Genomic DNA, 72089 nt, shown 5'->3' with positions numbered 1-72089 from the left:
GGTAGGGTATGGCATGGGTTCCATGCTGCATCTGCGCTACTTGCGGTGCTGAGGTCCTCTTGGGCGCGGAGGGAGATTTCTGGCCCTTTCATTCCTCCTAGGAACTATCCCTCCCCGGTCCCCCCTTTTTTTATTCTTTTTTTTATTTTTATTTTCTTTTCTTCTTTCTTTTATTTCTTAAAAACAAAAAGAAAGAAGTAACCTAACCATGGCAGCCCTAGTCCATGAACCTGGTACCCCCGGGCCCCTTCTTGATACCGCATCCCGTTCTGACCCCGCATCGTCTTTGGACCACTCTTCAGACATTCCTCATGCCTCTGTACCTATTGCTGGTGCTGTTTCCTCACCCGCTTCAGGTACTGAGGCCTCGACTGACTCCTTCGATTTATCGAACCTTCGCTCTCCTCTGACTATGCTTCCGGCCTCTCCCTATACGGTGCGGCAATTTTCAAATCGCTGACCCATTCCACGTCGGACCAACTCTGGTCCCACGCCTAAACGCCAACGACAATTACCTGCTGATGATACTTCTCCACCTTCTCGTTCTTCTCAGAAACGATCGACACGTCCTTCACTACCTTTCCACGCTCAATTTCAGACTGAACAATGGACTAAATTCTTCACTTTACGACCAACTTCCTCTACTGCCTATCTTTCTGACCATGGTATTGGCAAGGCACTCCTACGCCATGTTGGTAAAGATATTTCTTTTCATGCTCTTATGAGCGGTACGTGCATCATTACTGTACAGAATGCTACCCAGGCTCATGGGCTCTCTCGTCTTTCCCATATCGATACTGTTCCTGTCACTCTTGAAAAACATCATTCCCTCAATTCTTGTAGTGGTACCGTCATTCTGCCCCATACCATAATTCAACAAAATTTCCAGACATGTGGCACTGACATTCTTGAACAGCTGGAACTCCAAGATCTCCCAATCCTCAAGGTAGACATTTACGTTCTTCCTGCCCGTGGGCAGAGACGATACCCTAGCAATGTGGCTCATTTAACTTTTGACAGCCGAGAACTCCCATCCTCAGTTTATATAGCAGGACATCGGTTACAAGTTCGAAAGGTGATCCCTACACCACAACAGTGTAGAAATTGCTGGCGATTTGGCCATCCAACGAAATATTGCAGATCTATCGCCGAATGCCCAGTCTGTGGTGCCGATGACCATTCTAATACGTCTTGCAATCGATCTCCCTCTTGCCTTAACTGTCATGAGGCTCACCCTTCGTACTCTCGCCGTTGTCAAGTCTATTTAAACGAGCGGGAAATCCGTTACCTCAAAGAGACAGAAGGTCTCCCTTATGCCATGGCAGTTTCTCATCTCCGCCCCAAGGGAGACTCCCACGTGTTTCTTACTCCCGTGTTTCAAAACGTCCCCCCACTTTTGGTATCCCATCTTTTACACCCACCTCTGTGGTTACCTCTCCCATAATCACTCCTGTATCTAATCCTTTTGCTGTCCTCGGCTCAGACGTCCCTACTTCAACGCCTCAGTCTAATCTCGCTTCTTCGAGTTCTCTCTCACAAGCCTCAGTATCGACGAGACCTCGTACGACACCTCCTCCCAATTGTCCCTCTACTTCTCAAAAGTCAAAAAAAGGTCCGTTAACACCACCTACCCATCTTCCACCTCCTCATTTTACCCTCCCTGTCTCTGTCCCTGGTTCTTCCCCTCTCACTGGCTCAGTTACAAGTGTAGAAGTTCACCCTCCTCCTCGTACTGTACCTTCCTCCCCTGTTCCCTCCCAAGTTTCTTCCTCTTCTGCCACCTCCCGGGTTCCTGCCTCTTCTGTCCCCTGCCACGCTTCTCCAGTTCCCTCCACCCTTTTGCCCCCCCCCTACCTTGGTACAGTCCAATACAGTTCCAATCTTTACTCATCCTACCCCTACCATTCCCAATATTGTCTCCCATCCGACATCTCTGAATTCCGAAACACTTGAAGCAATCTCTGAATATATTGCAGAGACCAAACCATCAATGGACACTGATCCACCTTCCACTCTTTCTCTCTCCTCTGCTCCATCTGCGCAACTCCTTTCTTCACAGCGCACCGTTCCTTTGCTACTTGAACGTTTTCCACTGCCTCCGCATGTGGACTTTTCTAACCCCTCTAGTCCGTAGGAACCCTTACCTGCGGATTTCAAGTATCTTTATCATTGCCAATCATGGCCTATTTACAGTGGAATATACGCGGCCTCAGGGGTAATCGGGGTGAGCTTCAGATGTTACTCTCCCAGTTTGCCCCTGTTGGTGTTTGCTTACAGGAACCAAAATTACACTCTGCTGTTATTTCTCACATCTCAGGCTATAATTTATTGTATTCTTCAGATTCTTTTCCTGATGGGACCTTTAATGAAAGTGCCCTTCTTCTACGCACTGATATTCCGTACCATCAGCTATTTGTTCATACTTCGCTGCATTACACAGCAGCCCGTATCCACTTACATAGGTGGTATACGCTCTGTTCTTTATATCTCTCTCCTTCTCGGGCATTATCTATTCCGGATTTTGCCTTCCTTGTTTCGTCATTACCGCCACCGATTCTGTTACTTGGTGATTTTAATGCCCACCATTTCCTCTGGGGGGGGGGGGTCTCACTGTGATTCCCGTGGAATTCAGTTAGAGGCTTTTCTTGCCACCCACCCCCTCCATGTTTTAAATACAGGTGCTCACACCCATTTTGATCCTCGGACTCATACTCTCTCTTGCATCGATCTCTCAGTCTGCTCTTCCTCCGCCTCATTAGACTTCACTTGGTCTGTTCTCCTGGACTTACATGACAGTGATCATTTCCCAATCATTCTTACTTCCCCTTCATATTCGCCACCTCTTCGCACCCCACGCTGGCAATTTAATCGGGCAAATTGGAACCTTTACTCACACCTAACTGTTTTTAAAGAGGTTCCTTCTTCGTCCTCCATCGATGAGCTTTTACACCTCTTCTCGTCCTCCGTTTTCACTGCAGCTTCTCATTCTATACCCCAAACTTCGGGCAGGCATTCTCAGAAATGCGTGCCTTGGTGGTCTCCTGCTTGTGCTCGTGCAGTACGTTTGAAACGCACTGCATGAGGCAGGTACCGGTACAATAGAACCACAGAGCGACTCCTTGATTTTAAACAGAAGTGTGCGATCGCTCGCCGTGTCATCCGTGATGCTAAACGCACTTGCTGGCGAGATTATGTCTCCACCATCACCTCTGCTTCCTCTATGAGTGCAGTCTGGAAAAAAGTACGAAAACTGAGTGGTAAATATTCTCCTGACCTGGCTCCTGTTCTGCGGGTTGCCGGTGTTGATATAGCAAACCCACTAGATGTTGCCAATGAAATTGGCAATCATCTGGTCCGTATTTCTCAGGGACTCCATCTATGCCCCTCATTTCTTTCCTCAAAGTCTGCCAGAGAGTTAGCACCCTTGGACTTTTCTTCTCTCAGAGAAGAACAGTATAATGTGCCTTTTACACTTCAAGAACTGGAGGCAACACTCTCAGCTTGTCGATCATCGGCAGCTGGGCCCGACGACATTCATATTCGTATGCTACAACATTTACATCAGTCAGCCCTTGCAGTCCTATTACGCCTTTACAATCTTATTTGGTCACAAGGAGTTCTTCCACAGCTGTGGAAATCCGCCATTGTTCTCCCTTTCCGCAAACCAGCCACTACGGGACATGAAACCTCCTACTATCGTCCCATTGCTCTTACCAGTGCAGTTTGCAAAGTAATGGAACGCCTAGTAAATAGACGTTCAATGTGGTATTTAGAGACACACAACAGTCTCTCCACTCATCAATATGGCTTTCGTAAGGGACGTTCTACCATAGACCCCTTACTACGCTTGGATACGTATGTTCGTAATGCCTTTGCGAATAACCACTCAGTTATTGCCATATTTTTTGACCTTGAGAAGGCATATGACACAACTTGGAGGTATAATATTTTAGCCCAAGCCCACTCCTTAGGCCTTCGAGGCAATCTACCATCCTTCCTTAAGAACTTTTTAACTGACAGGTATTTCCGTGTTCGGGTTAATAATGTGCTCTCCCCGGACTTTACCCAAGCTGAAGGTGTCCCCAAGGGATGTGTTCTGAGCACAACACTTTTTCTCCTTGCTATTAATGATTTGGCCTCTAGTCTTCCATCAAATATTTGGTCATCACTCTATGTTGATGACTTCGCTATTGCCTGTGCAGGCGCTGACTGTCACCTCATTACAGTTTCTCTCCAACATGCAGTCGACCGTGTTTCCAATTGGGCCACCACACGTGGGTTTAAATTTTCCGGCACTAAAACCCACCAAATCACTTTCACTAGACGCTCTGTCATCTCCGATCATCCTTTGTACCTCTATGGCTCCCGTATCCCTGAACGTGATACAGTCAAGTTTCTGGGCTTCCTCTTTGATCGTAGGTTATCCTGGAAACCTCACATTACCTCTCTGAAGGCAACTTGTCACAGCCGGCTGAACCTTCTTAAAACCCTTGCTCATCTTTCATGGGGAGCTGATCGTCGAACCCTCCTTCACCTACATTCCACCCTTATTTTATCGAAACTTGATTATGGTGACCAGATCTATTCAGTGGCATCTCCTGCTACTCTCTCTAGCCTTAACCCCATTCATCACCAAGGATTACGTTTATGCCTTGGTGCTTTTCGCTCTTCCCCTGTCGAGAGCCTCTATGCAGAAGCGAACGTTCCATCCTTATCCGATCGCCGTGATGCCCATTGCCTGCGCTACTATGTACGCTCTCATGATCTCCGCAATCCTTCCATTTATAGAATGGTCACTGATATTAGTAGACATTCTTTATTTGTTCGCCGCCCCTGTTTACTCCATCCCTTCTCTCTTCGCCTTCATTCGCTCTTGTCTTCTCTTCAACTACCACCTTTCTATGTACATGTAGCATCTCACTTTTCCCTACCCCCCTGGGAAGTTCCAGCTGTTCGAGTCTGTTCTTTCTCCCTCCCTTGCTCGAAAGCCCAACTCTCTATGGTCGCTTCCCGCTCTCTTTTTCTTGACCACTTTCACTCTCATTCTCATGCCATTGCTGTGTACACAGATGGCTCTAAGTCTTCTGACGGCGTAGGATTCGCAGCAGTGTTTCTGGACAGCGTCGTACAAGGGCATTTACTATCTTCGGCTAGTATTTTTACTGTTGAATTATATGCCATCCTTACAGCACTTATCCGTATTGCATCTATGCCTGTGTCATCATTTGTGGTTGTCTCAGACTCCCTTAGTGCTTTACAGGCTATACAAAAATTTGATACACCTCACCCCTTAGTCCTCCGTATCCAACTTTGGCTACGCCGCATCTTTACCAAGCATAAAGATATTGTTTTTTGTTGGGTCCCTGGTTATGTTGACGTACAGGGCAATGAACAGGCAGACACTGCTGCGCAGTCAGCAGTACATGACCTACCAGTTTCTTATAGAGGTATTCCATTTACGGACTATTTTGCTGCAATATCTTCCCACCTTCACACTCGTTGGCAACAACGTTGGTCTACTATGCTCGGCAACAAACTTCAATCTATTAAACCGAGTATAGGTTACTGGCCGTCTTCTTATCACCAGTGTCGAGGTTGGGAGACTACTCTCTCCCGTCTTCGCATTGGCCATACTCGTCTTACTCATGGATATCTCATGGAGAGGCGTCTTGCTCCTCTCTGTGAGAATTGCCAAGCTCCATTATCAGTCAGCCACATTCTGTTGGACTGCCCACTTTATCAACGAGCACGCAGAATTTACCTCTGTCGTCGTCTTCGCTCCGCTGCTCTCTCTTTACCTTCCCTTCTCGCTGATGGACCCACCTTTCATCCGGACTCTCTCATTGACTTTTTGACAACAACTGACTTACTTCACAAATTCTGATACCTTCAGCCCTTTCTACTTCAATCTCTTGCTACCCTCTACCCCCGTACTATCCCCTGCCCCGCTGTTTTCTGTAACCTGCTGATCATCCCCCCTCCCTTCTGCCATCCAATTCCCTTGCTTCCTTCCCTACCCTGCAGCGCTGTATAGCCCTTGTGGCTTAGCGCTTCTTTTTGATTATAATAATAATAATACCGATAATGTAGCATGTGGTGTATTTTCTTGCATTTTCAGCGTGAACTTCACGTTATGCAATGTTGTTATAAAAGTTTGTTTTTGATGGTTGTTATATTAATATTGATATTATATATTGTCGGTGTATTTTCTTCTACTTATAAAGGTGTATGGGTGTATAGGCATGTAATATTCATATCTGTTTTAGTCTGTAATTTTATATTTTTGTGTTTTGTTGTTCATACACCACCAACTTTTGGTAAATGCTCATTAAGTTTTTGATGAGGTCAGGGTATGACTAAATTTTAGGATAATTAATGGTATGTTTCTTAAAACGGTGAATGTAAGTATTTTAAAGGGGGGGGGGGAAGAAGTGTCAGCTGTGTGTCTGCACTGGCAATAGTAATTATTGTAAAAAGAGGAGTTTGTGGGATATGTTGTGGGTTGTGTATCTGGTTGTAATATGGCCATTATCTATAGTTTATTTTCTGTACTGGGATTGTGTAATAGAGGTTATTGTTAATATCCAGAATATTTTTCAATTTTATTATACTCTTATACATCCTTGTATTTGTTCTATATTTTAAATAAAAATATAAAAAAATGATACTGTAAGTATTGCATTTCTTTTTTGACTTCAAAGCTAAGTGATAATGAAAAACATTTGAACACTATAAGCACAAGGGAGCAGAGCAACCATTTTCTTCGGAAAGACAAAATATTATCCCATTTGAAAGAATAAATAATGATACCAGGAAGTCAGAGGGTTGTGTGGCTCTGTTCACAGCAGAGCACTGTGCATTAAGAATAGTAAACAGTTTGCCTGCTGTCTATAATGCATGCTTTAGTAATAAGATCAAAGTGCAATGCAATAGTTTATGTGAGCGCCACACACTTTACTGAAGAACTTACAGTTGATACAAGCTAGAGAAAATTTAGCCTACTGATTGATGTGGGTAATGATATTTTTGCGACAAAGTTGTTAGGTATTATCATCAGGCATTATTCTAATGTAGAGAAACAAACTGCTGTATAATTTTTAGAGATAGCTGAACTTAGTGAATCACTCGTTGTGCCTTTCCTGTCAGGTATGCCTTGTTTCACTATAGCGCTTTCCATGTTGTTCTCAGAATGTTCTCCAATGAATTTAAATCCATTCCGTATGATCAAGTTCTACATATCAAAAAAAGATATCATTATCATATATACCTTTATCTCGCTTTTATACTAGTCTCCTGTGCGTTACTGTCAAAAGTCTTCCCCCTGCCCAAGAAAATGCATTTTTTCCATTCCTCTCTCTCTCTCTCTCTCTCTCTCTCTCTCTCCCCTGCCTTACATCTATTATCCTGTCGTAGAACTCTAGTAGGCTCTTGAGACAGGATTTACTATTACTGAAGCCACACTGGTTGTCATGCATGGACCCACTCTTCTGGTGCTTCACCACTCTTCTGGTGTTTCACCACTCTTCTCCTGGTGCTTCACCACTCTTCTCCTGGTGCTTCACAATTCTTCTCCTGGTGCTTCACCACTCTTTTCCTGGTCCTTCACCATTCTTCTCATGGTGCTTCACCACTCTTTTCCTGGTTCTTCACGACTCTTTTCTTGGTGCTTCACCACTCTTCTCCTGGTGCTTCACCACTCTTCTTCTGGTGCTTCACCACTCTTCTCCTGGTGCTTCACCACTCTTCTCCTGGTACTTCACCACTCTTCTCCTGGTGCTTCACCACTTTTCTCCTGGTGCTTTACCATTCTTCTCCTGGTGCTTCACCATTCTTCTCCTGGTGCTTCACCACTCTTCTCCTGGCGCTTCACCACTCTTCTCCTGGTGCTTCACCACTCTTCTCCCGATAAACTTCTCCATAAACTAATATACTATACATGTTAATGACAATGGTCTGTAGTTTAACACTACCAGTCTGTCTCCTCTTTTAGAAGCTGGAACTTCATTTGCTTTCTTCCATCCCTTCACCGATTGTCCTGTATCGATTGATTTGTAGAAAAGTGCTACTTTTTTTATATTTTATTTAAAACCAATACAGTTTAACATAAAAATAAAGAAACAGTATGGATCTCAATCAAATTAACTGACAAACGGATTGCACCTATATGCTCGCAAGATATTGCTGCCAAACATACAACAAGAACTTACGGCAAGAACATAGCTAAAAAAAAAATACATGTCACAGGGTCATGAATTGACATATATACACATTCATTGATGCAAAACCTTACATATATATAAATTGTACATATAACATGACCTCTGACAAAGGCTCAATACACTTGAACATAAAATATAGAGAAGTTATATCAGTTAAATCCCATCCTTCACATTAATCAAAAAACCAAAACCGAACATCATAATCTTACTAGAACATCTACATACGTATCCCTAACAATACAGCTTTACATGTACCAACATACGAATATACAGAAAAAGAATACAGCTTAGAACACAATAACTGAAGCGCTATACTGTTACAATAAACCCATATACATAATCTCAGACACAAATGGACTACGTCACTAAACTGTCTAGATATGTCTGTATACCATACAGACTAAAACTTAACATCAAGAACTTAGCATTGACACCAAACCGGTATCAGGGTACAAACCATAATTATAAACTTTAAAAAGAATCGAATCATACGTATATAAAGTATTACATAACGTCTGACCCATGACAAAGGCTCAATACAATAGAAAGGGATACACACACACACACACACACACACACACACACACACACACACACACACACACACACGTACACACAAACAATTTCACAAAATCACATTAATCAGATGCACTGTATGCACAAAGCAACACAGTATATAAGTATATCTCATCATGCAAAAACCCAGCACGTAACATAAATACAAACTAAAACACACTTCATGTCGCAAAGAACTTATTACTCAAGAATCGTGTCATACAAGACTGATACACATCAAAATTATACATAAAAAAATCTACTATATTATACCTACATTCTGAAAAGTCTTATATCTAACATAACGAGACCTTGAGCTCTACATCCACACTTGGCTACCATAAAGTCTCAATGAAAACCAGGAAACCATTCCTAACCCACAGTCACAACACTCTCACGACTTCCCCCCCCCCCAAAGGAGGCGAGCCCGCTGTGACCCCCTGACTCCCTCCACCCTATAAAAACCCCTTCACTCACTCATTATCAATCAGAGATTTACGAGAATCCCTAACGTTAGCATTCTATACCCCTCTGAGAAAACCTGATCCCACCTCCTCCCATACAAATCTCTGTTACGACACATCGTACGATAGAACGTTACCGCAAGAACCTTCCTTCTCTCCTCACTATCTCCTCTCTCCCTCATCACCCACGACATATATATATATATATAATCTACCATGATATAATCTAAAGCTCTTATGACACCCTCGTCTAACCCACCCGTATCTAGACAAAGCACGCAAAACCGACACCCCACAGCCCCCCACCCTCTGTACTAACCTACTTAACCAGCACCTAACTTCCTCTAGCCCTTCACAAAAGTAAACTACATGGAACGTTGTCTCATCCCCTCCACAGATACCACACCCCCCACCCTCTACAACCTGTCTGTTTCGTAGTATCTCACCAGACGGAAGGATCCCATGCAGAAAACGAAACATTACCTCATGCGCCCGAGGGTTTAACTTCATTTTACTAAATCTAAACCAAATACTCTTCCACGCATACATGGAGAACAAACCCTCAAATGGGACAACGCACCTACCTACAAGTAACCTACACAAAACCCTTACACGAACCTTTCTCAGTTCCCCAACCAACATCACAGCCCTCAGAACGATTTCGCATTCCCTCAACTCCATTCCTCGATACCACATACCCAGCCTGTCGTGTATCCTTCCCAACTGCCCCGCGTTCACACCCTCACGCAACACTTCCCATTTAATAAACACACATTTAACCCTCCATCTCAAATCCATCAACCCCAACCCACCCTGATTTACAGGTAACATTACAACTTCCCTCCGTAACCAATCACAACGTGAACCCCACAAAAATTTGTACACCCGTCTTAGAATCCCCGCAATCGCTGTCACTGTAATTGGGAACATAGCTGCAACATGCCAAATCTTACTATACAATAAAATGTTTACGACTATCACTCGCTGTATAAGAGTTAGGTGCTGGGGTCTCAGAACACCTAGACGCCCCACGATCCTTTCTAATAACCTATCCGAGTTTTCCTCCATCTCCGCAACCATGTCATCCTTATAAATAATACCACAAATCTTTAAAGACACCGCCCATTCTTTAACAACATTACATCTCCCCCCCACACCCCCACCCAAGAACCCAACCCCATGCACCTTGACTTCGCACTATTTACCTGCATACCCGTGGCACTTCCAAATAATTGCACAACGTCGTCCAACACTCCCATTGACATCCCTTCACGAATGAGAACAGTGGTGTCGTCAACATTCACGAATGAGAACAGTGGTGTCGTCTACATATCCAATTAAACCCGGCCAGGCCCTCCCACTCCCAACACTTCCCTCACATGGCGTACATAAGCTGCGGTCAACCATTCTATAAAAGGGGTCCTGGAAACACGCAAACAATATTTGGGACATGGGGCATCCCTGTCTAAGGCCTCTACCCATTGCAATATCCCTCCCCATACACCCATTAATCTGTATCCTCATTTTCGCCCCCTTGTATAACGTATTTACCCACTCGACTATTTCCTCCTCAAAACCCTGTCTCCTATGTATAACCTGCAAAGCTCCCCTTTCCACTCTATCATATACTCCCTGCCAATCTAGAGCCAACAAAGCTGCCCCTCCACCCCCACCCTTAGCTTCCACAAAACTTCTCAGTATCCCATTTCCTTCAATCATCGACCTTCCCGGCAACCCGAAATGAGATTTTGACACGACCCTTCCCACAACACATTTGAACCTATTACCTAAAATTTTTGCGAACACCTTATAGTCTGCACACATCAGCGATATGGCTCGGTACTCCCGAAGGGTGGGCTGCCCCTTGACCTTCGGGACCAACACTACAACTGCTGTTACCTGCTTCTCCCCCAACTTACCCTTCTCCTTCATACGATTAAATAACCTAACTATAAATCCCCTTATTGACGTCCAATGTTGTAAATAAAATTCTGCTGGGAGACCATCAATATCCGGCGCTTTCCCCTTCCTCATTCCCCTTAACGCATTCTCTATTTCCTCTGCCGTAATAGTCCCACCTAAAGCCTTTCTATCACTATTTCCTAAATTACATGTCACATACGTACACACCTTGTCCAACGCCACGTCACCCACCCCCCCACTGTTCCAGTACTTCTCGTACCAAGCCTCTGCATACGCACACATCCCCCTTCGTGGTTCGTATCTCCTGCCCTGCTCTATAATTCCCAACCATCTCTGTTACCTCTAAACATGGGATAGCTGTCACCGCCTGCCTTTGCTTTTGATGCCGCAAAACACACGCTGACGGCTTGTCGCCCCAAAGCACTTCTTCCACCCCTGCCTGCACCCTTACAGCTTGAAACCTTTCATTTTGCAACACCCTCAACCTCCCCTTTATTTCAGCTATTTCATCCATAGGAAAATTATTCCCACCCACCCACTGCCCATAGCAACCTCTTAACCTATCCTCTAAATAGTTAGCCAGTCCATATTTTAAATTATTAATACGTTTTCCTTCTCTCACATAAAATTTTCTAATCCTTTCCTTTGCAACACTATCCCACCATGTCACAATGTCATCCACTCCCTGTTCTTCCACATTAAGCTCCCTCCATAGGACTGAAAACCCCTCCAACCCCTCCTCATCACCTAACACACTTATATTTAATTTCCAATAACTTCTATATATGTCCACGAGCGTCCCCCACCCAACCTCCACCACCACTGCCCTATGATCTGACATTGTAGCCGCAACAGTACTGAAAGATTTCACATCCACTCCCTGAGAAAGGTACACTCTATCTAGTCTCGCAGCATATCCACACCTAACAAACGTATATTCAGTCTCCCACATCGCCCCCCCGAAGGCATCACGTAACCTAACATCCCTTAATAAATCTCTAAGAGCCACAGACATATATCCAGCCCCCTTTGGGTCCACATCAGCCACCCTGATTACACTATTCCAGTCCCCACCAACTATCGCCACCTCTGGCAGTGCACTTAAGAAAAACACAAGATCCTCACACACAAAATCATTCTTTACCTTTATGTTATTTTCGGCCGGCGCATACACACTCACAAAAGACACACGCTTACCCATCCACCACCCATCCACACGCAACACCCTCCCTCCCCCTCCTCCCTCGCTTCTCTGCAAAACAAACGGGCTCGTTTCCCTTATTAAAATTCCCACACCACCTTTTAGACAGGGAGATGGCAGGGTAACTACTCGAAATCCTGCCACCTCCAACACCCTACCCTCTTTAAAATTGTGCTCCTGCAGGAACACAGCATCCACTCTAGATTTATTCAGGAAATTACGAAACCAATCTCTCTTCATACCGCTACATAACCCATTAACATTTACAGACATACACCTAAGGCCTATTAAAGTTTCCACCCCTGCTTCCTCTCATCACTCTTTACAACTCCAGAGCTTGAATTTAAGTTTGATACCTTCAGAGTGCTCTCTTTCCCTCCCCCCTTCTTCCAGTGCCTCCTATCATGGCTACCACCACCTACACCACTACCTTCACACTTCACCTCAGTCTGTTTCCCAGGCCTTTGTGCAGGCATAAGGACGTCATCAGAATCTGACGTAGCCGCCCTCTTTCTCGTGACAGTCATGTTACACATGTCCTGGTCAGATGTTGCCTCTCGATGAACCTCCACCTCTACCTGAGAATGGTTTAATGAATCAACGGACGACTCCAAACCACCATCACGTCTCAAATTATCATGTCTCCGACTTTCTGGAAGCGACGGCTCTCCGATGATACCACGCTCAAATGTAACGTCTCTCTCTGGCGGTGACAAAGTCTTCAACACCTCTACCAATTCTTCCTCAATCTCAAGAACCTTCTCCTGTAATTGCTGCTCCTCCTTATCCACAGGAGACAATACCTGATCAGGCAGCTGGGGGAGGGACTCCAACACACCGCCAGTCCTGTGTGCCCGATCCACTATCTCGCTCCACAAAACACCACGCCCTCCATCCGATGTTTGTTTCTCACCTGCCACCTTTGAAGCAGGGGCTGCGACGTCCACCACAGGTCCAGGCACACGTCTTCGCTTGTCACAGGTCGCCACTATGTGATCATACTCACCACATAGGCGTCATGTACGTCGTTGTCCTAGGTACATTACCATTACCTGCATCCTGAAATCTTGTAGATATGCATAGGATGGTATTGTGTGCCTCAAAGTCATTTTGAGGTTGAAAGAACCCTCTGGAAAACCAGCATAGGCACCTGCCGCCCACGTACCATGTTGAACATAATGCACCGTCCCATACGTCTCAAAAACTTTCCTTATATCCGCCTCGTCCGCCTCAAAGGGAATGTTGCGTAACTTGATCCACGTATAATGCCGTGAAACATCTATCATTCTTACACTGACAGCTGGTGTGACGCTAAGACTTACGTCCTGAAACCTGGTGACTAACGATTCATAAACCGTAGCTGATAGCAGTTTGACGAATATTCTTTTGTCTCCGTTTAATGCTACACCATACAAGTCACTATCTTGTATGCCATATGTCTCCCGGATGATCTTTGGCAATAAGACTTGCGCAGAACTAGGCGTTATCGTTCCTTTAAGTAGCTCAATGCCTACAGTATTTATCCGGCGTCTCAGACTAACCGCCATCTTGACAATCACAGTGCACCTATGTTGTTAACAGAGGCGTGACAACACCACTTCACACCACTGCAGCCAGGTAACTGACAAGGGAGCTCGCCTACAAACAGCAGAGGGGTGCAGAGCACAACCGCACTCTACCGTGATCAGGCAGCGAATGTCAAAGTGCTACTAGTGGTAAATACAGCACTCCACTCCCACAGTACGCACGGAAAAATATTATCTGGTCCCACTGCCTTAGAGGTATATAGCTGTATTTATTATGTACAGCGCCCGGTGCTACCACTTCGGTTCGTTGGAATCCTGCCTGTTTCCTCTGAGAATACTTCCCCACATCACGTGTTCAGCTCATCACAGACTGGCCATTTCCTGTGAGCTCTCCTTCTTTCTTCATCCTGATTACCTGATCATTCACCGTTGTCTTAGTCCTGATTTAGCTACATAACATCTCTGGTTGATAATAATTTGTCATTTTCAAAATATCGTTGAACCTTCCTTTTTATCCATTCATTTTTGTTCCTGACACTTTATTTCAATTGTGTGTGTGTGTGTGTGTGTGTGTGTGTGTGTGTGTGTGTGTGTGTGTGTGTGTGTGTGTGTGTGTGTGTGTGTGTGTGTATTTGGGTGAGTACTCACCTAGTTGTGGTTGCAGGGGTCGATTCACAGCTCCTGGCCCCGCCTCTTCACTGGCCGCTGCTAGATCGCTCTTCCTGCTCCATGAGCGTTGTCATACCTCTTCTTAAAGCTATGTATGGAGCCTGCCTTCACAACATCACTTCCAAGACTATTTCACTTCCTGACAACTCTGTGGCTGAAGAAATACTTCCTAACATTCCTTTGATTCATCTGAGTCTTCAACTTCCAACTGTTACCCCTTGTTGCTGTATCCCATTTCTAGAACATACTGTCTCTGTCCACCCTGTCGATTCTTCTCAGTATTTTATTTGCCGTTATCATATTCCCGTATCTCTCTTGTCTTCCAGTGTCGTCAGGTCGATTTCCCTTAACCTTTCCTCGTAGGACATACCCTATAGCTCCGGGACTAGTCTTGTTGCAAACCTTTGCACTTTCTCAAGTTTCCTTACATGCTTAACTAGGTGAGGGTTCCAAACTGGCGCTGCATACTCCACTATGGGCCTAACGTACACGGTGTACATAGTCCTGAATGACTCCTTATTAAGATGTCAGAATGCTGTTCTTAGGTTTGCCAGGCGCCCATATGCTGCAGTAGTTATTTGGGTGATGTGCGCCTTAGGAGATGTGCCTGGTGTTATACTCACCCCAAGATCCTTTTCTTTGAGTGAGGTTTGTAGTCTCTGACCCCCTAGACTGTACTCCATGTGTGTTCTTCTTTGCCCTCCCCCAATCTTCATGACTTTGCACTTGGTGGGGTTGAACGCCAGGAGCCAGTTGCTGGAGCAGGCCTGCAGACTGTCCAGATCCCTTCGTAGTTCTGTCTGGTACTCGTCCGATTGAATTCTTCTCATCAACTTCACATCATCTGCAAACAGGGACACTTCGGAGTCTATCCCTTCCGTTATGTCGTTTACAAAAACCAGAAACAGCACCGGTCCTAGGACTGATCCCTGCGGCACCCTGCTCGTTACAGGTGCCCACTCTGACACCTCGCCACGTACCATGACTCACTGTTGTCTTCCTGACAAGTATTCCCTGATCCATTGTAGCGCCTTCCTTGTTATCCCTGCCTGGTTCTCCAGCTTTTGCACTAATCTCTTGTGTGGAACTATGTCGAACGCCTTCTTACAGTCCAAGAAAATGCAGTCTACCCACCCCTCTCTCTCTATTGTCTTACTGCCGTCACTCTGTCATAGAATTCCAGTAGGTTTGTGACACAGGACTTCCCATCCCTGAAACCGTGCTGGCTGTCGTTGATAAGCTCATTCCTTTCTAGGTGCTCCACCACTCTTCTCCTGATAATCTTCTCCATGACCTTGCATACTATACGTACGTATGTGTGTGTACTCAGCTAGTTGTACTCACCTAGTTGAGGTTGCAGGGGTCGAGTCCAAGCTCCTTGCCCCGCCTCTTCACTGGTCGCTACTAGGTCACTCTCCCTGAACCGTGAGCTTTATCATACCACTATATCGCTTCCCAAACTATTCCACTTCCTGACTACTCTGTGGCTGAAGAAATACTTCCTAACATCTCTATGATTCAATGGTGTCTTCAACTTCCAACTGTGTCCCCTTGTTGCTGTGTCCCATCTCTAGAACATCCTGTCTTTGTCCACCTTGTCAATTCCTCTCAGTATTTTGCATGTCGTTATCATGTCCCCCCTATCTCTCCTGTCCTCCAGTGTCGTCAGGTTGATTTCCCTTAACCTCTCCTCGTAGGACATACCTGTGGAAAATACTGTATTTTCTCCAGAAATACAGTGTATTTTATATGTAAATTGATGGCCTATATTGTAGGTAATAAAAATTAATTTGTAAATAAATAAAGAACCAGCGATGGGTGAGAGTCGCTGGAGGAGAGACACCATTGTTTTGAATGGGGCAGAAGGCACATGAGTGAAATGTGCATAAATTTCGTTGCTCTGGAGGTTAAATTGTGGTTGAAACCTCCCAAATAGGATCAGAAATTGTTGGATTTGCAGTCCTGCATAACGTGAGCATTAGGCACATGGACAGGACAGCTTTGGAACCCCAGCTAATTCATGTCTATTTCGTGTTGAAATTCTGGCCAGTATTTTCTTCATAAATTTAGGCAGGGGTTTGAGTATGACACACCGTAATCTCCAGACTAATTGGTGAGTCTTATTATTATAAATTCTCCTTCAATGTATATGTATTCACATTTTAAATTTAATATACAGTCCACATATTTATATTAATGTTTTTACCAGAATTCCTGGTGATGTATATTTCATGTGAAATTAATAATATGGTCCAGAATGACTTGTGGAAAGATAGATTATCGTAGGTATCGAAGGAGGACATTTTTTGCGACCTAGGTGTCCTAAAATTCCTACTTGTCTCTGTAACCCTGATAAAGAATAATTATCTTTGTTACCATTTACTGGTATGTATCTTATGAGTTACATCCAGGTAAATTTAATTTTCCATAATAGTTGCCCGTTGGTCCTTGATCGAACTGGATGTAATTAGTGGTCATTAATTAGTGAATAATATGTGAAATGACAGAGGAAGGTGGATGTTAGGTCCACAAATTTACTTAATTTGTAGTGGATTATAATTACTACAATACTAAATTTGCTAAGCCAAAGTCTGGCTAGGATTTATATTAGTGTATTTGTATAATATTAATTTTACTAAGCCAAAGTCTGGCTATGATTTATATTAGTGTATTTGTATAATATTAATTTTGCTAAGCCAAGTCTGGCAAGGATAAGCCAAGTTTGGGTAAGATTTATATTAATGTGTATTTAAATTTTATATTACAATTTCCTTACATGAGTAATTGCTAAGCTCCAGTGTAGCTAAGATTATTAATGTATATTTAAAGTTTATATTATAATTTCCTTACATGTAATTGCTAAGCTCAAGTAGCTAGGATTTATTCAAGGTAAGTTGTAATATTTACCTTTATAAAGTGCATAATTGAGTACATAATCAGTGTTATTAATTAAGTTGAATTTAATACATTGCATCATGAGTGAAAATGAGGAAACTAATGTAGATGACAAACACATGGAATTTAGAGCAAAAAAAAAATCATCATTGCAGGCTAGAAAGGGTCATGTAACAAAGGCATACAATAAATGTTTGAAAAATATGAATACTAATAATTTAAATTTGTATTTAGATGCTTTAGGGAATAGATATGATTCATGCAAATTATATTATAAAAAATATGAAGGAGATTTGTTAGTAAATTGTGGAGATGAGACAGAAATGGATCTTATGATTAACCAGTATTATGATAATGTTGATAATAATGATAATGTTGACAATCCTGACACAACAGTGGCTAATGTAAAAATTGCTGCTAATGTTAATAATGATGGTTTTGCTGAAGTAGCCTTACCTGTGTTATAGGTAAAAACTGATGATAAAAGGCATAAATCAAAAAATGTAACTGCATTATTAGACCAGGGATCCCAGCCCAGCGTACTTTCATAAAACGTAAATGTCTTAATGGGATGAAAGTACAGATGGGAGATCCTATAACTCTAAAATTATCTGGTTTTCTCTCAGATAAAAGGGTTCAATTGTATGACACTGTTTATGTAACTGTTAGTTTGGGCAATGAGAAAAAACGTGTTAATGCAGCAATTGTAGATAGACTCCCATAGAAAATATCTACAGTAGGGCTTAGTAAAGCTACAGAAAGGCTTTCACATAATGTAAATTTAGCACCTTCTGGTGTAAATGATGATTCTGTAGGCCCAATAAATATTTTGATAGGTAGTGACTATTATGCCTCCTTTGTAAAGGGTATTGTAAAGAAATGTGGTGTCACCCTTTTAAAGACTGCAGGAGACCATGTAATATATGGTAAGATTCCTCGTAATAATAATGCTTGACTAGAGGAAACTATAAATACTATCACTGTGTGTCTTACTCGTGAAATCGTGCCCCAATATAATTCTTCCATAGAGGATGGTGTTGAGCCAGTGCATAAATTGTGGGAATTAGACAGCATTGGAATAAATGTAAATGAAGAAAGTCCAGACGATTCTTTTACTCAGGAGCAATACCTGAGAGATGTAAAATTTGAATCTGGACAATACTGGGTACGACTTCCGTGGAGACTGAACCATCCAGAATTGCCCACTAATTACAGAATGGCATATGGACAATTAAAGGCTCAGCTCCGCGAACTGAGTAAGACACCAGAATTGTTGACTGCCTATAATGATATAATTATTGAACAATTAATTAATAAATTTATAGAAGAGGTACCTCCTGAGCAAGCCAAAATTTATGGTCACTATTTGTCACATCACGGAGTGAAGAAGTTGCAGTGTCTGACAGGTTTGTAGATGAATGGTTCAGAGAACCTACATCTACAAACCTGTCAGACACTGCAACTTCTTGGGATCTTATACTTGGGAATTCTTCGTTTGCCCAGTTCTTGGGCACGACCTACTTCCACATTGAACAAATGTGACACCACCTATGACTGCTGCACCTCTCCTACCAACGGTTTATAAGCTCCTTCTCTGCACGTATGCCGTATTCTATTCAAGATTGATGGACTGACCACATCGACTCAAGGTTGAGGGACTGATTACCTCCTTCTCCTCCTGTTCTTCAAGATTCTCCTTTGTATGGACTGATGAAGCCACTGTGTGGCGAAACGTTTCCTCAATAAAGATACCCAAGAGTTGCACATGTGTCTAATTTATCAATTAGTGATTATGAAAAAATTCCAATGTTGGAGTTCCCATGCCAGGTGGCCAATCCAGATGGGAAAAATAAACTCTACATTTTTTGTGATGCTTCAAAATTGGCGTATGGAGCAGTTGCTTACCTTCAATGTAATAGTGTTATTTCTCTTGTTATGTTTAAGGCTAAAGTGTCTCCAATTAAATCACGTACCTTACCTCAGATGGAATTAACAGCCATTTATGTAGGTGTCAAATTAGCTAATTATGTAAGAAATAAGTTGCAGGAGATAAATATTAGCGATACTGTAATTTGGTCTGACAATGAGGTATCCTTACAATGGATTTGTAATGGAAACAGTAAAATTGTGTAAGTACAAAACAGAATCGCTGAAATTAATCAGATGCAAGAGAAGTATAATAGTTTGGGTTAGCATATGTTAACATTTAATCATATACCTGGTGAGGAGAATCCAGCTGATTTCTTGTCTCGAGGTTTACCTTATGCTAAATTTGTAAATACTGTATCATGGTTTAAAGGACCGAGCTGGTTTGTAAATAAACCTAATTGGCCTATGCAAAAGGTGTATATGGCTCCTGTTGAAATTACTGAGACCACCGCTCCAATAGTTTGTCCTTCCTTAGCCATTGATATAAACAGGTATTCTTCTTTACCCAAACTAATCAATGTAACTAAGTTGGTGTTTAAATTTCTAAACAAGATGAATATCTCATATAAGTTTTCACATCCTCTTGAATATTGGATAAAGAGGGTACAGGAGGAAATCTATGGAAATGAGATTAAAATGATGATGAAAATAAAAATTGTGGAAGGTTCCATAATAGAGAAATTGGGGCTGTATTTAGAGAACAATGTAATTAGGTGCAGAGGTAGGTTGCAAAATGCTGAATTGGGTGATTATGCTAAACACCCTATCTTACTGCCCAAAACTCATCATCGAACAAATTTAATTGTTTTAAATGCCCATAAAAATGTAATGCATGGTGGGGTACAAGATACCTTAAATTGTATTAGGGAAACTTTCTGGATTCCACAAGGACGGCAAAGTGTAAAAAGGGTTATTAAATCTTGTGTAATATGTCGCCGTGTGGATACCAGATCCTATATGTACCCAGGTCCTCCACCATTGCCAAAGGAGCGTGTACAATTAGTGAAACCATTTGATGTAACAGGTGTAGACTATAGTGGTCCAATCATTTTAACAGGTACTTCAGATGGTGTTCCACTGAAAGTGTATGTATGCTTGTTTACTTGTACTGCTACTAGGGCAGTTCATTTAAAAGTAACTCAGGCCTTGTCTGCAGAACAGTTTATACAGCTGTTTCGAAAATTTGCAGCTAGGAAATCCTGTCCGAGATTGATGATTTCGGATAATGCCACTAATTTTGTAGCAGGCACTCAGCACTTGATAGAATTAAATAATAGTAACGATTTTCAATCTCTGTTAACCCAACAAGGGTGTACCTGGAAATTTATTACTCCTAGAGCCCCTTGGCAGGGGATGTTGTACGAAAAACTGATAGGCACAGTGATCAGGTGTCTCCGTAAAGTACTACATCGGAAGAGAATTAATTTGGAGGAATTTCGTGCGGTGTTGGTGGAGGCGGAGAATCAGATAAATAATTGGCCTCTCTCGTACATGAATGATACACCTGATGCAGATGTATTAACACCTTCTCACCTAATATGTGGAATGAAATTGGAAGCTGCCCCTGTCTATAGAGATAACCCTGAAGAAAGTGATGAAGATTACAATGATGCGGCAGTGCTGTGTGATAAATTTAAAATGTTAAATAAAGTAATTGATCATTGGTCTAATGTGTGGCATAAGGAATATCTTCTTACACTACGTGAACACTTTTATGGTGCAACAGAGGCAGTAAATCGACAGAACATTCAACCAGGTGACATTGTGTTAATTGATACTGAACAACATCGAACATTGTGGCCTCTGGGCAAAGTATTGACATTGTACCCAGATGCACAAGGTGTTGTCCGGAATGTCAAAGTGTTGTGTCATGGCCAGGAAAGTTTATGCACAATTAATAAATTGATTCCCTTGGAATTAAATGGTGTTCAATCAAATGTAAATGAAAATCTGAGGGAAAGTGACATGAGTGATATGGAAGATAACGCTGACCAAGTGATGCCAGAAAATGAAATCGTAGTAAGCCCTACTAGAAGAACAGCCACTCAAGCCAGAACCAGCTGGAATCATCTCCTAAAGGAAGAAGTAATTTGAGTCGTTTATCAACGAACTCCGCCCGACCGCAGTGAGGAAAATACTGCATATTCTCCAAAAATACAGTGTGTTTTATATGTAAATTGATGGCCTATATTATAGGTTATAAAAATTAATTTGTAAATAAATAAAATACCTCTTAGCTCTGGGACTAGTCTTGTTGCAAACCTTTGCACTTTCTCTAGTTTCTTTACGTGCTTGGCTAGGTGTGGGTTCCAAACTGGTGTGTGTGTGTGTGTGTACTCACCTATTTGTACTCACCTATTTGTGGTTGCAGGGGTCGAGTCCTAGCTCCTGGCCCCGCCTCTTCACCGGTTGCTATTAGGCCCTCTCTCTCCCCGCTCCATGAGCTTTATCAAACCTCGTCTTAAAACTGTGTATGGTTCCTGCCTCCACTACGTCATTTTCTAGGCTATTCCACTGCCTTACAACTCTATGACTGAAGAAATACTTCCTACTATCTCTCTGACTCATTTGTGTCTTCAACTTCCAATTGTGGCCTCTTGTTTCTGTGTCCCCTCCCTGGAACATCCTGTCCTTGTCCACCTTGTCTATTCCACGCAGTATTTTATATGTCGTTATCATGTCTCCCCTGACCCTCCTGTCCTCCAGTGTCGTCAGGCCGATTTCCCTTAATCTTTCTTCATAGGACATTCCCCTTAGCTCTGGAACTAACCTTGTTGCAAACCTTTGTACTTTCTCTAGTTTCTTGATGTGCTTTATCAAGTGCGGGTTCCAAACAGGTGCTGCATACTCCAGTATGGGCCTGACATACACGGTGTACAGTGTCTTGAATGATTCCTTACTAAGGTATCGGAATGCTGTTCTCAGGTTTGCCAGGCGCCCATATGCTGCAGCAGTTATCTGATTGATGTGTGCTTCCGGAGACATGCTCGGTGTTATACTCACCCCAAGATCTTTCTCCTTGAGTGAGGTTTGCAGTCTTTGGCCACCTAGCCTATACTCTGTCTGTGGTCTTCTGTGCCCTTCCCCTATCTTCATGACTTTGCATTTGGCAGGATTAAATTCGAGAAGCCATTTGCTGGACCAGGTGTCCAGTCTGTCCAGGTCTCTTTGAAGTCCTGCCTGGTCCTCATCAGATTTAATTCTCCTCATTAACTTCACATCATCTGCAAACAGGGACACTTCTGAGTCTAACCCTTCCGTGTGTGTGTGTGTGTGTGTGTGTGTGTGTGTGTGTGTGTGTGTGTGTGTGTGTGTGTGTGTGTGTGTGTGCGTACGTGCGTGTGTGTGTTTGTGTGTTTGTGAGCGTGTATTTTTTTTTTTTGGCAAATCCAATGCCTGTTTCTCACATCAACGTTGAATTTCATAATAACTCGCAAGGTTCGTCTAACACATCAGCTTGTCATATCCGGGACACTGAGAATAATCGAAGGGGATACAATCATTAGGTAAGGGTCCTGTTACACAGATCTTTTCACTAGGGTCAAAATATCCAAGTGGGCATGTTTCGTGTTTATAAGGCTCCGCATATTGGGTTAAACACACATAATATTTGGTGCAGTCAGTAGGGTCTGGGTTATATCCTACTTGTGAACATTTTTCAGCTCTAGAAAGTGTTGTGGTGACAAAAGAACATGCACTTTCGCAAGAGTCTAAATCTTGGTCAAAGTATTCATTGGACCCGCATTGTGAAACTCTAGTGGAGTTGTCAGGGAGACAGGTGTAGGAGTAACTGCAGTCGTTGGGGTTGACTCTGGTGTCAGTAGATCCGTCGCAAGGAGGAATGTCCGGGACTACAGGGGGTTGAGGCTCCTCGCAAGTAAGACTAGTAGATGAGAACAACTTCCCGTTATCGCACTGATACAGATCCATAGTTGTATGATCGGTAGTTACATCACAATAAATGTAAAACGTTTCGTTGTAACTATCGGCCATTAATCCTGTATTCTCACACTCGCATGATCCATAAACTTCTACAAGGAGATACGGCAGACACGCCCCTCCACCAAAATTAATATTATCGGTACACGCTTCAGTATCTGCACAGATGTCGACATAGGGGATGCCATTAATGCATTCGTAAGCTGTCTTACAGTTGTAGCAGCCAGCGTTGGGTTTGCCTTCTTCACATAGGAACTGAAGAACTGGAACTGGAACTTTGTCCTTTAATCCAATGGTGGTGCAACCTGGCTGCTGATCATGGGAAACACAGCGACGCTCGTTCGGGGAATAGGGAAAACCGAAACAATGTTTTACCCTCGCAGTGAGCTGACCATCGACACCTGGTATACAGTGCACATAGCTGCCGCAGTCCTCTGGATGTGGGAACCTTCCCGGTGTCTCACACTTCAATATACTGTCCAAAAGTAAAGAAAACTTCCGTATAAGGTTTACAGATTAAATAAATTAAATAACTTTTAGTATAAATTTCACAAAAAAATAGATAAAAATATCTCAGTGAATCACTAACCAAAAAAAGAATCTATATTTTTTGAGGTAGTGATAAGTAAAGGTTTGATACTGAAGTTATAGACATCACTGCTTTGTGATTTTCAATAACATGTTTAAATCAGCATTGTCTGTAATGCTGGATGATGATGTTTGATGCAGCTTTTAGCTTACGACGAAGAGGTTAATATTGGAGGCAGTGTTTGTGTTGTTAAATGCAATTATTTGAGCTTGCTTTGAATTGTGATGTTTCATTCTGTTTTTTTTATTATTATTAACACATCGGCCGTCTCCCACAATGGCAGGGTGGACCGAAAAAGAAAAACTTTCATTATCATTCACTCCATCACTTTCTTGCCAGAGGCGCGCTTACACTACAGTTATAAAACTACAACATTAACACCCCTCCTTCAGAGTGCAGTCACTGTACTTCCCATCTCCAGGACTCAAGTCCGGCCTGCAGGTTTCCCTGAATCCCTTCATAAATGTTACTTTGCTCACACTCCAACAGCACGTCAAGTCCTAAAAACCATTTGTCTCCATTCGCTCCTATCTAACACTCTCACGTATGCTTGCTGGAAGTCCAAGCCCCTCGCATGCAAAACTTCCTTTATCCCTCTCTCCAACCTTTCACAGGCCGACCCCTACCCCACCTTCCCTCCACTACAGATTTATACACTCTCGAAGTCATTCTGTTTCGTTCCATTCTCTCTACATGTCCGAACCACCTCAACAACCCCTCCTCAATCCTCTGGATAATAGTTTTGGTAATCCCGCACCTCCTCCTAATTTACAAATTACGAAGTGTTTTAAATTAAAAAATGGCATCCCATGCAATAAGTGTCATGTACCCTGGGGTGATGTGTTACAGCCATACGTCTGGCAGTGCTACCAGGACTACCATATGCAACCATATACCCATAGCAAATAACCCAATCTAGATCAGTGTGATGAACTCAGAAAGATCAGTAAATTAAAATATATATGAGTGATCAGTGATGAATGAGTCTGGAAGGAGCTTACAGTAAACAAAAAATTAAATACCATAATATAGCCATAATATACTCACCTCCTCCCCCCCCCAAAAAAAAATCACCCACTACTCACATGCGGCAAACCTGGGTTTCTATAAATACATCTCGCATATTACTGTCACTAATGCAGAGAAAGGTAAAGTGGAAATCAATTTTTTTTTGGCATACAGAGTGAAGTAGGATGCTGGCAGGATGTCAGTACAGTATACCTGTGAGACAAGTAAAAAAGTCCTTGGAAGAAAATCCAGGATCATATGCAACCGGTGCTTTTCCAAACATCATATCTCTTGTGCAAAAATAAACACTGCCTCAAAAAATGAGGTGCTTCTGGTTGTGCAATAGAGATATAGAACTTTGGACAGGTATTAGAAAGGTACTAAGGAGGGTAATAAGTAATAAAAATAAGTGAGAAAATAAATATGACCTCTTGTACAGTTGACAAAAGATATATAAAACATGGTAGGATGAGATAGGAGGAGTGAACCAAAAAATGCAGAATGCCCATACCACAGCCCATACCACAACAGATAACTCGAAACAATATACTCACCTACTGAAAAAAATGCAGGAAACAAATACGTCAGTTAACACCCCCCTTTGATCCTAGCACTACTGTCTACAGCAATTGTGCTGGCCCAGGCTCAGCCCCCAGCCCCAGTGCTGACTCAGGCTCAGCCCCCAGCCTTAGTGACAGTCCAGACTCTGCTAGCAACTCTACCACAGTCACCACTAAAACTTTAAATATACAGCCATTACTGCACAAGACCATATCCCACATTATAGATGTATTGGAAAAAGTCTTCTTCTTCTACTGGGGAAAGTAGTTCCCTGGAAGCAGGACGGGGTGGCCCTGGCTTGGATACTGAGGATTATAGTGTAGTCTAGAAACTGCACGAATTGAGAACACACCTACCAAAAATTCTACCCAACCAAAAAAGCAAAATTGTGCAAATTCTATGTTTCGGGCATCTGTAAGCATGGAATATCAGGAAAAACAATTGGGACATTCAACTTTGAGCATCCCAAAAAATGTCGTGACCTTCTGTCTAAAGGAGTGTGTCATTCTCCCTCCTGTAAATTCTTTCACCCAGAAATGTGCCACTCTTCGGTGCTCCAAAAACAATGCTACAACACCAGTTGCCCTGAATACCATCTAAAAGGGACCAGAAGGTACAAACCTCACAAGACATATATATATATAATATATATATATATATATATATATATATATATATATATATATATATATATATATATATATATATATATATATATATATATATATATTATAATATAATATAATGAGGTACCACCTCTAGAACTGTCCTAAGGACCCTCATCCTCAGAGGAAAGAATAATATATATATATATATATATATATATATATATATATATATATATATATATATATATATATATATATATATATATATATATATATATATATATATATATATATATATATATATATATATATATATATATATATATATATATATATATATGGAGTGCCGGATAGGTAAAACTGGTCAATTAGCAAGAACTCATTTAAAAATAAGTCCTATCTAAATTTTTTTTCTATATATGTTAATGTTAGAATTAATAATTTTGTAACAAGATAACCTTAGAAAACTTACCTAACCTTATTATAACAAGCGCAATTTAATTTAGACTAATCCAGGTAAATATATTTTAGATAAGTTTACAATAATTTAATAATAAATAGACACAATGAAATATATCTTTATCGTTAGGTTCAGAATGATTTTTATGAAATTATTGGATGCACAAATTTCCGTTTGCTTTATTCGGCAAGGTCATTTCTAGTTAAGCCAAAATCGCAAGTTTTACCTATTCGGCATGATATATATATATATATATATATATATATATATATATATATATATATATATATATATATATATATATATATATATATATATATATATATATATATATATACATATATATGCCGTGCCGAATAGGCATTAAATAGCAACGCTCATCCTGCCATATAGGACAAGTGAAAATTTGTGTATGCAATAATTTCGCCAAAATCATTCTGAACCTAACGAAAAAAAATATATTTCACTGTGATTGTTTAGTATTAAATTATTGTAAATGTATCTAAATTATATTTAGTTGGATTAGGCTAAAATAAATTGCGCTTGTTATAATAAGATCAGGTAAGTTTTTTAAGGTTCTTTTGGTACAATTTTATAATCAAAAGTGTTAAGTGTGAGAGAAAACGACTGAACAAGTAGATGTCAATGCGGATGTCAAATGAGTGGTGGCTAATAATGATTCAGGAGTATTATGTGTAGAGACAACTCTCATATGAAGAGTTCAATAAATTGAGTACTTAAAAATAAGACAGAACTGAGAAAAGGGTTTGTGATTAGTTTATCTGCGTACAGGGAAAACATCCGAGTACAACAATTTCAGAAAGGCCCTTGTATCAACATTTCCGCAAGTGAAAAATGTCTTTAAAATGGTACATCGTTTTAAGGTCAATGAAACCAAGAGTACGTGTTCACATTTGTTTGTAAACTACACAACACTTGGTCAGGTTGCATGATGTACAAAAGAAATATTTATTGAAAGTGTTCGAGATAAATAAGTGAGACAGTTTCATAAAGTAATTGGAAAAAGAAGACATGGGGGGGGGACATTAATTCAAAGTTATGTCATGAACGGAAATGATCACACAGAAATAAATTTTCTTAAAAAGCAAATATCCACATATTAAGAATTATGAATATGTTAAGGAGCAGTAAAAAGTCACGTGAATGAAGGAAAATAAATTACAGGAATGAGTCAGGAAGAAGAAGAAGAAGATGAAGAAGAAGAAGAAGAAGAAGAAGAAGAAGAAGAAGAAGAAGAAGAAGAAGAAGAAGAAGAAGAAGAAGAAGAAGAAGAAGCACCTTAAAAAATAACAGGGATGAAAAACACATTATTAAAGAACATTGCAAGTGAGCATGATACAGCGACAATAAAACGGGAACATGAGGACCAGGAAAAATATTGCATGAGGATACAACGCACTTGAATCCCACATCAATAATGAACAAACTGGTAAGAAAACAAATATTATCATAATTCAAAATGAACTAGATAACAAATTGAGATGACATATGGTACAACAACAAGGGTTAAGTCTCATATATATTACATGTTACACGGGAACGCGGGAGACTGCACAAAAACATTACATAGAACACACTGGAATGACACAGCATTTACCACATGATTCAGACTCACCTTCCCCTCACGATCATCACCTATGGGAAGAAATTGATACACTGATTAATGAATTTCCGTCAGTTAAGAAGGTTCACAAAGATAACTGGTTTTATCCCACTTTTGGTTTTATTACAAATACAAGTTCAGAAAGATGCATTTCTGGCCTAACTCACCATCAGGAGGCCTAAGATGATTAAGACTTTTACAGCCATTGTGCTGGAGTAGTTATGCGTTCAGAGAAAATCCGCCAGTGCTATATATACACGATATCTTCTCCCCACTCTCCTCTCTTATCCCCCTCCTCTCCATCCCCTCCTCCACTCCTTTCCTCTTTCCAACTTTATTCTCTTCCCTCTCTTTATTCTCGCTCTTATCTCTAACTCCAGCCAGCATATTAAATAACCGTCACACCTATTATGCATAATCAAACCACAATAAACATAATTATGGGTTAACTCTTGGACTTCAGATCACACCAAAGTTGTAAATGCAGTTGAGATGCCTCACCGAGAAGTCTCATAGTCTGAAGTATCAGTGTGGTGATAACAGACCAGCATATGTCCTGGTGGGAATCTAATGGTTAATGGGAAATACTGCAATAAGACCTGCGAAGTAGTGGTGTTGCAGCCTTTCCTCAGTTACATCGTTGCAGACGTATCGTGCCCGGCTTATATAATGTGCTTACTTATGGCTAATTTATTTATTTATTTATTTATTTATTTAGAAATTTTAGCATACATACAGAGGTACAAAAAAAATACAGGTAAGAGCAGCATGCCAAAGCCACTTATATGCATAGCATTTCGTTTTCAAAGATTTATGAAACCTTACCCAATCTAAATTAGCTTAATCGAGTTTAAAATAAATAAAACAGAATTTGAAGAAAAATTTAAGTGTCAGGAAGTTCATGCTGAGCACCATTCCAAAAAATCACGTAGTAAACTGAGGTTTAATCAAGACGTCATGTTATTGTCTCTTAATTTATATATATGTATATTTATTCCCTTTTCGTCCGAAATGCCTAAACTGTTATTGATATTTTTTTAAAACTTACTCATTTCCTGAAGAGAACAGAAAATTTGCGAGTTAATCTATTTTTAATAAAACTTTTTATGTTCCCTAGAAAAGAGCCTTCATTTACTAATGTCGCTTTTAAAAAACTACGTAGTTACTAGTAAATAAACTGTATTATTATAATATATATACCGCAAATGAGAGAGTGGGTGAGATGTTATCAACAAATTTTGATGAAAATAAGAAAAAGTTTTGGAGTGAGATTAACAAGTTAAGAAAGCCTAGAGAACAAATGGATTTGTCAGTTAAAAATAGGAGAGGAGAGTTATTAAATGGAGAGTTAGAGGTATTGGGAAGATGGAGGGAATATTTTGAGGAATTGTTAAATGTTGATGAAGATAGGGAAGCTGTGATTTCGTGTATAGGGCAAGGAGGAATAACATCTTGTAGGAGTGAGGAAGAGCCAGTTGTGAGTGTGGGGGAAGTTCGTGAGGCAGTAGGTAAAATGAAAGGGGGTAAGGCAGCCGGGATTGATGGGATAAAGATAGAAATGTTAAAAGCAGGTGGGGATATAGTTTTTGAGTAGTTGGTGCAATTATTTAATAAATGTATGGAAGAGGGTAAGGTACCTAGGGATTGGCAGAGAGCATGCATAGTTCCTTTGTATAAAGGCAAAGGGGACAAAAGAGAGTGCAAAAATTATAGGGGGATAAGTCTGTTGAGTATACCTGGTAAAGTGTATGGTAGAGTTATTATTGAAAGAATTAAGAGTAAGACGGAGAATAGGATAGCAGATGAACAAGGAGGCTTTAGGAAAGGTAGGGGGTGTGTGGACCAGGTGTTTACAGTGAAACACGTAAGTGAACAGTATTTAGATAAGGCTAAAGAGGTCTTTGTGGCATTTATGGATTTGGAAAAGGCGCATGACAGGGTGGATAGGGGGGCAATGTGGCAGATGTTGCAGGTTTATGGTGTAGGAGGTAGGTTACTGAAAGCAGTGAAGAGTTTTTACGAGGATAGTGAGGCTCAAGTTAGAGTATGTAGGAAAGAGGGAAATTATTTCCCAGTAAAAGTAGGCCTTAGACAAGGATGTGTGATGTCACCGTTGTTGTTTAATATATTTATAGATGGGGTTGTAAGAGAAGTAAATGCGAGGGTCTTGGCAAGAGGCGTGGAGTTAAAAGATAAAGAATCACACATAAAGTGGGAGTTGTCACAGTGCTCTTTGCTGATGACACTGTGCTCTTGGGAGATTCTGAAGAGAAGTTGCAGAGATTGGTGGATGAATTTGGTAGGGTATGTAAAAGAAGAAAATTAAAAGTGAATACAGGAAAGAGTAAGGTTATGAGGATAACAAAAAGATTAGGTGATGAAAGATTGGATATCAGATTGGAGGGAGAGAGTATGGAGGAGGTGAATGTATTCAGATATTTGGGAGTGGACGTGTCAGCGGATGGGTCTATGAAAGATGAGGTGAATCATAGAATTGATGAGGGGAAAAGGGTAAGTGGTGCACTTAGGAGTCTGTGGAGACAAAGAACTTTGTCCTTGGAGGCAAAGAGGGGAATGTATGAGAGTATAGTTTTACCAACGCTCTTATATGGGTGTGAAGCATGGGTGATGAATGTTGCAGCGAGGAGAAGGCTGGAGGCAGTAGAGATGTCATGTCTGAGGGCAATGTGTGGTGTGAATATAATGCAGAGAATTCGTAGTTTGGAAGTTAGGAGGAGGTGCGGGATTACCAAAACTGTTGTCCAGAGGGCTGAGGAAGGGTTGTTGAGGTGGTTCGGACATGTAGAGAGAATGGAGCGAAACAGAATGACTTCAAGAGTGTATCAGTCTGTAGTGGAAGGAAGGCGGGGTAGAGGTCGGCCTAGGAAAGGTTGGAGGGAGGGGGTAAAGGAGGTTTTGAGTGCGAGGGGCTTGGACTTCCAGCAGGCATGCGTGAGCGTGTTTGATAGGAGTGAATGGAGACAAATGGTTTTTAATACTTGATGTGCTGTTGGAGTGTGAGCAAAGTAACATTTATGAAGGGGTTCAGGGAAACCGGCAGGCCGGACTTGAGTCCTGGAGATGGGAAGTACAGTGCCTGCACTCTGAAGGAGGGGTGTTAATGTTGCAGTTTAAAAACTGTAGTGTAAAGCACCCTTCTGGCAAGACAGTGATGGAGTGAACGATGGTGAAAGTTTTTCTTTTTCGGGCCACCCTGCCTTGGTGGGAATAGGCCAGTGTGATAATAAAAAAAAAATAAAATATATACCGATTAGGCAATAAACTGTTAAATACAATTTTAAAAACTGCGACTATTGACACTGAGTTTAAGAGAGTTTTGATTATGATGGAAAAAACGCTATCTTGAAGGCTGTGAAATATCATGTAAACGTAACAACTGGGAACTATTACAGTCGTCTGACAAGGTATAGCTATCAGCCATTTTGCTCGTTCGAGGGCTGCAACACGCGTATCACCCACCAGCTGCGACTTTTCTCAAATGATTACCAGTTAAACCCCTTCTCTAACCCCCTCAAAATCTTACAATTTTTTTGTACTGGAAGATAGACTTAAGAAAAATAAACATTTCATAAACTGTATTAATTAACTGTAAAATACACTTAGAATACTAACCTAACCTTGCTAAAAGTGGTGTAATTTAACATAGCGTTTTCTAAAATTTTTACTCTCTAACACTGGTAATGACAGTCCAAATTTAACCTGGACTCTAAGCGTGTGAAGCGAGAGCTTTGCCTACCAGGCCATGAGCCACTTTAAATGTAATATCCTGTAGTCTTTATGAAGGAATGAAAGGTATTTCAGGAGCTCGTCATCAGGCATGAGGATTGTGAAATCAATATTCTCAAATAACGGTGCGGATATCTAATAACAATTGTTTATGATTCATAAATACAATTTCGAATTGTTATTTTTTTTAATTAGACTCATCTGTGTACCGCCACTGGAGCATTTGGCCATCAGACCGAGGCCTTCCGCTGGCTTACCAGTCCACCCCTTTAAAAATTAAAATGACAATCTGATAGCCTTCAATTCCTCAATATTACAACCAGAGGCGCCCTGGGTGACATCATTTAGGGGGTGACACTATGGAGCCTCTAAAGAAGTTGACACTAATGCACAAAACAGTGCCTCACCAACATAAGAGAAGAATCCTTCGTTGATTTTGATGATTTGATATATTGATTTTGATGATGTGATAGATGATTTTGCGTAATTGAAGGCAACGAGATGTAAGATCAGATTCACTGTGATGTTACCTGTGCTCAAGGTCATATGGGAACTAGTGTTTCTCTGGTATTGCGATGCTTTTCTTTATTTTTCAAGTTTTTTTGTTTTGTTTTGGCATTGTTGAAGATGAATAAATGTAGGATCTGTTGGCTGTACTCAAAGTGGTATTTGAGTTCATGTTTCCTCAATATTACTACGATTATTTATTTTATCATCAATAAAGTTGAGAAGTATTCTCCTGTTCAGTTTATGGCCCTTAAAGGTTCTCACTGTTAAACATTTGTCACTGGTCATGCAGTAGTGACGTAACTGAAGTTTACCCCCCTCCATACCCCCGCCCATGAATTTCATGGGGGTGACACCAAAGATGCTGCCCCGGGTGACACCAACTCTAGCGACGCCTCTGATTACAACGCAGTAGAAGCGTTTTTTAACGTCGCTGTGAGAGATATGCTTATTCATTTTTCATATGTATTTATCTTTCTACTTAGACTCGTACTCTGGTAAATTTTGGTAATTTTCCTGGGATTTGTGTGTAAGAATTAATGGGGATAACGTTTATCTAAACCTGTGCAGGTGTGTATCTTCAATGACTTTTAAAAGATGTTCTGTGACATGAGAACTAATAGTTTCAGATACATTGTAATAGGGTTCAAATACATTGTAATCTGGTCATAATAAGACTGATAATGAATTTAATACTGGACTCGGTGATTGGACGAGGTGTTGATCATCGCGTTCACCTACAATAATTTAATTTCACACACACACACACACACACACACACACACACACACACACACACACACACACACACACACACACACACACACACACACACACACACACACACACACACACACACACACACACATATAAATACATGTGTGTGTATGTGTGTGTGTGTGTGTGTGTGTGTGTGTGTGTGTGTATGTGTATGTACAGTCCACAACCAAATTTAATACAGCCAGTATTACAGGATTGAAGTATTTTGTTTAATAATTTTAAGAACTATATGTTCAAATAATTTAAGGTTCAGAAGTGTGAGTACAGGAGCTAAGATGGACAACGAAGGAGGAACAGTGCAGTAACCTGTTGTTGCTAAAGTTCCACCTGTCTCCGAGGTACAACACTAGCAGTAAGTGTAATATGTTTTAGATGTGTCAGAGTTCTCCACAGTTATGTGTGTGAAAAGATACTTCAGGATTGTACCTGTGAAATTCACCTAAATAATTTCTCATAAGTACCCAAGAGTTGCCTATTCCTTAGTTTTGAGTGTTGTAATATTTAATTTCCTCTTCACTCCAGTCTCGTTTCTAACACCCTGGGAACGATTAATTAATTTTTTCATGATCTGTGCTCCTCTGTTCCGGTACAAGTCTTGTGGCAAGCCTTAAGCTTGCTTTAATTTTTATTTTATTATGTGGAGGCTCAACGATATCGCCGTGTATTTTACAATACTAATATTTACTTATCTCGTCCTGATTTTTTTACAGATAACTGAAAGCCATTTTTTTTTGTTCCGTAGCTCTATGAACTCTGACAACATTGTTCGGTTTGTTTCCTGGGATGGGTATTGCGTGATTAGTATTATATTCGTATATTGAAATTGCTTATTATTTGTAGGAAAACATTCAAAGCGTTTAAAGTGAAGAACTGAAATCAGCTTGATAATGGTTTAATTTCTTCCTCGAAAAATTGCGAATATATTGGTTTCCGAACCTTAATTGAATGATAGGAAAACAATAATATAAATAAATTAATTACTATTTGATGCGAAGTGGCGGTGGTCACAGCCTCTAGAAACACCTGACTGGGAATCTCTAGTTGTTCCAGTGGCAAGATGAGTTTCTTCAAGCGTAAGAGGTGCCAGATGTGTTAAATATAGTTATAGCTTCGAAGTGATTATTATAAAATTGTTCTTTGAACATTCCAGGTCCTGAACGAGTTATGGAATATTATTAACTAACGTTTGTTTCTTTTTCATGAGTGGTAAGTGTGTATTAACAGTTCATCGTAGGACAACTCATGCAGCAAATGTCAGGTATCTATGTGTGCATTGATATTGTTAGTGTCACTAAGTGTCAGTTTTATCAGTACTTGGCAGTTATTCTCTGGCATGGCTCTGGGTAAGTGTCCTTGGAGGCAGGTTTACCAAATATACTCCTTCCCTAACTCAGGTGATCGTAGCTGATCGGTGTCCACGAATCTTCGCCAAAGTGGCAGTATATTATATTAGCGTTAGTTCCGTCAGTCAGTAAATAGTCTGGTGTCGGTTTCAGAAACTGCATTAGTTAGTTATGGACAGTGAACAGCGAAAGGCAGTATTAAAACTTATAGATCTGTAATAAAATTTTATTTCGTAATCACCTGCCAATCTACTGTTTAACTCTTGGTGGTGTTACTAAAGTGTTTCACAGAGTCTCACGCCCACTTATTAATACTATTGTGGGTAGTCAAAATACGAAGATAATTTTGGGCAAAAGGAACATTAAAAATATTCTGCAAAAATTGTTTCCCCCGAGAATGACTTGTTTGTATTTAGTTTTAAAAATACGTAATTTGTGGGCATATTATAGCTACACTCAGCGAATTACAGAATAAGCAACTTATTTCGAGGGCGAAATTATTATTTTTGTTTAATTATTAATATATAACTAATGATGCTCCAGACCAAATGTTACGTGAATTTCACATTAATTTTTATTATTTTTTGGATGAACTGTAAATAGCTAGATGGATATAGAATAGTCATTTGGAATTCTCATATTCTATAAAATATAGCGAAAATTTACAATGGAAGGTAATGTAGTAGTATTGAGGAAATAGTAGAAGTAGTAACAGTAACAGTGGTAGTGGTGGTAGTATATAAGATCAAGAGAACAGAGGAGCACTATAGGAGAGCTACTGGCGTTCGGGCCAGTAGCTTTTCTTCAGAGAAATGAGATTATAACTTATAATTTGACTTAGAGTTTTCATTACTATAGCAGCTAACATTTTAATCTGATACCTGTTATCAAGCTCATAAACTGGAAATTGCTTGCTTCTACCAGTACATCTAAATCATATTCTTCTTTCAACGCACCGGCCGTATCCCACCGAGGCAGGGTGGCCCAAAAAAGAAAAACAAAAGTTTCTCTTTTTAACTTTAGTTATGTATACAAGAGAAGGGGTTACTAGCCCCTTGCTTCCGGCATTTTAGTCGCCTCTTATGACACGCATGGCTTACGGAGGAGGAATTCTGTTCCACTTCCCCATGGATATCTAAATCATATATCGGTTACAATTTACGAGGTTCCCAGAAATAATATACACATTATCGTGAGAAAGAGGATTATTCATTGCTGTACTACTGGAGCTAAACGTACTATAACTTATAATTAAGCTGGGTTAGAGAGTTTCCCATCTGAATCAGTTGACTGATCTTGTATCGCTCCTTTATTTTCTAGTGTTGAGCTGGCTGCTGGTTTGCTTAATGTTTGTTTGCCTGGACTCATATCATGGGTTTCCATTCGTTTTATACTTCACGGATGGCGAGCTTCTGTGAAGGTTGGGTGTAGGTAGAGTTATGCTGGTGGGGTGACGCTCAGCCTGCCGGCAGCCTGCGATGTGATGTCTTAAGCTAAGGTCACCAGTCAAAAGAGGGTGAGGGGTTCTTAATGCAAGAACTAGGCCAGTCCTTTCATTCCTCTAGGTGCTGTGTGACCCCTAAGAGTTTAGCAATTTCTCTTTAATACACTACTGCTAATAATAAACTTGGGCCATGCAAGCATTGATGTCGGGCATCAGTTTGATCTCGTAGCTGTATTACGTACCCTGGTGTAGATATGGCCTCCACACCTTGCCGTAATACGATAACCACTTAGGAACGAGCAAAAAAAAAAAAAAGCGGAAAATAAATTAGTATATTTCATTCGCCAAAAATAAGGGTATATATATCTAAAGGCTTTAGATATGTGCATTTGCCTCGTTATAAAGCTATGTACAATGAGGCAAATACAAGCACAAGATACTGTAAACCGGGCGACCAGCAGGGAAGGTAAGTCTGACAAAGTTGTTTCACAGAGTGTGCCACATCGCTTCACAGCTTTGTGATTAGTTGGTTTTACCAAAGTACTGGTATTACGACGGGGCCCCCTGATCGTTAAACCCTTAGCAACTGGTTTGCTGGTCGGGAATCATGCCTATATGGATGTGGGACATTAGCTGAATAAAATGTAACATACTCTTAGCATGCCACAGGATGCTACTTGGCCATCTGTTCGTTTCTCAGATACAACTTGCTGTTAGCTCTGGGACTGTTTGTTTACTGCCTCCGAGTGAGGGTGTAAGGAGTTGAAGAGTTGTTGTTTAAAAAATTTATAAATAGTTACGGTGTATCGTCGTTGGCTATGACTTCGGTTTCTCCTTCTTTAAGACAATACGTAGGTCGTCCTTGCGTTACTCATCTCGTTCTTGGAAGTCAAAATTTTAGTATGACTAACGGGTTTTGTGCAATTTTTTTTTATTTTGACAAATGACGAACGAAAGCGATTTCAATGGAAATTATTATTATTATAATCAAAAAGAAGCGCTAAGTCAATCAATGGAAATAAATCAATATTTGACTGTTCTACCGTAAATTAAATCTGTATAATTTACTATTAATGTATACAGAAGACTAAATCGGAGGATTAATACCATAAGGTTAGTAAGATAAGATAGGATTTGTTAGGATTTTTAACCAGGTGAGTTAGCCACCCAGGATAACCCAAGAAAGTCAGTACATCAAGGACTGTCAGTCTTATTTCCATTGGGGTCTTTCAGTCTTGTTCCCCAGGAAGCGACCTACACAAGTCGGCTAATACCCAGGTACCTACTTGCTGCTAGGTGAACAGGGACAGTAGGTATAAGGAAACATGCCAAACATTTCCACCCGTGTCGAGGATCAAACCACGGACAGTCAGTGTGTGAGACAAGAGCGTTGCCAACCAAGCCACGAAAAACTGAAGTTTATGTGCACTTTTTTATTCTTCCCGAGTGATGCGACCAACGATAATCTGTTAACTCATAGGAATTTATTTACTACCAGGTAACAGGAGCAGCAGGTGTTAAGAGACTTGCCTATCCGTCCCTCCTCGTCCAGGTTTTCACACAGTTAGGTTATTTAGTTAATTTATTTATTTATTTATTCATGTCTTTGCAAATAGTACATTAAGATTTTGTATTTACAATAATGGGTTGCAATGCAGAGAGAGCCTCTATTATGCCTAGGCATTATGGACCGACTTAACGTTATTAGCTTACAGACTACTTAACACTAAGAATTATTTCATAGTTGTACAGTAGAATATTAATTATATCATAGTTGTACAGTAGATTATTAATTATAAGTGAATCTAATTCATATAAGACAAAAGATATATTCATATAATCAAAAATGCTTTTTGTGAAAACAATAATTCAATTATATTCCTGTCAACAATGAATAAAAGGTTCAAAGTAATTCTTGAAATTATGATGTGGGAATACATAAGTGAGTATGTGTGTACTGAGTATTTAGCATTTAGTCTAGGGTGATTAAGTGGCTTTTGAGAAGTCTTAAATTGATTTTCAGACCGGGTTTCTTTAATACCTTCTGGTAATGAATTCCATATTTTGGGGCCCTTTATGTGCATAGAGTTTTACACAGTGTGATATGGACACGAGGTACATCAAAAAGAGATCTATGTCTTGTGTTATGGTCATGTGTCCTGCTAAGGTTGGTGAGAAGTTTGAGTGGAGGGTTTATATTTGCGTGTATTGTTCTGTGAATGTGGTAGGCACACGAATAAGTATGGATGTTCTTAATGGTGAGCAGATTCAGACTTTTGAAAATTAGTGGAGTATGCTGGCGGGAGTGGGAATTTGTTATCATTCTGACTGCTGCCTCTTGCTGGGTTATTAGAGGTCTTAGGTGATTGAATGTTGTTGATTCCCATGAACAATTTCCATAGGTGAGATAAGGGTATATGAGTGAATGGTACAGTGCCAGTAGAGCTGATTGTGGAACGTAGTACCTTATCTTTGATAGTATGCCTACAGTCTTAGAGATTTTCTTGGTGATTTGTTGTATGTGTGTCTGGAACTTAAGGCTACTGTCAAGGTGGATACCTAGGAATTTTCCCTCTGTAAATCTTGTAACTGATGGTCCGTTTAGCGTTATGTTAATTGGATCATTTGTTGCTTTGTTTCCAAACTGAATGAAATAGGTTTTATCAGTATTTAGGGTAAGTTTATTAGTCATCATCCAGGCAGATATTTCCTGCAATTCGGCATTGACTGTGTTTGCTAGTATGACTGTGTTTGAGTGGGAAAATACATATGTAGTGTCATCTACAAATAATATGGGTTTGAGTAGCTGTGATGCATTCGGTAGATCATTGATGTAGATGAGAAAGAGGAGTGGTCCAAGGACACTTCCTTGTGGGACTCCTACTGTGATTGGTTGGGTGGAAGAGTTTGCACCATTTGCATACACATATTGAGTTCTGTTACTAAGGTATGACTTTAGGTAGTTGAGAGAGCGGTCTCTGATACCAGAGTGCATTAATCTGGAGTAGAGCAGTTCATGGTCGACTGCATGAAAAGCTTTACGTAAATCAATGAAAATGCCCAGCGGGACTTCTTTCTTTTCGAGTGCGGTACATATTAGTTCTAGCATGTGTATGATAGCATCATTTGTGCTTTTATTATTCCTGAATCCAAACTGACAAGGGTTTAATATGTTGTGTGAGACGAGGTTGGAATAGATCGGTCTATGAATTAATTTTTCAAAGATTTTAGAGAGCAATGGTAAATTAGATATTGGTCTATAGTTATTCAGGTCAGCTTGGTCACCTCCTTTATGGATTGCTATTTTGAGGATTGTTGGGAAGGTAGATGATTCAATGGATTTGTTAAAGAGTGTTGCAATAATTGGTGACGATACTTGAGAAGCTTTTTTGTACATAAAAGCAGGAAAGTTGTTTATGTCTCCTGCCTTGTTTTTAAGGGTGTTTATGATGAGCGAGACTTCTAGTGGGTTGGTTGGAGCTAGGAATAGCGTATTTGGGTAGGTACCTATGTGTTAGTCTGATGAACAGGTGTTTGAGCTTGGTATTTTGTTAGCTAGACTTTTTTCCTATGGTGGAGAAGAAAACATTGAGTCTATTTGCTGTTTCAGTTGGTGTGAGTAGGGGTTCGTCTGATTTTCTTAGTTTGATTATTTTGTTTTTGGATAACTTTTTAGTTCCAAGAATTTCGGATAGAGTTTTCCAGGTTTTTTCATATCACCTATGATGTTATGTAATCTATTTTCATAATACAATTTTTTAGATCTTCTTATCAGGCTGGAAAGAGTTGACGAGTAACGTTTAGACTGTTCTCTGGTTATTTGACCCATTCTATACTGTTTTTCATATTTGTGCTTTGTGTTAATGGATTTGAGGATGCTGGGTGTTAGCCAGGGATTATTCAGTCTCTTTGCTGTGATCTGTTTAGTTTTTTGGGGGCAATGTTTGATGTAGAGGCATTGGGCTTTTTTTTAGAAAATTATTTATACATTCATTCATATCTGTGTATGTTTCGAGTTCATTTTGCCATTCGATGTTTACCTGGAGTTTACCTGGAGAGAATTCCGGGGATCAACGCCCCCGCGGCCCGGTCTGTGACCAGGCCTCATGGTAGATCAGAACCTGATCAACCAGGCTGCACGGAATCCAACGTACGAGCCACAGCCCGGCTGGTCAGGAACTGACTTTAGGTGCTTGTCCAGTGCCTGCTTGAAAACAGCCAGGGGTCTATTGGTAATCCCCCTTATGTATGCTGGGAGGCAGTTGAACAGCCTCGGGCCCCTGACACTTATTGTATTGTCTCTTAACGTGCTAGTGACACCCCTGCTTTTCATTGGGGGGATGTTGCATCGTCTACCGAGTCTTTTGCTTTCGTTGTGAGTGATTTTCGTGTGCAAGTTCGGTACTAGTCCCTCTAGGATTTTCTAGGTGTATATAATCATGTATCTCTGCCGCCTAAGTTATAGGGAGTACAGGTTCAGGAACTTCAAGCGCTCCCAGTAACTGAGGTGTTTTATCTCCGTTATGCGTGCCGTGAAGGTTCTCTGTACATTTTCTAGGTCAGCAATTTCACCTGCCATGAAAGGTGCTGTTAGTGTGCAGCAATATTCCAGCATAGATAGAACAAACGACCTGAAGAGTGTGATCATGGGCTTGGCATCCCTAGTTTTGAAGGTTCTCATTATCCATCCTGTCATTTTTCTAGCAGATGCGATTGATACAATGTTATGGTCCTTGAAGGTGAGATCCTCCGACATGATCACTCCCAGGTCTTTGACGTTGGTTTTTAGCTCTATTTTGTGGAAGGAATTTGTTTTGGACTCTGAAGAAATTTTAATTTCTTCATGTTTACCATATCGGAATTATTGAAATTTCTCATCGTTGAACTTCATATTGTTTTCTGCAGCCCACTGAAAGATTTGGTTGATGTCCGCTTGGAGCCTTGCAGTGTCTGCAATGGAAGACACTGTCATGCAGATTCGGGTGTCATCTGCAAAGGAAGACACGGTGCTGTGGCTGACATCCTTGTCTATGTCAGATATGAGGATGAGAAACAAGATGGGAGCGAGTACTGTGCCTTGTGGAACAGAGCTTTTCACTGTAGCCGCCTCAGACTTTACTCTGTTGACTACTACTCTTTGTGTTCTGTTTGTGAGGAAATTATAGATCCATCTACCAACTTTTCCTGTTATTCCTTTAGCACGCATTTTGTGCACTATTACGCCATGGTCACACTTGTCGAAGGCTTTTGCAAAGTCTGTATATATTACATCTGCATTCTTTTTGTCTTCTAGTGCATCTAGGATCTTGTCGTAGTGATCCAGTAGCTGAGACAGACAGGAGCGACCTGCTCTAAACCCATGTTGCCCTGGGTTGTGTAATTGATGGGTATCTAGATGGTTGGCGATCTTGCTTCTTAGGACCCTTTCAAAGACTTTTATGATATGGGATAATAGTGCTATCGGTCTGTAGTTCTTTGCTATTGCTTTACTGCCCCCTTTGTGGAGTGGGGCTATGTCTGTTGTTTTTAGTAACTGTGGGACGACCCCAGTGTCCATGCTCCCTCTCCATAGGATGGTACAAGCACGTGATAGGGGCTTCTTGCAGTTCTTGATGAACACGGAGTTCCATGACTCTGGCCCTGGGGCAGAGTGCATGGGCATGTCATTTATCGCCCGTTCGAAGTCATTTGGTGTCAGGATAACATCAGATAGGCTTGTGTTTACCAAATTCTGTGGCTCTCTCATAAAAAAATTAATTTACATCTTCACTCATTTCCTTGCTGTTATCTGTGTAGGATCCATCTTGTTTAAGTAGGAGCCCAGTACTGGATGTTGTTCTCGACTTTGATTTGGCATAAAAAAAGAAATACTTTGGGTTTCTTTCGAGTTCATTTATGGCTTTTAGTTCTTCCCGCGATTCCTGACTCCTATAAAATTCCTTTAGCTTTTGTTCGATGTTTGCTATTTCTCTGACCAGTGTCTCCCTACGCATTTCAGATATAGTGGCCTCTTTTAGCCGCTCTGTTATTCTTTTCCATCGCCTGTAAAGGGAGTGCCTGTCTCTTTCTATTTTACATCTACTCCTCCTTTTTCTTAGAGGAATAAGCCTTGAGCATACATCGAGTGCCACAGAGTTAATCTGTTCTAGGCATAAGTTGGGGTCTGTGTTGCCTAGTCTATCTTCCCAGCTTATATCGTTTAGGACTTGGTTTACTTGGTTCCACTTTATATTCTTGTTATTGAGTTTGAATTTGCTGAAGGCTCCCTCGTGACTGATCTCATTTTGTCGGTCTGGGGCTCCGCGCATACATGTCTGAACCTGGATTATGTTGTGATCTGAGTATATTGTGTTTGATATTGTGATATTTCGCATCAGATCATCATTGTTATTGAAGATGAGGTCTAGCTTCAAAGGTTTAAATTAACAGACATTATAAGGACCTCAATGGAAATAAGTTATTTTTTCTGGATTTTTGGGTTATCCTAAGTAATTTACACCGTGCATGATAGTTGTACTTATGCGAACTAGTTCCTAAATAAACTTACTTTTTTAGTTGCTAAGGTTATTTTGAATGCATTCCGACAACATTACCACTTCGCCACAATTACAGAATTATTTAACAATGTCTGATGCAATTTTGTATAAATGTATAATATTGTCTGTAGACGTATATGTAGATTACCTCAACAAAAATTTAACATTTTGTGAGGGAAACAAAATTGAGTCTTTTTAATAGTTAACCTTAAAAAGTATAAGTTAGTTCTCTCTTTAACAACCTTAACAGAAAACGGATGTATTTTAAGGTGAACTCTTCTTCTGAGAGCATGAGTTTTTACGCATACACTGTTAATACTAAAATATAATATCTTTATTTACTACAAGTACATGTACAAGGTATAAAGGCCTAACAGACATCAATGACATACTACTATATAGAAAGCCCCTTGTTATGTAAAGTATTTCGGTCAAATTGGTCAGTTTTGTCCCAGGATGCGACCCACACCAGTCGACTAACACCCAGGTACCCATTTAACTAATAATAATAATAATAATAATAATAATAATAATAATAATAATAATAATACTGATTAAGCGCAATATAAAAAAGAAAATTGTAAACAAAATACTGAATGGATGAACGATTCTTGGACTTTGGCTACTCCAAGTTAGTGACCGAGGTACAAGGATAAAAATATATTCAATAAAGACGTCCTAAGTGGACGCACTTGTGTCCTTTGATCCATGTTGTCAGTATCGTATAGAATATAGAATTTTTTTACAATGTTTTCAAAGCAGATAATCTTCCCAGTTTGGTGCTTTGTTAATATAATACCTTTTCTGAAATAACATAATTCATTAGCATTTTACACAGTATAAATGCCAATTAAGAAATATTTGTGGAAAATTGCATTTATCTGAATGTATCATTATGTACATAACAATAAATGAACATAGATAATTATTATTTATCAGTTAGACAAGTAGGAATTTGGGACACCTAGGTCGCAAAAAATGTCCCCCTTCGATACCTAATACTGTCATATCCACAAGTTGCTCTGGACCTATTAATTATAAATGAAAAATACATCACCAGGAATGCTGGTAAATATATAAATTTGTGGACTGTATATTAAATTAATAAAGAATTGTATATATACACATTTACATAACAGAAGGAGAATATCTTAATATCAGTCACCAATTTGACTGGAAATCAAGGTGTATTATACTCAGAAAACCTCACTGTCTATGAAAATAACACTGGCCAGGTTACAACATAAGACTTATCTGAGGTTCCTGGAGCTGTCTTGTCCAGTCGCCTGATATCTCAAGTTATGCAGGAATACACATCCAACAATTTCGCCTCCTATTTGAGAGGTGTCAACCCAATTTTAACATCTAGAGCACGAAAAATTCTTCCCATTACTAACGTCTGTTACTCTCAATTCAAAACCAAAATGGCGAGTCTTCTGCGCAGATGCAGGCTCAGTTTCCCATTTTCTATGACATAAATATTATTAAATGCAGTATGGCCATCTATTTACATATAACTACTGTATTTCTGCTAAATATATACAGTATTTTCCACACTGCGGCCGAGCGGAGTTCGTTGCTAAACGACTCAAATTACTCCTTCCTTTAGGAGACGATTCCAGCCAGTTCTGGCTTGAGTGGCTGTTCTCCTAGTAGGTCTTACTACAATTTCATCTTCCGGCATCACTTGGTCTGCATTATCTTCCATATCACTCGTGTCACTTTCCCTCAGATTTTCATTTACGTTTGATTGATCACCTAATTCCAAGGGAATCAATTTATTAATTGTGCGTAAACTTTCCTGGCCACGACACAACACTTTGACATTCCTGACAAAACCTTGTGCATCTGGGTACAATGTCAATACTTTGCCCAGAGGCCACAATGTTCGATGTTGTTCAGTGTCAATTAACACAATGTTACCTGGTTGAATGGTCTGTCGATTTACTGCCTCTGTCGCACCATAAAAGTGTTCACGTAGTGTTAGAAGATATTCCTTACACCACACATTAGACCAATGATCAATTACTTTATTTAACATTTTAAATTTATTACACAACACTGCCGCATCATTGTAATCTTCATCACTTTCTTCTGCATTATCTCCATAGACAGGGGCAGCTTCCAATTTCCTTCCACATATTAGGTGAGAAGGTGTTAATACATCTGCATCAGGTGTATCACTCATGTACGAGAGAGGCCTATTATTTATACGATTTTCTGGCTCCACTAACACTGCATGGAATTCTTCCAAATTAATTCTCTTCCGGTGTAGTACTTTGCGGAGACACCTCTTCACTGTGCCTATCAGTCTTTCGTACAGCCCCCCCCTGCCAAGGGGCTCTAGGAGTAATAAATTTCCAGGTACACCCTTACTGGGTTAACAGAGATTGAACATCGTTACTATTATTTAATTCTATCAAGTGTTGAACCCCTGCTAAAAAATTTGTGGCATTATCCGAAATCATCAATCTCGGACAGGATCTCCTAGCTGCAAATTTTCGATACAGCTGTATAAACTGTTCTGCAGACAAGTCCTGTGCCACTTCTAAATGAACTGCCCTAGTAGCAGTACAGGTGAACAAACAAACATACACTTTCAGTGGAACACCATCTGAAGTACCTGTTAAAATTATTGGACCACTATAGTCTACACCTGTTACATCAAATGGTTTCACTAATTGTACACACTCCTTTGGCAATAGTGGAGGACCTGGGTACATATAGAATCTGGCATCCACACGGCAACATATTACACAAGATTTAATAACCCTTTTTACACTTTGCCGTCCTTGTGGAATCCAGAAAGTTTCCCTAATACAATTTAAGGTATCTTGTACCCCACCATGCATTACATTTTTATGGGCATTTAGAACAATTAAATTTGTTAGATGATGAGTTTTGGGCAGTAAGATAGGGTGTTTAGCATAATCACCCAATTCAGCATTTTGTAACCTACCTCTGCACCTAATTACATTGTTCTCTAAATACAGCCCCAATTACTCTTTTATGGAACCTTTCACAATTTTTCTTTCCATCATCAATTTAATCTCATTTCCATAGATTTCCTCCTGTACCTTCTTTATTCAATATTCAAGAGGATGTGAAAACTCACATGAAATATTCATCTTGTTTAGAAATTTAAACACTAACTTAGTCACATTGATTAGTTTGGGTAAAGAAGAATACCTATTTATATCAATGGCTAAGGAAGGACAAACTATTGGAGTGGTGGTCACAGTAATTTCAACAGGAGCCATATATGCCTTTTGCACAGGCCAATTACCTTTATTTACCAACTAGCTCGGTCCTTCAAACCATGATACAGTATTTACAAATTTAGCATAAGGTAAACCTCGAGACAAGAAATCAGCTGGATTCTCCTCACCAGGTATATGATTAAATGTTAACATGTGCTGACCCAAACTATTATACTTCTCTTGCATCTGATTAATTTCAGCGACTCTGTTTTGTATGTACACAATTTTACTGTTTCCATTACGAACCCATTGTAAGGATACCTCATTATCAGACCAAATTACAGTGTCGCTAATATTTATCTCCTGCAACTTATTTCTTATAAAATTAGCTAATTTGACACCTACATAAATGGCTGTTAATTCCAACTGAGGTAAGGTACATGATTTAATTGGAGACACTTTAGCCTTAGACATAACAAGAGAAATAACACTATTATATTGAAGATAAGCAACTGCTCCATATGCCAATTTTGAAGCATCACAAAAAATGTGGAGTACATTTTTCCCATTTGGATTGGCCACCTGACGTGGGAACTCCAACATTGGAATTTTTTCATAATCACCAATTAATTCATCCCACCTGTTAATGAATTCCTCAGGTAGAATTTCATCCCAAGCACATTTAAGTTTCCATGCTTCCTGAATTAATAATTTCCCTCTTACAGTAAGGGGTGACACTAAACCTAGTGGATCAAAACATTTGGAAACTTCAGCAAGCAAAACTCTCTTAGTTAATTTATTGGGCATACTGTAATTATTAAGTTTTAACATTAACAAATCTCTCTCAGTATCCCAAGTTAAACCTAATACATTACTACATTTTGGCACTTCATCTCCAGGGTAATCTTTACTTATTTTGACCTTTAATTTCGACGAATTATTATTCCATTCCCTCAGAGGCATATTTGCACTTTGCATTATTTTATTAGCCTCTCCATAAATCATTAACAGTTCCTCTTCAGTTGACGTCACACCCAGGAAATTGTCCACATAAAATTGTTTGCTCATTACTTTACTCAATGGACTTTCCATATGTTTAAGGTGTGCATTTATCGTCGCTTGAAGTAGGAACGGACTGGATGTAGCACCAAATAATACGCTCCTAAAGCGAAAGGTTTTCAGAGGGCTAAGTGGGTCACTAGGATTCTCAAGCCATAAGAAGTGGGTAAAATCCCGGTCAGCCTCTTGTAAACCCACTCTTAGGAAAGTTTTACTTATGTCAGCCGTAAAGGCATAATGCTTCACTCTGAAATTTAATAAGATATCTCCTAATTTTTCCGTCAACGACGGACCTGTCATCAAACAGTTATTTAAACTAGGTACACTTTTGTTACTCCTGGCACTACAATTAAACACAATCCTCAAAGGAGTGGTCTTAGAATCCTTCTTCACTCCGTGATGGGGCAAATAGTGACCATAAATTTTGGCTTGCTCAGGAGGTACCTTTTCTATAAATTTATTAATTAATTGCTCAGCAATTATATCATTATAGGCAGTTAACAATTCTGGTGTCTTACTCAGTTCTCGGAGCTGAGCCTTTAACTGCCCATATGCCATTCTGTAATTAGTGGGCAATTCTGGATGGTTCAGTCTCCACGGAAGTCGCACCCAGTATTGTCCAGATTCAAATTTTACATCTCTCAGGTATTGCTCCTGAGTAAAAGAATCGTCTGGACTTTCTTCATTTACATTTATTCCAGTGCTGTCTAATTCCCACAATTTATGCACTGGCTCAACACCATCCTCTATGGAAGAATTATACTGGGGTACGATTTCACGAGTAAGACACACAGTTATGGTATTTGTAGTTTCCTCTAGTCATGAATTATTATTATGAGGAATCCTACCATACATTACATGGCCTCCTGCAGTCTTCAAAAGGGTGACACCGCATTTCTTTACCATACCCTTTACAAAGGAGGCATAATAGTCACTACTTATCAAAATATTTATTGGGCCTACATAATCATCATTTACACCAGAAGGTGCTAAATTTACATTGTGTGAAAGTCTTTCTGTAGCTTTACTAAGTCCTACTGTAGTTATTTTCTCTGGAAGTCTATCTACAATTACTGCATTAACACGTTTTCTCTCTTTGCCCAACCTGACAGTTACATAAACAGTGTCATACAATTGAGACCTTTTATCTGAGAGAAAACCAGATAATTTTAAAGTTGTGGGATCTCCCATCTGTACTTTCATACCATCAAGACATTTACATTTTATGAAAGTATGCAGGGATCCTTGGTCAAATAATGCATTTACATTTTTTGATTTATGCCTTTTATCACCAATTTTTACCTGTAAAACAGGTAAGGCTACTTCAGCAAAACCATCATTATTAACATTAGCAGCAATTTTTACATTAGCTACTGTTGTGTCAGGATTGTCAACATTATCATTATTATCAACATTATCATATGAACCCTTACACATGACTATATGGTGTCTTCCGTTGTGACATTGATAACAGTTGTTTAATTTGGCATGACAATCCTTTACATTGTGATTACCTAAACACCTGACACATCTGTCAAGTTCCTCCAGTCTTTCAACTTTATCATTCCATGAATTGTATGCATTGCAATACTTAGAAAAATGAGTACCTTTGCAGAAAAGACAATCTCTCTTTTCTCTGACTGATTTCTTATTAACTGGGCTACTCTTAGGAGGGTACTTACCCTTCTTACCTTGTGGAGAATCATTATTTCTGATTCCTGTTACTTGATATGCACCTATGCAACTCTTTTTAGGAAATGAACCTCTTCAAGGGGGGCTCCTTGACCGAACCTAATTATCCCCCAGTCCCCCATTCCCTATCCCATCCTCCCCATCCTCCCCTTTTTCCTTTCCTCCTCCTCCTCCCCACCCTTCCCTTTTGCCCTTCCTTTTTGGCCGTTTTTTTTTTTTTTTTTTTTTTTTTTTTTTTTTTTTTTTTTTTTTTTTTTTTTTTTTTTTTTTTTTTTTTTTTTTTTTTTTTTTTTTCCCACAGGCACGCTAGTTCCTAGGTAGGGGAAAGGGTACTGGGGTCCATCCCATTCCGTTGAGGTTCTTGGCGGTGGCGTAGTTTGCCATGGAATCTGGATTGCCTGGGGATGTCCTGATCCCTCTCCGGTATCCCGGAGGGTGGCTTTGGGTGTCTCTCGGGCGACGGGTGTATCTCTGGAAGCCACCTTTCAGATTCCGGGGGTGGTGGCCGAAGGAGGTATGCTTTGTGGCGGATTTCCGGCCGCCCTCTCTTTTGTCCACCGAGGTAGCTCGGCAGATGTGAGGTTGCTATCCCGGATTGCCGGTTTACTGGCATGATGGGTAGGGTATGGCACGGGTTCCATGCTGCATCTGCGCTACTTGTGGTGCTGAGGTCCTCTTGGGCGCGGAGGGAGATTTCTGGCCCTTTCATTCCTCCTAGGAACTATCCCTCCCCAGTCCCCCCTTTTTTTATTCTTTTTTTATTTTTATTTTATTTTCTTCTTTCTTTTTTTTTCTTAAAAACAAAAAGAAAGAAGTAACCTAACCATGGCAGCCCTAGTCCATGAACCTGCTACCCCTGGGCCCCTTCTTGATACCGCACCCCGTTCTGACCCTGCCTCGTCTTTGGACCACTCTTCGGATACTCCTCATGCCTCTGTATCTCTTGCCGGTGCTGTTTCCTCACCTGCTTCAGGTACTGAGGCCTCGACTGACTCCTTCGATTTATCTGACCTTCGCTCTCCTCTGACTATGCTTCCGGCCTCTCCCTCTACAGTGCGGCAATTTTCGAATTGCCAGCCCGTTCCACGTCGGACCAACTCTGGTCCCACGCCTAAACGACAACGACAATTACCTGCTGATGATACTTCTCCACCTTCTCGTTCTTCTCAGAAAAGATTGACACGTCCTTCACTACCTTTCCATGCTCAGTTTCAGACTGCACAATGGACTAAATTCTTCACTTTACGACCGACTTCCTCTACTGCCTATCTTTCTGACCACAGTATTGGCAAGGCACTCCTACGCCATGTTGGTAAAGATATTTCTTTTCATGCTCTTAAGAGCGGTACGCGCATTGTCACCGTACAGAATGCTACCCAGGCTCATGAGCTTTCTCGTCTTTCCCATATCGATACTGTTCCTGTAACTATTGAAAAGCATCATTCCCTCAATTCTTGTAGTAGTACCATCATTCTGCCCCATACCATAGTTCAACAAAATTTCCAGACATGTGGCACTGACATTCTTGAACAGCTGGAACTCCAAGATCTCCCAATCCTCAAGGTAGACACTTACGTTCTTCTTGCCCGTGGGCGGAGACGATACCCTAGCAATGTGGCTCGTTTAACTTTTGACAGCCGAGAACTCCCATCCTCAGTTTATGTAGCAGGACATCGGTTACAAGTTCGAAAGGTGATCCCTACACTGCAACAGTGTAGAAATTGCTGGCGATTTGGCCATCCAGCGAAATATTGCAGATCTATCGCCTAATGCCCAGTCTGTGGTGCCGATGACCATTCTAATACATCTTGCAATCGACCTCCCTCTTGCCTTAATTGTCATGAGGCTCACCCTTCGTACTCTCGCCGTTGTCAAGTCTACTTAAACGAGCGGGAAATCCGTTACCTCAAAGAGGCAGAAGGTCTCCCTTATGCCATGGCAGTTTCTCATCTCCGCCTCCAAGGGAGACTACCTCGTGTTTCTTATTCCCGTGTTTCAAAACATTCCCCCACTTCTGGTATCCCATCTTCTGCACCCACCTCTGTGGTTACCTCTCCCATAGTCACTCCTGTAGCTAATTCTTTTGCTGTCCTCGGCTCAGACGTCCCTACTTCAACGTCTCAGTCTGATCTTGCTTCTTCGTGTTCTCTCTCACAAGCCTCAGTAGCGACGAGATCTTGTATGACACCTCCTCCCAATCGTCCCTCTACTTCTCAAAAGTCAAAAAAAGGTCCGTTAACACCTCCTACCCATCTTCCACCTCCTCATTTTCCTTTCCCTGTCTCTGTACCTGGTTCTCCCCCTCTCACTGGCTCTGTTACAAGTGTAGAGGTTCACCCTCCTCCTCGTACTGTACCTTCCTCCCCTTTTCCCTCCCAAGTTTCTTCCTCTTCTGCCACCTCCCAGGTTTCTGCCTCTTCTGTCCCCTTCCATGCTTCTCCAGTTCCCTCCACCCTTCCGTCCCCCCCTACCTTGGTACAATCCATTACAGTTCCAATCTTTACTCATCCTCCCCCTACCATTTCCAATATTGTCTCCCATACGACGTCTCTGAATTCTGAAACACTTGAAGCAATCTCTGAATATATTGCAGAGACCAAACCATCAATGGACACTGATCCACCCTCCGCTCCTTCTCTCTCCTCTACTCCATCTGCGCAACTGCTTTCTTCACAGCGCACCATTCCTTCGCTGCTTGAACGTTTTCCACTGCCTCTGCATGTGGACTTTTCTAACCCCTCTAGTCCATAGGAACCCTTACCTGCAGATTTCAGGTATCTTTATCATTGCCAATCATGGCCTATTTACAGTGGAATATACGCGGCCTCAGGGGTAATCAGGGTGAGCTTCAGATGTTACTCTCCCAGTTTTCTCCTGTTGGTGTTTGCTTACAGGAACCAAAATTACACTCTGCTGTTATCTCTCCCATCTCAGGCTATAATTTATTGTATTCTTCAGATCCTTTTCCTGATGGGACCTTTAATGAAAGTGCCCTTCTTCTACACACTGATATTCCATACCATCAGCTATTTGTTCGTACTTCGCTGCATTACACAGCAGGCCATATCCACTTGCATAGGTGGTATATGCTCTGTTCTTTATATCTCTCTCCTTCTCGGGCATTATTTATTCCGGATATTGCCTTTCTTGTTTCGTCATTACCACCACCGATTCTGTTACTTGGTGATTTTAATGCCCACCATTTCCTCTGGGGGGGTCTCACTGTGATTCCCGTGGCATTCAGTTAGAGGCTTTTCTTGCCACCCACCCCCTCCATGTTTTAAATACAGGTACTCACACCCATTTTGATCCTCTGACTCACACTCTCTCTTGCATCGATCTCTCAGTCTGCTTTTCCTCCGCCGCATTAGACTTTACTTGGTCTGTTCTTCCGGACTTACATGACAGCGATCATTTCCCAATCATTCTTACTTCCCCTTCATATTCACCACCTCTTCGCATCCCATGCTGGCAATTTGATCAGGCAAATTGGAACCTTTACTCACACCTAACTGTTTTTAGAGAGGTTCCTTCTTCGTCCTCCATCGTTGAGCTTTTACACCTCTTTTCGTCCTCCGTTTTAACCGCAGCTTCTCATTCTATAACCCAAACTTCGGGCAGGCATTCTCAGAAATGCGTGCCTTGGTGGTCTCCTGCTTGTGCTCGTGCAGTACGTTTGAAACGCACTGCATGGGGCAGGTACCGGTACAATAGAACCACAGAGAGACTTCTTGAATTTAAGCAGAAGCGTGCGATCGCTCACCGTGTCATCCGTGACGCTAAACGCACTTGCTGGCGAGATTATGTCTCCACCATCACCTCTGCTTCCTCTATGAGTGCAGTCTGGAAAAAAGTACGAGAACTGAGTGGTAAATATTCTCCTGATCCGGCTCCTGTTCTGCGGGTTGCCGGTGTTGATATAGCAAACCCACTAGATGTTGCCAATGAAACTGGCAATCATCTGGTCCATATTTCTCAGGGACTCCATCTATGCCTCTCATTTCTTTCCTCAAAGTCTGCCAGAGAGTTAGCACGCACCCTTGGACTTTTCTTCTCTCAGAGAAGAACAGTATAATGTGCCTTTTACACTTCAAGAACTGGAGGCAACACTCTCAGCTTGCCGATCATCGGCAGCTGGGCCCGACGGCATTCATATTCGTATGCTACAACATTTACATCAGTCAGCCCTTGCAGTCCTATTACGCCTTTACAATCTTATTTGGTCACAAGGAGTTCTTCCACAGCTGTGGAAATCCGCCATTGTTCTCTCTTTCCGCAAACCAGGCACTACGGGACATGAAACCTCCCACTATCGTCCCATTGCTCTTACCAGTGCAGTTTGCAAAGTGATGGAACGCCTAGTAAATAGACTTCTATGCCGACAGTGTTTACCCTTCTTTTTGCCTGCTGCGCCATTTTGTGAAAACCATGTTGTCACCGGCTGACAGCAGAGGGCAGGCTCAGCTCACGTCCGCTCGTCCCAGAGGTTGAGCGATGAATGGCACGTCTGTCGTTGACCAGCATACGACACCATGACCTGCGTGGGGAAATTATCAAGGTACACATACGACGGTATGGCCTGGCGTAGAGACATCTTGAGGGTAAACGTACCTTCGAGTAGACCAGCATATGCCCCAGCCACCCACTTGCCTTGTTTTGCCATGTGTACCACTCCGTATCTTCTGAAAGCACTTGTGAGATCCACTGTGTCGGCCTCAAAGGGCACATTGCGTAGTTTCACCCACGTGTATTGACGTGAGACATCCACCACACGCATACGCACTACAGGAGACACATCTACGCAGATATCTTGGAATTGCTCAACCAGCTCCTCATACACTGGCCCCTTGAATAGTTTCACAAATATCCGATAGGCTCCATTTAAAGCCACACCATACAAATCCTCATCCTCAATACCATAAGTGTCACGGATAATCTTGGGTAGCAATACCTGTGCAGTCTCAGGCGTAATCGCCCCCCGAATAAGCTCTATACCAACGGTATTCACCAGCCTCCTCATGCTAAATGCCATGACGTCACTGGATACCTTGCTAGACTGTCAGTAGAGAGGTGCGAGGCACGTCCACACTCCCTGGCAGTTAGGTCGCGAATAATCGGATTTGATTAGCAATTTCAGACGGTTAATTACAGAGCTAGATAGTTTTATTTTAATGTAAGTCAAGAATGATTCTTGGATTCAGTTTTCTCTTTGAATGTATCGGTCTAACGTCACACTGATGATGTGTTTTTGGAACAAAACTTTGCTTTTATTGCATTTATGAGGGAAAAGTCAGTAAACTGGGCACATGGTAGTTCAGACTTCGAGGGACTGTCACAGTGTGTCGCCGCCCGCACTGCCATCTAGTGGGTCGCTGTAAAACTCCAGATTTTCTCGGATCTGAGTTTCCTTAGTTTCTACTCCTGCTAGCATTAATCTTACCTGTTGTGGCTTGGAGTTTGGGAAATCACTTCAACTCCACTCTTCTCCTGATCAGGTAAGATGATCTACCAGGAATATTGTTTCAGTTATATTTGTATTTAACCTGTTATCAGTAATGAAATTAGAGTACAATTACCACCATTTGCCTTTCTTCAGTGTTATACTTAACCATCTTGTAACTAGTTTTTTTCCCACTAGCATCTCTGCTGATGGGTTGGTTATCCACAGTAGACGCTAGATATCTTTGGAGTTAGAAACCAGACGAAGGGACTTAGTGGGACATAGTGGGATATAGCGAGGCGACTCCTCATATATCCTTTGACATCTGGAGTGAGATACTGCAAACCAGTATTGATAAGTGCCTACTCCCACAATCTCCACTGTGGTCACAGCTTCCGCAGTCAATTCCATTTCTAACTCTTTTGCAGCCCTGGCCTCTGAGGTCCCTACCTCGTCGTCTCGACCTGCCCTTGAGTCGTCTTCTCGTTCGAATGTATCTGTCTACAAGACCTCATACAACTACACCTTCCGTTCGCCTCTCTACTTCTCCAAAGTTCAAATCTTCTTTAACCCCTGCTTAACTTTACCTTCCTAAACATTTATAGTTTCCAGTCTGTGTCTAGTACTTTACATCTTACTGTCTCCCAAGTTCTTTCCTCTCCTCTCCCTACCATGTTTCTTCCCAAGTTAACCCTAACCTCTCATCCTCCCCCTCTTTGGTAAATTCCATCGTCTCCCTGATCTTTACTAACCCTCCTCCTTCTGTCTCTAATATCGAACTATCTGTAACTTTATTGCCCTCCGAAACACTGGAAGCTGTTTCAGAATATACTGTAGAGACAAAACCATTGATGGTCATTAATCCACTTCCCTTCGCTCCTCCTCCTCACTTGTCTAAACCATCTACGCAACTCTGTACTTCGCAACGTACCAGTCCTTCGCTGCTTACTCGTTTCCCACTACCTAGCCCTTGTGGTTTAGCGCTTCCTTTTGATTATAATAATAATAATAATAATTCCCACTACCTCCACATGTAGACTTTAATAACCCAACAAGTCGGTAGACACCCACTGCTTCATGTTACCGGTATACTTCTCGCAAAAAATGACTTATTTACAGGGGAATATTCGATGCTTCAGGGGTAATCGGGGTGAGCTTCAGGTAGTGCCCTCCCAGTTTTTCCCTGTTTGTGTCTGTTTACAAGAACCTAAATTATGCTCCGCTGTTATCCATCCCATCTCGGCCTATATTTTATTGCATTTATCAGATTCTTTTCCCAATGGAACTTTTAATGAAGGTGCACTTCTTATATGCACCGGTATACTATACCATCAGATCTCTGTTCATACTTCGCTGCATTACACTGGAACCTGCATCTACTTGAACAAGTGGTATATAGTCTTTGTCTCCTTCTCGGGCATTTTCTCTCGCAGATGTTGCATTTCTGGTTTCTTTCCTACTGCCACCTATTATGTTATTAGATTATTTTTAATGCTTATTTCCTTCTGGGGTTCTCACTGTGACTCTTACAGCGATCAGTGAGAGGCTCTTCTCACATCTCTTCCCCTTTGTTTTAAATATGGGTACTACCAAACATTTTGACCCTCACACTGATCTCAGTTTGCTCCTCGTCTGTGTTCCCAGATTTACATAACAATCGTTTTCCTATTTTTTTTCCTTCCCATTTGTATTCTCACCCTCCTCAAAGCCCACATTGGCAGTTTGAACGAGAGAACTGGGACCTGTACTCCCGCCAAACTGCTTTTTAGTGACTAGGACACTTCTTCGTCCTCTTCTGATGAGGTATTACAACCTCAGTTTTAACTGCTGCTTCACATTCTATTCTCAAACTTCGAGCAGGTATACACAGAAGTAAGTGACTTGGTCGTCTCCTGCTTGTGCTCTTGCAGTTCGTTTGAAATGTGTTCCATGGGATCGATATCATTACAATAGGACCACAGAGCGTCTCCTTGATTTTAAACGGGCGAGAGCGGTCGCCCAATATGTCATCCGTGAAGCTAAATGCACTTGTTGGCAGGATTGTTTCTAGAGTTACTTCGGTTTCCTGTAGGAGTACAGTTTGGAAAAAAGTACGGAAATTGAGAGGCAATTACTCTCGAGACCTGACTCTTTCTTCAGGTTGCAGATATTGCAAACCCTCTTAATGCTGTCGCGGAGATCGAACTCTTCTTGTCTGTACCCTTCCTTTCTTTCCTCCAAGCCTGCCAGAGAGTTACTGCCCTTAGACTTTCCTTCTAGCCTTTTAGAACTAGTCGATATTTTCCGCTTGCCGATCATCGGTAGCTGGGACTGGTGGCATTCATATTCTTATGCTACAGCATTTGCATCCATCAGCTCTTGCAATCCTCTTACATATTTTCAATCTTATTTGGTACCATACAGTTCTTTAGCAGCTGTGGAATTTTGCCATTGTTCTGCTTTTTCGTAAACTAGGTACTTCAGGACATGATACCTCACACTATTGTCCCCTTGTCCATCACCAATGCAATATGCAAGGTGATGGAACGTCTGGTAAATAGATATTTGATGTGGTATTTAGAGACCCACAATAGTTTCTCCCCTCGTCAAAATGGCTTTCGTAAGTGCCGCTCTACTATTGGTCCCCTACTCCACTTAGATTTTTTTTTTTTACCTTGAAAGGGCATAACATTACTTGGAGGTATAACATCTTGGCCCAAGCCCTCGTCTTAGGCCTCTGAGGCAATCTGCCATTTTTCCTTACAAACTTTTTATTTGAGAGACATTTCTGTATTTGGGTTCATAATTTGCTTTCCCCGGACTTTGTCCAAGCTGAAGGTGTCCCTCAAGGGTGTGTCCTTAGCTCCACGCTTTTTCTGTTCTCCCATCTAATATTTGGTAACCTCTCCATGTTGGTGACTTCGCTATAGCTTGTGCAGGCACTGACTGTCGCCTAATAGCAGCCTCACTCCAGAATGCTGTCAATCGGGTTTCCCACTGGCCCACTACTTATGGGTTTAAGTTTTCTAGTGCTAAAACACACCAAATTACTTTCACCAGACGTCCAGTCGTCCCTGATACTCCATTGTACCTGTATGGTTCACGTATCCCTGAACGTGATACTGTCCGATTTCTCGGCCTACTGTTGGATCGCCGGTTGTCCTGGAAACCTCATATTACTTTCCTGAAAGCAACTTGCCAGAGCCAGCTGAACCTTCTTGAAACCCTCGCACATCTTTCATTGGGGGCAGATCGTCTAACTCTTCTTCGACTGCATTCAGCCCTTATTTTATCCAAGCTAGATAATGGTGACCAGATATATTCTGCGGCCTCTCCTGTAACTCTTTCTAAACTTGAACCCATCCATCACCATGGATTACGTTAATATTTAGGTGCTTTTCGCTCCTCACCTGTCCAGAGCCTCTTTGCAGAGGGAAATGTTCCATCCTTGAACAATCGTCGCTGTATAGCCCTTGTGGCTTAGTGCTTCTTTTTGATGATAATAATAATTGAACAATCGTCGTGATCCTCATTGCCTCCTCTATTTTGTCCTCTATCATGACCTTCACGATCCTTCTATATATAGGATAATAACGGACTTTAGCAGGGGTCCATCATTTGTTCGTCGCCCCTGTTTACTACGCCCCTTTTGTCTTTGTCGTCGCTTTTTCTTTCTCTTCAATCGCCCCCTTTATATGTTCATCTACCTTCTAACTTTTCACTTCTTCCTTGGGAAGTTCCGACAGTTCGTGTCTGTTCTTCTCCACTGCCGTGCACGAATGCGCAAATCCCTACAGTTGCTTCTCACTCTCTTTTTCTTAATTTCGGTCACATTCTCATGCTGTCGTAGTATACACTGATAGTTCTAAATCCTCTGACGGTGTCGGGTTTGCAGCAGTGTTTCCGGACAGCGTCATGCGGCGAGGTCATTTATGGGACTCGGCTAGCATTATTACAACTGAATTGTATCGTCTCAGACTCCTATAGTGCTTTGCAAGCTATTAAGAAAATTGATTAAATTATCCCTTGATTCTTCATATATAACTGGTTACACCGTATTTCTAGAAAAAACAGATATATTCTGTTGGGTCCCTGGTCATGTTGATGTTCAGGGCAATGAAGACTCAGACACTGCTGCGTGGTCAGCAATGACTACACCTCCCAGTTTCATAGTTATTCCATTCACAGACTATTTTGCTGTAATCTCTAACCGCTCTCGCAATCGTTGGCAGCAACGTTGGTCTGATATGACTCGTAACAAATTACATATTATCAAATAAAGTTTAGGTTTCTGGCCATCTTGTTATTGATGCCGAGGTGGGGAGACTTCGCTCTCCTGTCTCCGCATCGGGCACACTTGTCTTACTCGTGGGTATCTGATGGAGAGGTGTCCTGTACCACTCTGAGAATTGCCAGGTTAGATTTTCGGTTGGCCATTTCTATTGGACTGTCCGGATTATCAACGAGCATGCAGAATTTACCTCCGAAGTCGTCACCGCTCTTATCTTCCCTCCTTGCTGATGGTCCGCCTTTGACTCTGACTCCCTCGATGACTTTTGGACAGCAACTGATTTACTACACAAACTTTGATACTTCCTTTAACACTCCTCAAAACCAATTCATATTTCTACTTCTGTTCTCCTCTCCACCCTAGCCACTCCTTGATCCAGCAAAACCCTCTGCCCTGCACCGCTGGGCAGAGGGTTTTGTAGTTGCGGTGTACATCACCGCAACTACAACGCCTACTTAATGGCGTGGGGGAAAGCTTTTTACCAAAATAACTTCAGGCTTCCATTTTTAATTGATATGTAGTTGTGCTCACCTAATTGGGCATTTGGAGATCGAATCGCAGTACCTAGCTCCTCTCCTTCATTACCCAAACTGTTTCACAGATTTCAAGCCTTTTAGGCCCTAACTTATATATATGAAGCTACTTTCTGAATCCACCTTTCTAACTTAGTTATGAATATAATTTCACTTGTGTTTGTGTAAGTACTCGCCTATTTATTGCTGTTGGGGTAGATTCTCTGTGACTGGTTTTAAAAATTTGTAATTACGAGATGTGCCTATATATACTTAAGCTGTGCATGGTGTTTATTTCCATCACCTGCTTGTATAATTAGTTCTACTTCATGACAGCCCTCAGGCTGAAGAAGAACGTCCTAGCTTCCCTGTAACTCGTAATCTTTTTGAACTCCCGTTTCCTCTTACTCTCGAGCTCAGAGTTTCAAACAACTAATCCTTGTGTATACTGTTGAAAATGGTATAAAATACAAAGCTGATGAGTAAGACACACGAGCAACAGATGGATATCTTCATTGTTGTAATGTTTCGCCTACACGGTAGGCTTCATCAGTCATGTTATACAGAAGATAATGTGTTGCGGACAGGAGTAGTGGCAATTAAAATGATGCAATTAGTTATTCAACCTTTAATAAAGAGTCTGAAGTGGTCAGTACCTCGGCCTGGAGAAAAGTACAGCTCTGTGTTCTGTAACACACACACACACACACACACACACACACACACACACACACACACACACACAGAACACACGAAAATAGGGAGATCAGTCGCAGAGCCAGGAATGAGTACGCACAGGTAAGGAGGGAGGCCCAGCGACAGTATGAAAATGACATAGCATCGAGAATCAAGACTGACCCGAAACTGTTGTATAGCCACATCAGGAGGAAAACAACAGTCAAAGACCAGGTGATCAGATTAAGGACAGAAGGTGGAGAACTCACAAGACATGATCAGGAGGTATGTGAGGAGCTGAACAGGAGATTTAAGGAAGTTTTTACAGTAGAGACAGGAAGGGCTGTGGGAAGACAGCACAGAAGGGAACATCAAGAGGGAATATACCAACAAGTGTTGGATGACATACGAACAACTGAGGAAGAGGTGAAGAAGCTCTTAAGTGACCTTGACACCTCAAAGGCGATGGGACCGCACAACATCTCCCCATGGGTCCTTAGAGAAGGAGCAGAGATGCTGTGCGTGCCTCTAACCACAATCTTCAACACATCCCTTGAAACTGGGCAACTACCTGAGAAATGGAAGACAGCTAATGTAGTCCCCATATTTAAGAAAGGAAACAGAAACGAGGCACTAAACTACAGACCTGTGTCTCTGACATGTATTGTGTGCAAAGTCAAGGAGAAGATTATCAGGAGGAGAGTGGTCGAACACCTGGAAAGGAACAAGATTATAAATGAAAACCAGCATGGGTTCATAGAAGGCAAATCTTGTATCATAAACTTCCTGGAGTTTTATGACAAGGTAACAGAAGTAAGATACGAGAGAGAGGGGTGGGTAGATTGCGTTTTCCTAGACTGCAGGAAGGCCTTTGACACAGTTCCCCACAAGAGATTAGTGCAGAAGCTGGAGGATCAGGCGCACGTAAAAGGGAGGGCACTGCAATGGATAAGGGAATACCTGACAGGGAGGCAGCAACGAGTCATGGTACGTGAAGAGGTATCACAGTGGGCGCCTGTTACGAGCGGGGTCCCACAGGGGTCAGTTCTAGGACCAGTGCTATTTTTGATATATGTGAACGACATGATGGAAGGAATAGACTCTGAAGTGTCCCTGTTCGCAGATGACGTGAAGTTGATGAGAAGAATTAAATCGGACGAGGATGAGGCAGGACTGCAAAGAGACCTGGACAGGCTGGACATGTGGTCCAGCAACTGGCTTCTCGAATTCAATCCTGCCAAATGCAAAGTCATGAAGATTGGGGAGGGGCAAAGAAGACCGCAGACAGAGTATAGGCTAGGTGGACAAAGACTACAGACCTCACTCAGGGAGAAAGACCTTGGGGTGACCATAACACCGAGCACATCACCGGAGGCACACATCAACCAAATAACCGCTGCAGCATACGGACGCCTGGCAAACCTGAGAATAGCGTTCCGATACCTTAATAAGGAATCGTTCAAGACACTGTACACTGTGTATGTTAGGCCCATACTGGAGTATGCAGCACCAATCTGCAACCCACACCTGGTCAAGCACGTCAAGAAGTTAGAGAAAGTACAAAGGTTTGCAACAAGGCTAGTCCCAGAGCTCAAGGGAATGTTGTACGAGGAAAGGTTAAGGGAAATCGGACTGACGACACTGGAGGACAGAAGGGTCAAGGGAGACATGATAACGACATACAAGATACTGCGGGGAATAGACAAGGTGGACAGAGATAGGATGTTCTAGAGAGGGGACACAGGGACAAGGGGTCACAACTGGAAGCTGAAGACTCAGACGAGTCACAGGGACGTTAGGAAGTATTTCTTCAGTCAGAGTTGTCAGCAAGTGGAATAGCCTAGCAAGTGAAGTAGTGGAGGCAGGAACCATACATAGTTTTAAGAAGAGGTATGACAAAGCTCAGGAAGCAGAGAGAGAGGACCCAGTAGCGATCAGTGAAGAGGCGGGGCCAGGAGCTGAGTCTCGACCCCTGCAACCACAATTAGGTGAGTACAATTAGGTGAGTACACACACACACACACACACACACACACACACACATACACACACACACACACACACATACACATACACATATATATATATATATATATATATATATATATATATATATATATATATATATATATATATATATATATATTAATATAATGTGCCGAGTAGGTAAAACTTGCGATTTTGGCTTAATTAGCAACGCACTTCAATTCAATTCATTTCAGGTTTATTCTCTATAATGGTTACAATGTTGGGTTTACAGGTTTTGGGTATTGTGTGGTTTACATGTTATAAAATACTAATTACAGAGGGGGCCACTAGGACACCTAGCATGGCTAGGCATTTCGGGCAGACTTAGATTAATTCTTACCATTAAATCCTTACAGATTATGGTATTAAGGCTAAGTGACTACATCATAATTTGTGAGTTTAGCAATGTGAATGCTTTTGTTTTGGAACAATACAAAGTGTCTATATTGGAGTATCATAGGCAAACTTATGACTAGTTAAGATTTATTATTTTAAGATTAAGATTAGTATTTCTGGGTTATAGTCAGTGGGTGAGTGAGTGAGTGTAACTGTGAAACACCAGGTGGTTATCATGTTGTCGGGGTGGATCAGGGAGATAAGATGTTTTCTAACTGTAGTTTTGAAAGTGATGAATGTGTCTGCAGTTCTAGAGTTTTCAGGTAGGGTGTTCCAGATTTTAGGTCCTTTGAAATACATTGAATTTTTGTAAAGGTTTAGTCGAACACGGGGAATGTCATAGAGATGTTTGTGTCTGGTGTTATGCCTGTGGATCCTGTCACAACTATCGAGAAAGCGTTTTAGGTCAAGGTTAATATTGGAATTTAAGGTCCTGTTGATATAGATTGCACAGTAATAAGTGTGGATGTTCTGAACAGGGAGTAAGTTTAGATCTATGAAGAGTGGGGGGTGTGTTGCCAGGGATGGAATTTAGTGATTATTCTTACTGGGGCTTTTTGTTGGGTTATTATTGGCTTTAGGTGTGTTGCTGCAGTTGAACCCCAAGCACAGATAGCATAGGTGAGGTATGGATATATAAGTGAATGATATGGTGTGAGAAGGGCAGTTTACGGCACGTAGTATCGTATCTTGGAGAGGATCCCCACCGTTTAGGATACTTTTTTTATGTGTTGGATATGGGTGCTAAAATTTAGGTTGTTGTCGAGGTATAGGCCAAGGAATTTGCCCTCATTATGTCTGGCAATTAGAGTGTTGTCGATCTTAATGTTAAGTTGCTCAACACCTGCTCTGCTACCAAACATAACATAGTAGGTTTTGCCAGTGTTAAGTGTAAGTTTATTGGCTGTCATCCAAGTCGATATTTTGAGCACCTCCTCGTTAACAATGGTGTTGAGGGTGGCAAGATTAGGGTGGGAGATGACGTAAGTCGTGTCGTCAGCAAAGAGAATGGGTTTCAGGTGTTGGGATATGTTTGGAAGATCATTGATGTAAATGAGGAAGAACAGGGGTCCAAGGACACTTCCCTGCGGAACTCCAGTATCAAGTGGCCGTATTGGTGAGGCTGTGTCTTTAATGGTGACATACTGATACCTATTAGAAAGGTAGGATTTAAAATATGCAAGCGCATGGCCTCTTATACCATAATGGTCAAGTTTATGGAGTAGGATGCCGTGGTCTACTGTGTCAAACGCTTTCTTAGGCCAATAAAAATTCCTAGCGGATATTCCTTATTTTCCAGTGCTTTGTAAAGCAGGTCTAGCATTTTTATAATTGCATCATTAGTGCTTTTATTTTTCCTGAATCCGAATTGGCAGGGGTTGAGTATGTTTTGTGACGTTATAAATGAATATAGTCTCCTGTGCACGAGTTTCTAGAAGATTTTGGATAGCAATGGTAAGTTTGATTTTGGCCTATAGTTGTTTACGTCTGTAGGGTCACCACCTTTATGTATTGGTGTAACCCTTGCTGTCTTGAGTAGTGTCGGGAAAGTGCTAGTTTCTAGTGACTTGTTAAAAAGTAATGTAATAGCATGTGAAAGGACATGGGCCGCTCGCTTGTACAATAATGGTGGGAAGTGAGACAGATTCCCCGAGTTATTTTTAAGTGACTTTATGATCGCGGTGACTTCCCTGGGCTCAGTTGGTACAAGATAGAGGGAATTTGGGAAATTCCCATCTAGGTAGTCCCCGGCACGGGCATTGGTACGTGGGATTTTACTGGCGAGATTAGATCCTGTGTTTGAGAAGAAGTCGTTTATCTTGTTAGCTGTATCAGTGGGATGCAGTGGTGTTTCATGAGGTTTAGTTAGAACAATATTCTTGGTTTTCTTCAGTTTGTGGGTCCCCAGAATGTGGGAAAGTGTTTTCCGGGTCTTTTTTATATCTCCTCTTGTGTCAATGAATCTGCTGGAGTAGTACAGTTGTTTGGCTTTCTTTATTAATTTGGTGAGAACTGTTGAATATTCTTTAAGAATATCTTTGTGTATTAAGCCCTGTCTATATTGCTTTTCATATTGGTGTTTCTTATCAATGGATTTCAGAATGCTGCTGGTTAGCCATGGGCAACCAAGCCGTTTATTCGTGATCTGTTTAGTTTTTATAGGACAATGTTTGATGTATAGTCTAAGTATTTTGTTAAGAAAAATGTCTGCCCAATCGTCAATACCATTGGCATTGTAGAATTCTGTAGGCCAGTCAAGTCTCTAGGTCTGCTGTGAAATTCCTTATTGAGGCCTCGTCATGGAGTCTAAATGAAACTTTGTTGTATTAGAGTGGTGGTTTACTAATGTTTGTTACGAGGAAGGTTGGGTAGTGGTCAGTAGTGCTGTCTGTGATTATCTCTGATTTAAGGGGGGCTAGTATATTGGTCCATATGTGGTCTATTTTGGTTGCAATTGTCTCAATCAGCCTGGTTGGTTTAGTTATTGTTGGTATGAGAAGTGTGTTGTTCATATTGTTGATGAAATCAGTTAGTCTGATCATCTGGTAGGCCAAGGTTGATATTGAAGTCTCCAGCTAAGAGAAGGTGGTGCTTGTTCATTTGTCTGTTTGCTATTAGTGACTTTAGATTCTCACTTAGGTTTGGGATGTTTGTGTGGGGTATCCGGTATATGGCACCGATTGTTATAGGCGTCTTAAGGTTTTTTACAGTAAAATTAGCAAAAATGTGTTCCCCATATTCATCACTAAAGTAATTAGTGCTAATACAAGATAGCTGGTTAGAGTAATAGATTGCAGTACCACCCCCAACTTGGTATGGTCTGCAGTTGTGGATTGCTGTGTATCCTGGTAGTGGGTAAATATCAATTATGTCCTGCTTAAGCCAGGCCTCAGTAAGAATAATGCAGGAGAAGGGTGTCTTTAGTGACTCAAGGAGTGCCAGGAGGTCATCATAGTGTTTGCTTAAGGACCTGATGTTGTAGTTAAGAACTGATAGACTTTGAGCAGTGTTCAGGATAGTGCTGGCCTGTGATGCTGTGTAATAAAGGCAGTTACTTTCCAATAAGTTTTGATTGTGTGTTAGATTATGGAGGTTTAGATCAGGGTCAACGTGATCATTCATCTTTTAGGTTTAAATAGTGGTTGTTTATATCCTGTATTATGTGGTGAGTTCTAATACTGATTTCTGTAGTGGTGTGAGGTTTGGATAAGTAAGTACACTTCTTGCCGAATAAGGCAAAAGAAAATTTGTGTATGCAATAATTTCCCAAGAATCATTCTGAATCTAACGAAAAAATATATTTTAGTGTGTTTATTAATGAATTATTGTAAACCTGTATAAAATATATTTAATTGGATTAGGTTAGATTAAAATGAGTTCGTTATAATAAGGTTTGATAAGTTTCCTGAGGTTCTGAGGTGCGAAACCATCAATTTTTACATTAACATAAATAAAAAAATGTCTTTAAATGAATAAGAATTTTTTTTAGTAAGAACTTAATTTTAAATGAGTTCTTGCTAATTGACCAGTTTTACCTATTCGGCACGACATATATTTATACATATATATATATGTCGTGCCGAATAGGCAGAACTTGCGATCTTGGCTTAAATAGCAACGCTTATCTTGCCATATAGAACAAGTGAAAATTTGTGTATGCAATAATTTCGCCAAAATCATTCTTAACCTAACGAAAAAAATATATTTCACTGTGTTTGGTATTAAATTATTGTAAACAAATCTAAAATATATTTAGTTGGGTTAGGCTAAAATAAATTACTTTTGTTATAATAAGGTTAGGTAAGTTTTCTAAGATTCTTTTAGTGCAAAATTATAAATTTTTGCATTAACATTAATGAAAAAAATGTATCTTTAAACATATAAGAGAAAATTTTAGAAAGGACTTAATTTTAAATGAGTTCTTGCTAATTGACCAGTTTTACATATTCGGCACGACATACACACACACACACACACACACACACACACACACACACACACACACACCCAGAGCTCAAGGGAATGTCGTACGAGGAAAGGTTAAGGGAAATCGGACTGACGACACTGGAGGACAGAAGGGTCAGGGGAGACATGATAACGACATAAAAGATACTGCGGGGAATAGACAAGGTGGACAGAGACAGGATGTTTCAGAGAGGGGACACAGGGACAAGGGGTCACAACTGGAAGCTGAAGACTCAGACGAGTCACAGGGACGTTAGGAAGTATTTCTTCAGTCATAGAGTTGTCAGCAAGTGGAATAGCCTAGCAAGTGAAGTAGTGGAGGCAGGAACCATACATAGTTTTAAGAAGAGGTATGACAAAGCTCAGGAAGCAGAGAGAGGACCCAGTAGCGATCAGTGAAGAGGCGGGGCCAGGAGCTGAGTCTCGACCCCTGCAACCACAATTAGGTGAGTACAATTAGGTGAGTACAATTAGGTGAGTACATACACACACACACACACACACACACACACACACACACACACACACACACACACACACACACACACACACACACAAATATATATATATATATATATATATATATATATATATATATATATATATATATATATATATATATATACATATATAATTACCATAATGAAAAATATTGAAATTCAAAGTGCTTTCGTGATTTATCACATTTTCAAGGAATAGTTTAAGTATCACAGTAAATGCTAATTTGGGAATTTCACGCTTAAGTCTCTCAGGAATGTCTTCAGCACCTTGTTGGATCTATATGAAAAATTCAGGCTGTTCTGAGGGCAAATGGGGAGGGGAGGGGAGGGTGATGAGTCCTAACCAGTGCTAGAAGGGTGTACTTAATAAAGTGGTCACTGAGTGTATGTTGCTCTATATCAGCATTTTCATAATGAGATGTGGAAGATGTAATTCACAATTTTTGGGGTAATTTGCAACACCATGGGGAAGTCTTGAGGAAGAGTCTTGGAATGAGGTTCCTCTGGTGAATCACGCTGGGCTTTTTCTCTATCCTTTTTATCGAATCGTGATCGTGAGCCAAGAATTACAGGAGCATAGTCATTGCAAACCTAACAGAGCCGATCCCATGAGAGGCCTAGCATCAATAGTTGTTGGACATTGAGAAATTCCTTTTCAGATGAATCTTAATATTAATAGCAGACATAAATCAAGAGCTGTTCACAAGAGGCTACAATGATTATTTCATTCATTTGAATTGGATACAAATGTTTAATTTTTCTCACCGTTTGGTTAAGAATGTGCTGACGTGTCAGAGATTCATGATTTGACTGCAACATTTAACACACATACTGAACCTTAGCACAGCTGGACTTCCTCAAAAAGCAGACGAACAGCAGACATAATGCAAGGCTTGATTAAGGTCTTTCCAATAATATAAGAACATAACATAGGAATGAAGGAACACTGCAGCAGGCCTACTGGCCCATGCGAGGCAGGTCCAAGTCTCCTACCGGCTTAAGCCAATGCACCCAATCTAGTCAGGTCAGGTCACATTGACTTAAGGTAGGAACACGGCAACCGACCTGGTAGCACAAGCTAATCAGGTCCAACTCACACCCACTCATGTATTTATCCAACCTATTTATAAAGCTACACTGTACTCGGGAGTTTGTTCCACTCATCCACAACTCTATTACCAAATCAGTACTTTCCTATATCCTTCCTGAATCTGAATTTTTCCAACTTAAAACTATTGCTGCGAGTCCTGTCTAGGCTAGATATTTTCAGCACACTATTTACATCCCCTATATTTATTCCTGTCTTCCATTTATACACCTCAATCATATCCCCCCTAATTCTACGTCTTTCTAGAGTGCAGATTCAGGGCCCTTAGTCTATCCTCATAGGGAAGGTTTCTGATACATGGGATCAACTTTGTCATCCTCCTTTGTACATTTTCCAGAGCATTTATATCCATTCTGTAATACGGTGACCAAAACTGTGCAGCATAATCTAAATGAGGCCTAACCAAGGATGTATAGAGTTGAAGAACAACCTGAGGACTCCTATTATTTATGCTTCTTGATATGAAGCTAAGGATTCTATTAGCTTTATTGCGAACACTTACGCACTGTTGTCTTGGTTTCAGATTACTGCTAACCAGAACTCCTAAATCTTTTTCGCAATCCGTAATATTAAGATCTACATTATTTAGTTTATATGTGGCATGGTTATTGTCCTGTCCAACATTTAGAACTTTGCATTTGTCTATATTAAACTGCATCTGCCACCTCTCCGACCACTGCATCAGTCTACTCAAATCTTCCTGGAGTGCTCTAATGTCCTTGTCAGAATGAATTCGACGGCCTATTTTGGTGTCATCGGCAAACTTGCTGATGTCGCTCTTTATGCCCTCATCTATGTCGTTTATGTAGATTGTAAACAGCAGGTGGCCCAACACTGACCCCTGTGGAACACCGCTCGTGACGCTTCCCCACTCTGATTTCTCCCCATTTATGCAAACTCTCTGCTGCCTATTTGTCAACCATGCCTCTATCCAGGAAAAAATTTCTCCTCCTATTCCATGTGCCTTAATTTTCCTCAATAGTCTCTGATGTGGGACCCTGTCAAAAGCCTTACTGAAGTCCATATACACAATATCATATTCATTACCATGATCTACCTCCTCAAATACCTCAGTGAAAAAAGTTAATAAATTCGTAAGGCAGGAACGACCCTTTGTAAAACCATGCTGAGATTCGTTTATTAATTTATGCTTTTCAAGGTGGCTACGAACTGCCTCGGCAATTATTGATTCCATAAATTTTCCCACTATGGAGGTTAGGCTTATTGGTCTATAGTTCGAAGCTAAGGACCTGTCACCTGCTTTGAAAATAGGTATCACATTTGCCATTTTTCCACTTATCTGGCACCTTCCAGTTTGTAGTGATATGTTGAAAAGATTAGCCAAAGGTTTGCTAAGCTCCTCTTTACATTCCTTTAGAACCCTTGCATACAGTTAATCAGGGCCTGGGGATTTGTTAGGTTTTAATTTATCTATTTGCCTAAGGACCATGTCACTTGTGACCCTAATCGTGCACAGTTTATTGTCGTCCTGTTCTACATAATTTATCACTTCTGGAATATCGCTGGTATCCTCCTGTGTAAAAACTGAGAGGAAGTATGTGTTAAAAATTCTACACATTTCCTTATCACTGTCAGTGAGCTGACCCGAGGAACTTTTGAGTGGGCCTATCTTGTCCCTGATCTTACTTCTGTATACCTGAAAGAATCCTTTAGGGTTAGTCTTCGATTCTCTTGCAACTTTAACCTCATAATCTCTTTTTGCTTTTCTTATTCCCTTTTTTATTTCTCTCTTTAACTGAATATATCAATTTCTTAATTGCCCCTCTCCTCTTTTGATTTGCCCTATATGCCTCTCTTTTGACCAATTAGATATTTTAATCTATTGTTCATCCATTTAGGATCATTTTTGTTTGATCTGATTTCCCTATTTGGAACATAATTTGACTGAGCAGCTAGAACTATGCCCTGGAAAGCGTCATATCGGCAACCATCACCACCTACCTAACCCTTAGTCAGGTCATTCCAGTTCAGCCCACCTAAGTAATTTTTCAGTCCTATGAAATCAGCCAAGCGGAAGTTAGGGACAGAGACTTGATTGCCATTATTAGGGGAATTCCATGATATATTGAAACTGAGTGATTTGTGATCACTTTCCCCAAGCTCATCATTAACCTCAAGATTATTAATTAGTGTTTCCCTACTGGCAAGAACCAAGTCAAGGAGGTTATTTCCCCTAATTGGCTGTGTCACAAACTGTTTTAAAAAACAATCCTGGATCGTATCAAGAAAGTCACCTGACTCTAAATTTCCTGTCAAATTGCTCCAGTCAATCTGTCTATAGTTGAAATCTCCCATTAGCACAACATTTTCGTATGTAGATGCCTTACGAATTTCGTCCCATAGAAGTTTACTGCACTCCGTATCAAGATTTGGGGCCCTATAAATCACACCCAAAATTAGTTTTTCTCTGCCCTCGATAAACTGCAACCAAACAGATTCAGTGGCTGACGCTTCTAATTTTACATCTTGTCTAACACAACAATTTAAATTGTCCCTGACGTATATCGCTACTCCACCACCCTTCCTGTTGACCCTGTCAGTGTGGAATAATTTATAGCCTTGTATGTGACATTCAGAGGGCATCTCTATCTTTCAGATTGAGCCAGGTCTCTGTTATAGCAATAATATCTATGTTTCCTGCACTTGCAATTAATCTTAGCTCATCTATCTTATTTCTTACACTCCTGCTATTAGTATAGTAAACCTTAAGGGAGCTAGTCCCTTGCTGTCCTCTGCTGTCCCCCTTTGTTTGCTGACCTGATCTATTGTCTTTATTTATAACTTCCTGCTGAATGCCTTTTATACATTTACTGTTTCCAACCCTAGTGTTGCAACCTGCTTGTTTCCCACACACACCCATACTTCTATCTTCTATCAGTTTAAAATCATAGGCATTTCACCAATGGCCTTCTCAATCGAGTTTGCAAGTGCGACCACCCCAGCCCCATTTGGCATGTGGTACATGTGATCATCAGAGATATTTCATATGATGTCTCAGTAATACTTAAGTTATGCTGATGTGGCAGAAGGATCCGTCTAGTCCAGCTTTCTTCAAACCAGCACATTTTGCTTTGAAGTGCTTAATAGGCTTATTTGCTACCTGAGGATGAAATTTCATAAGGCGAAGCCTGAGCTTTACTAGCTTTATTGAGTCATTTGTTAATGGTCTGCCCCTCAAGGAAGGTTCCTTGATGTTGGTGAGGGGCTCTTGATTTAGGGAATTGGATCTGTGCTCCAGTTCCCCGAATTAAGCCTGAATGCCTTCCACATCCCCCCCCCAGGCGCTGTATAATCCTCCGGGTTTAGCGCTTCCCCCTTGATTATAATAATAATAATGTTAATGGTCTAAACACATAAAATTAAATATCGTAGTACTGAAGTAAATATCTAACCCAGTTATTAACATTTACATGGCTGTCTAATCCCAAGAATAGTGTGTAACCGGCTGTGAACATGTGATTAACGTAGCTTCTGACCACCGGACTTATGAAAAAAAATTCAGTTGCCATAAAATGTATACAATCAAACATTGCAACTTAATATGGGCAATTTTAACTGGAAGGACCTCAGAAAATATACTCCTCTTACGTATGATGGCTACAACACGGCTGAGTTTGAGGTATTTATGGCCAGCTAATTCCCTGATGTTACCAAAAATATTTTCAGTTTGTTACCATGTCATTAAAAACTAATAATTACAGGTTTTATGATAGGTTATTCGAAATTTATAATCATTATTGTTCTTAAATGACTTAGAAAAATGAAATTCATTCCTTAAAATTATTATATTTTAGATACTACTGTGAATCACTTAGAAACAAGCCATGAATCACAGCTGAACCACAGGTTAAACATTTCTGTTGTTGTTCTCACCGTGTATCTCTCCCGTTCTAATCTATGCTTATTTGTTCCTGACAATTACTTACTTTTCTGTTCCCTGCTATACTAGGCCCTTTATAATAAAGTTTTTCCATGCTTTAGCATCTTTTCACTTCCCAAAACTATTCCTCTTCTTTTAGGAATTATAACTCCTTCCCTTTCCACCTTTCTATATAATTCCCAGTTAGATACTATTCTCTTACTCGTTAAGTTCTTTTCCACCAGGCTGTCATAGATCAGGACTGTTGCATTTGAGGTAAACAAGAGATCCTTTTTTACTAGTTTATTCTCTCTCATCTCTCTCTCAGTTTAAGTAATTTACATTGTAGTAAAGGAAGGTCTCTCACATGATTTCAATCAGTTTAGTTCTGTGTTCTTAATACTCTATGTGGATCCCAGTTAATCCATGATGAAGAATGAAAAGGCACAATACGTTCCATCTCTTTGAATGCTGTGGAAAATACTGTATATATTTTCCAGAAATACAGTAGTTATATGTAAATAGATGGCCATACTGTATTTAATAAAAATTATGTTATTGAAAATGGGAAGCCTGCGCCTGCGAAGAAGGGACTCGCCATTTTTTGTTTTGAATGAACTAAGAAAACGTTAGTAATGGGAAGAATTTTTCGTGCTCTCGAGGTTAAAATTGGGCTGACACCTCTCAAATAGGAGGCGAAATTGTTGGATGTGTATTCCTGCATAACTTGAGATATCAGGTGACTGGACAAGACAGCTCCAGGAACCTCAGATAAGTCTGTGATGTTTTAACTCTGGCCAGTGTTATTTTCATGTATAGACAGTGAGGTTTTCTGG

At 40.8% G+C, this 72089-nt stretch overlaps 1 protein-coding gene across 1 annotated transcript; it reads right to left on the bottom strand.

The window, feature by feature from the left end:
- Nucleotides 1-22687: 22687 nt before the first annotated feature.
- LOC128686079 (uncharacterized) lies at nucleotides 22688-28414 on the bottom strand. The gene is made up of 3 exons (XM_053772727.2): nucleotides 28338-28414; nucleotides 28183-28202; nucleotides 22688-23795 (listed from the first exon to the last, which is right to left on the bottom strand). Exons 1-3 carry the CDS (start codon nucleotides 28374-28376, stop codon nucleotides 22826-22828), a joined length of 1029 nt encoding a protein of 342 aa, XP_053628702.2. The 5' UTR covers nucleotides 28377-28414; the 3' UTR covers nucleotides 22688-22825.
- Nucleotides 28415-72089: the final 43675 nt, after the last annotated feature.

Source organism: Cherax quadricarinatus, chromosome 9, assembly GCF_038502225.1.
Source record: "Cherax quadricarinatus isolate ZL_2023a chromosome 9, ASM3850222v1, whole genome shotgun sequence".
In the NCBI taxonomy this organism is placed as follows: Eukaryota; Metazoa; Arthropoda; class Malacostraca; order Decapoda; family Parastacidae; genus Cherax; species Cherax quadricarinatus.
This window is presented reverse-complemented; position numbering and strand designations above follow the sequence as displayed.

Bases quoted from the DNA above. Each gene is read 5' to 3' on its own strand.
- LOC128686079 (XM_053772727.2), bottom strand. From the start codon at position 28,376: ATGGCTGTAAAAGTCTTAATCATCTTAGGCCTCCTGATG. The intron at 28,203-28,337 runs GTGAGTTAGGCC...TTCTTCCCATAG, and splicing joins TCATCTTAGGCCTCCTGATG to GTGATGATCGTGAGGGGAAG. The intron at 23,796-28,182 runs GTGAGTCTGAAT...ACTTTTGGACAG, and splicing joins GTGATGATCGTGAGGGGAAG to TATATTGAAGTGTGAGACAC.